At 45.2% G+C, this 72089-nt stretch overlaps 2 protein-coding genes across 4 annotated transcripts; both read left to right on the forward strand.

The window, feature by feature from the left end:
- Window positions 1-5850: 5850 nt before the first annotated feature.
- Window positions 5851-36908, forward strand: LOC124274825 (solute carrier family 23 member 1-like). Of its 3 annotated transcripts, none has more exons than XM_046710193.1 (14): window positions 5851-5986; window positions 12672-12938; window positions 19521-19678; window positions 20024-20121; window positions 20357-20427; window positions 21274-21455; window positions 24313-24433; window positions 25070-25226; window positions 27080-27229; window positions 29317-29420; window positions 29710-29839; window positions 31638-31781; window positions 32719-32814; window positions 34408-36908. In XM_046710193.1, the coding sequence occupies exons 2-14, from the start codon at window positions 12804-12806 to the stop codon at window positions 34686-34688; spliced, it is 1827 nt and encodes a 608-aa protein (XP_046566149.1). In that variant the 5' UTR covers window positions 5851-5986; window positions 12672-12803; the 3' UTR covers window positions 34689-36908. The 3 variants fall into 3 exon arrangements, with proteins under 3 accessions (XP_046566149.1, XP_046566148.1, XP_046566150.1); XM_046710192.1 differs by lacking the exon at window positions 5851-5986 and adding an exon at window positions 6009-6331; XM_046710194.1 differs by lacking the exon at window positions 5851-5986 and adding an exon at window positions 6009-6249.
- A 30901-nt stretch (window positions 36909-67809) lies between these two features.
- On the forward strand, window positions 67810-71699 carry LOC124274827 (beta,beta-carotene 15,15'-dioxygenase-like). Its single transcript, XM_046710195.1, has 3 exons — window positions 67810-68599; window positions 69625-69855; window positions 70300-71699. The coding sequence occupies exons 1-3, from the start codon at window positions 68426-68428 to the stop codon at window positions 71470-71472; spliced, it is 1578 nt and encodes a 525-aa protein (XP_046566151.1). The 5' UTR covers window positions 67810-68425; the 3' UTR covers window positions 71473-71699.
- The last annotated feature ends 390 nt before the right edge of the window (window positions 71700-72089 follow it).

Genomic DNA, 72089 nt, shown 5'->3' on the forward strand with positions numbered 1-72089 from the left:
TTGATTCTGCCAGAACTGCATCGGGTTGTTGAACCAAGCATGAACTACCTTAGCGTTAGTCACCGAAAATTTATACAGGCTGAACACATCTAAAAGCTGGGCGTTGAAATACATCCCATCAGCAACCCCGCGATCTTCATGGGTGAGAAATCTATGTCCAGTTTAGGGTAAAACACTCCAGGGGAGTAAGACACTCCTTGCGAGGATGCTCCTACTTGGGAATACATTTTAAAACTATTATATAATGAGCATATATACTCTAACATGTACATAACACTTCCAGGAATAACGGCGGTGAGGCCATTCAGCTGACGCACGCGATCGATATCACGTCCGGTCAACTCGAAGTCGCACTCTGCGATATCACCTACCTACGCAATGGACTAACATCAACGCCAGCAACAATAAGCTGTTCGTTAGTGGAACTCGCAGCCAGATAACTGACGGCTACTACAGCGTGTGCTCGCTAAGCGATGAGGTCTTCAAACCCCTGGGAGCCGAACTCAAGATGAACGACTCAAACGGCACAGTGGTGTTAATCAACAACGGAAGAAACTCCTTGAGGCTCGGCCGGCCATTGGCGAGGACACTCGGTATGTCACCTGACGAGATAAAACCAACAACAACCGTCACAGGCACGAAGTTACCCGACCTAGTACCGTACCGAGAGCTGTACATTCATCTAGGTCAGGTGAGCACAACGTACAACATTCAAGGGGTCACCCTTCCACTATACTGAGAGCAGTGCGGTGAAAGCGGAGAAATACAACGACGGTAGAACCGAGTCGTTTTTCACCGCGGCAGTATAAGAGGTTGACTCAGGGCAACATACCTGAGCTGATAATATCGGTGTTAGATATAAATCATAATCCCGTGAATATAGGATACCTCAGCTTAACGCTTCACATAAAATGACCAGCGCACAAGGGCCGGGGTGAAAAAATGCGTCAATGTGGGGATCTCCGACCTCGGGGACACCACGCGGTTTCGGCGCTCGAGGTAGATGGTAAATTGTACGCCTTGCAACTGAAAAACAACATTTACAAACGCGTTGAAGTCCCCTCCGGTGGAGCCCTAGGTGATATAGTAGATACCTCAAGGCGGTAGTCAACACTAAGTACACCCTAGTCACCACCGGTAATGATAATTGGATAATATACCCATCGTTCGGGGGGCAAACTGTTCGACTTAGACGATGTTGAGAGCACTACCGTCGCCCGAAACAAGCCATATATGCTCGTCTTCACCGAAGATGACAAGTGGGTGTTGATACCAGATAAAGACGACTGGTTTCTCAATATTAGGCTCGGCTCCCCCTACGTGTTCACGGATAACAAAGACAACCACCTAAACAAAGTCGTTAACAACGGAACCCTGCTCGTGGCTTACGTCCCGACTCAGAGACGTAAAGCGTAGTCATCAGCCCAGTCGCCAGTATGGCAGCCCACATGCTATCGAGTAAAGCGGGCATGCAAAACGTGACATTGCAGTTGGTGTCTGAATTTGAAGGCGTGGTCAGGATACTAGAGAGTCTACCGGCGAACTCAACACTGATCATCAAAGTCTACCTAGGGGAACCATCGGGGAATGATGTCGAGATCGTGAAGGGGATCAAACTTGGGTGGGTGAAACGACACCAGTATCACGTTTGCACAGTTTACGTGCGGGTGGGTGTCGGCTCCAACACCAGTCTGCAGGGTGTCACCGTGATCGTGGAAAACACTATATCACTAACCAAGATCTTCCTACCTGACAACATACACTTCATGGGGGTGAAGTTAACCCCTGACCTATTATCAGAAAACCAGTTGGAAATTATATCGTAATAGTATTATAGCAATGACCAGTCATTGTCCCAACACTACGCTTAACGACCTAGGGGACACGGAGGGATTCGATCAGCCTGGTGAGGAAGGTGGCTCATACATCCTACACTTGAAAGACAACGTGTATAGGCGGGCAGCAATGGCCGATCATCTACCCAAGCCCACACTCGAGGGCCTAGAGGGATTCGATCAGCCTGGTAAGAAAGGTAGCTTATACATCCTACAATCAATAGGTGATGGGTACGTGCGGAGGCTCCTGCCAGACGACTTTATGAGAGTCTGCACAACCACTTTATAGAGTCAAATGTTTGCTCAACATAACCCTCACCACACCTTACGTCTCTTTTCGTGATGTTTTGATGATATCACTGAAATTAAGAACAGCGGTATCACGTTAGGGGGTTTCAACCCGACGGTCTTATAAAGATTAGAATTTCCCCAATCCCAAATCACCCTGGTTATATGTTAGATGCACCCGAGTATGCACAGTTATCATTTAAGGGACACTCTTACCTACAACCTCCTAGGGTGATGTCCCAAACTCCACATTAATCGCAATACTTTTTAAAAAGCACCCATGGGACTGTCTCATGGGCCCTTGTATCTGGGGTGGAAATAAGCATATCTGAAACCGAATATAAAGACCGCTATTGTAGTATCGTTATACAAATGGACTCGGGGCCTGGTAAGGGTTTCTGCCCCTTAACAAGCAACAGGACGTTTAGTGTAAGTCTCAAAGAAACCCTGTTCACCTTTCCCCTATTAGCATACCCGGAGAACGTTGGCCTTGTAAAATTCCAGTACGTTGAGCAACTATTAACTGATACCCAATTAAAAAATATTTTCCCAGATATATTATAGGCACACAGGATGGGGCTGTACCCAGTCATAGAGGAAGTAGCGAAGACACTGGAAACCGTAGACGGGTTCCGCTTGAGACAGTTATGTGATGTAAAACGCCAACTAGAGCAAGACCGCGACACGCGGAAAGCACTATGTAAAAAGTACCATAGAGCTTTCAATATCGTGGACGGGGCTGACACTGCCCTTATGGCAACCAGCATGGGGCTAGGAGCGGCAGGTGTTGGGTTGTTAGCTACCATCGTGGCTACCCCCGTAGTGCTAGGTATCGAAATAACAGCTGGGGTGGCAGGGGTGTTAGGGTTGGTGCTTAAGTTTGCATCCCGCAGACTGCATCGTAAGGCATTGAAACACGATGAGATCAGGGTTCTGGCTGAAGCAAAGCTTAACACAGTAAGTGAGCGTATTTCCACGGCACTTACTGACAGTAAGATCTCAGAGGAGGAGTTTAGTTCAATCCTCTCTGAACTCACAAAATATAACAAAATGAAACAAGATATTCGGTCCAAGTCTCGTAAGTCTACTATCAGCGAGGACGAGAAAAAAAAGTACATAGAACAAGGGGTGAAAAAAGCCCGGCAAGCCTTTATTACAAACACCAAAGAGATCATAGGCGATTCACATTAAACTGTTTCATCGAGGTAAACATGGCATAGTGCCATAGCGGCACGTTAGACGCAGCCCAGTATTGGATGGGGCAATACCCGTTACTTCCCCCATGCCCCCGGTAGCGCGGCTAGGAGGTGCGTTCGCATCCCCCAACTTTTGTAGTAGGGGTAATGGCAGCAAGAGCTAAGGGTCCGACCAAAGCCTTACTTGTGAAATAAGGCTTTGCAGAGGCTTTGGTTGAAAGTGATCCAGAACCGCTATCGGCCCAAACTTTTTCATAGTAGGGGAAATGGTAGCAAGAGCTTATTTACCAAATAAAGGGCCCGACTGGTTATGTTTGGGTTAAGAAAGCCTTATTTACCAAATAAGGCTTTGCAGAGATTTATTTAACTTTGTTGAAAGTGATCCAGAACCCCCATTGTATATACTACTAAGAGATTCACGTTTAGTTCCCCATTTGTATTTCATCAGTTTAATCAAGAGAGTCACGTTTAGTTCCCCAAATAGCATATTTCGGTACTTTAATTTTAATTAGTTTCGTTTTCAATTCCACTGCGCAACAGTGACTCATCACTGAACCAGACTCACCACCAGTTTCCTAAGGTTCCATGGACTCTACGGCACCATGGCGGCGGTCTGTAAATAATAGAGTCTGCACCAAACAACCCAGTGATCAACATCATGAGCATCGACCTAAGCAATGGGGATATAATGACATGTGTCAACCAAGTCAGCGAGCCTGACCACCCGATCCAGTTAGTCGCCTGTTGCGACAAGCGTGGGTTCTAACCCGGTCGTCATAGTGCGCGAATACTTTAACCACTGTGATCACCCACAACATCAGTGTATGGAGCTTGGGAAACAGTTCCCACCAGGACTGTTGCAGAACTTGTCTAATACGCCGATGTAGAATTATCAGGCAGTCCACACGCACAGTGTTGGGGATATGGCATTACACATTGCCAAGTGACTCACTACCTAATTGATTCATTAAGTTTCCAAAGGGCACCGAAATTCTTTAGCCAACAATCCCCTCTAACGACACGCCCCCTCCTACAAATGTTAAGTACTACCTCCTTACGTCTCTTGGCCTTGACCTGGTCCCGCGGCATGCAATACAAAGTCTTCAAAATCTGACTGATAGGTTTATTCAGACACAATGGCGCAGGTCATCTAGAACAGCGGACGACTAGACCGGACAGTCGTGACGTCGGCTACGACCGCCCCATCTCAAACGCCGACGTCGACGATGCTGAATTCCGTGTGACGTCGTGTCGGCACGTGAGTGTGACAGATCTGATGTCCTCTCCAGGAATATCAGCCACTCAATCCCGCTTGGCATTCTGACACGTGACTGCCATTACTTAAACCAGTTCGACCTGTTTCTACCTATAGAATATAACTGACCGCTGTCCCTGACCTCTGACTTTTGACCTCCATCGTCCGAAAAAAGCAACCACAGAGAGTAGCATGTGTTTTGATTCTTTTACTTGCAAATATTTATAAAACTTCTATGATCTGTATCAGGTCGAGGAAACACAAGTCTTCTACAGTCCTGTTAAGTTGTATATATGTGTGTTCGAATTTTTTCGTCCAAATTTAATAATGAAAACATAACGATTACAGTTACTTAACGCACGCGTGTGCGTGCGCATGTGAATGTGCAGAGGTACAGATAAACTGCGTATCTGCGTAAATGACGCAAACATTTATGTGAAAACCCAATTCCTATTTGGTCTGTTGCGTACAAGTACGCTTGAAGTTTTGTAAATACTCAATAAATGTGATCTTACATGCGTACACACAAAAATGTCCCAATCGTAGCTTGCGTACCGGTGGATAGATAAAATAACTGAGGTATATTGAGAGGTTCTATTTTAGGACATGAACTTGACAACCTGCAGTCTTTCTTATCGTTTCTCATATTACAGATCAAAGGTAAATGACAAACACTAACATTTAAACTATATAATATTTTTAAAATTAATGGAAATTGGCACAATACCCAAATGAGTTTGATTGAGGTGAGTACAATTTATTTGGTTACTCAAAAGAAAAGCAGGATACCCAATTGAGATGAACACAAGGGAGTACATAACTCAATGACCCAAAACGTTATCTGTAGCTCTGGTGTGTGTGTCAGTGTGCATGCGTGCGCGCTGGTATTAGCCTGCCTTATTGTCGTTTTTTTCCAGGACATTAAGATAGAAAGTCACAATTTAGCATGGATATCCACTCACACACCGTATACGGAGTCGTGGCGTTGTTCCAGACCCTTTAAGCCGCACGCCAGGCAGGCTAACAACAAGTACTATCCTGTAATATGTTTTGTCTGACGCAGTCGGAGGATCGAACCAATGACTTGTCGCTCTCCGGACAGACACTGTATCCACTACACCACAGAAGCGGTTTATGTTTGGAGGTTTTAGTGATCAAAGTGACACCCACGTATAAACAACAAGTAGTTCTGTAGTTAACATGCAACGTGTGAGTCATTACTGCACAGTTACATTGGGTCATGTTGATAACATTCCGTTAAAAAAAACAGTTTACAAACAGGCCCAGACCTACCTCTGGTAACAAGACCGTGTTACTTAAGGGGGAGGGATAGTGAGTTAACATGGCGGAAAGCAACATTTCTCCACACCTGGATTGCTGGTATGAATCATAATGGACATAAATTGAAAAAGGTAATAACTGCATTGATTTCACCTGTCTGATTACACCTGGCGTACAGGTGTTGACGCAGAGTGATAAAAAATGATAGTGCATATCTCCTGTCTTATGTATACCCCGTCAACACCCTACTCTGTATTGACGTGCTCTTGACCCCACTGTAGAGTGACAGGATTTCCCCCGTGTCAGGTGCGACTCTGTGGTCGACTGCACTTTCACCATACCTTGCCGAGCCTGTGAAGCCAGTCGACACAATACACGACCTGTGTGAACATATGTAAGCGGTCTCCTTTACCCTGCACCTGATCCCCTGATCGCGGGAACACATAGGCCCACTACACTGCCGAGACTGGAGACAGGTAGGGGTTTCACTTTGTTGGTGCCTTCCTGGTTGTAGGTAGCTGTAGGTCAGATATTGCTAACCAGTACATTACATGGCCCTGTTTAGTGTTCACGTTTGTGTGCTTTGCTCTCTGTTTATGTCTCGGTCCCCATTTGTCACACGGCATTTGTCAGCCTTGACCGCCTGTGGGTATATGTACGAGAGACAATGGATGAGATCTCCAGTTGAATTCGTTACGGCTGCCCTTTCGTGGGAGTTCAAGGTCACCAGATTGTAACATAGTTATCATGATGAACATGACCGCTGAAATGAGCAAATGTTACTGAGATGTAAAGCTAAAACATGCTGCTCCATAACTGTTTAAACACACTGCCCAATATGTGTATACACAGGCTGACAATTGTATACTTCCTCACTTATAGCCGCGTGTATGTACAGACTAATAACTCCTTCCTGTCGATACATACAGACTTGTATAGTTGACCCGCGAATGAACTGCGCTTATAGATGTCCTGGCATATCGCCTGTTGGATGATATTAAATACGAAGTAATTACTACATAAAATACTCCTCCGTACACTGACTTCCAATCACACGGAGACAAATACAGAGTATTGTATCCAGTTACCGAACAGCGGACCGGACCCCGCTTGATGAGGTTCCTTCTGCCGTTCATCACCCTTCATCCAACACCACAGAGACGTAATGGCAATGTGAATGCAGTAATCGTATTACTGTTTATAAAATGTATACGTTCTACATCTTGATTGTCGTTTAATTCTTTTTAATCAGTTTCATGTAAAATGCCTTCATTATTTTGGATAATTTCTGTGAAATCGTGAACTCATCGATATCGGGTGATCAGGCTCGCTATACACTGCTTGGTTGACACATGTCATGGTATCCCAATTGCGTAGATCGATGCTCATGTTGTTGATCACTGGATTGTCTGGTCAAGGCTTGATTATTTACAAACCGCTGCCATATAGCGGAATATTGCTGAGTGCGGCGTGAAACAACAAACAGACAACAAACTACTGCTGCCCTGTAACGAACCGTGGTTGATACAGAATATGCATATTTCATAATTTGACTCGTTAAAAGTCGTATTTGATCTAACTGGACTATAACTGACAACATAACATTGTCGCGATGGAAACATGGATGGAGACCTTAAAGAAGGGATACCATGTATACGGCTTTTGACTGCGTGTAATACTCGAACAGCTTAAGGCATTATAAAATAGAGGTGATTTGTGGCTACCATAGAACTTGGGTAGGGAACGTAACGTGGAACCAGGTATCAGAACACTCTTACATTGTTTATTCGTTTATCCGGACAATATTAAAAACCCAACCGCATGTGTCCGGATAGGCGAGGTACACAGCCTCTACACGGAGACACAACACAAGACGGCCGTGCTTCAGTTAAGCTGCTGTACATACGTGAACCTGCCCTGGCGACTGGACACGGTTGGATGCTTACAACAGCCTTGGGAATTCATGGACGACATCATATTTGTGAATTATTGGCGACTTGTGGGTGTATTGTCCCGAGAAATGGTGAATGATTTGTGATTGATGACAAGACGCCTTGTGTTACTGAAAGTAGCAACCCCTATAAGTGCTAACTGATAATAATTTATTGTATTTATTTCAGATCTATAAAAGAAATAACTTGGTTGACGTATTTACAACAGTCGTATTTCTCATTTCAGGTTATGTAAGACGTTAAGTATTTTTAGGGAGACTATATAACGTTGTAGATTATCCCTGGTATGTGTAAGCTAAGCATCGCCAGTAAAGCTTTACTCTTTGTAATTCTGCTGATTGGGTGTGTCCATTGCATTAAAGGGTAGACAGGTCATCTTTGGAAGGCAAACAAAGTAGAAGCCAAGTTGATTATATGACTGGCACGAGTAACAATGTGAACGCCCTGCTTCTCAGGCCTATGTTGTCACCAGTGCACATTCCAGGACACTGTGCAGGGGAGTGGCAGGGTGAGTATTGTAGGTGTAGCACAAGGATTCCATCGTTGTACAACCCAGATACCTACTAGTTGGGTATCTTACCCGGTGTCACCAGAATCGACAATCTCCCTCCTCACATAGCTGCGTGTAAGATCATACTGTGCCACATCTTCATAAGTTGGTTGTGCACATCTTCAGGGGTCAGTAATAGTGAGCACAATGAATGTGTAACAGGGAAGATGCATATACAATCCGCCCGTTACCCCTAAATATATATATATATATAGACATAGAGAGAGAGAGAGAGAGAGAGAGAGAGAGACACTAAATTATCAAGGTTAGAGGTTAGCGTCAAGGGGAGATACAGGTGGAAGTCTTTCCCTGAACGTTACTACCATGACATCTGTTGCCAACACGCATGCTTGCAGTGCGAAATGACCTATCTAGACTTCGTTGTGGGACCCTTCCTCTACTTGAAGAGACTGACCGACTCGTCCCCACCCCCGCCCCCTCTAGAATGTACGTTACGCCCCTTGTTGAATCTGAAATACACTTCCTGTTTAAATGCAGTTTTTATTCAGATCTTCGCTTCAACCTATCAGAACAGCACGACTCGAATAACATTTTTTTTTATTCTTTATTTTTAGGCTCGTACTTTTGTCTGCCTGACAACAGGCGGTCTACATTACGAACTTTGTGCCCCATACAATCTGTATTCTCTGAGAAACATTAATGTCAGATATGGTTCATGCTACATGTGACCTCATTACTAAATATTTTTAGGTAGCTAAGTTACAAGTTTGCTGAGCGGTGGGGTAGCCTTGTGGTTAATGCGTTTGCTCGTCACGCCTTACACCTGGGTTCGATTCCCTACATGGATACAATGTGAGCAGCCCATTTCTGGTGTCCCCTGTCGTGATGTTGCTGGAATATTACTAAAAGCGGCGTAAAACTAAACCCACTCACAAGTTTGCTAAAGGTGGTGTTCCAGCTCGTGTGATAGTTTATACTGAGTATACTGTCGGGGACATTTCTGATGCAAGTCTATATTGGCGTCAAAAGGCCATGGGGCCATATACATAGGAGTCACGTACCATTAACACATGATATCCAGGTTAGGCTATCAGGTTTTTTGCATGAATAAATAGGCTACTCGGCGTTGTTGTAAAGGTTCCTTGGAGGAAGGGAAGGAATATTTAACACTGATATACGATAAGGGCTATTGAGGTAAATACTGTGTCGTAAATATGGCAAAAAGACATAAAATGAAATTATTCTTCGATAACGCTACAGAATGGAAACAAGTCTTAGGTTCTTTTCAACAGATAAATATCTTCCTGGATTATTTACTAAATCATTATGCCCTAGTCTAAGACGTCTAAAGACAATACGAACAACCCAGTGTCGTCAGTGGGCAGTGGTAGCCTAGTGGTTAAAGCGTTCGCTCGTCACGTCGAAGACCCGGATTCGATTCCCCATATGGGTACTATGTGTGAAGCCCATTTCTGGTGTCCCCCCGCCGTGGTATTGCTGGAATATTGCTACAAGCAGGGTAAAACCAAACTCACTCACTCACTCACTGTGTCGTAAGTTAGCTAAATAAGACTCTGGTTGAAGCAACGACTTGAACTGACGACAGGAACTTCAATCATGTCTGTAACTTCCGTAGGACACATCTTGACGTAGGAGACATCCTTGATGTAGGACACATCCTTGATGTAGGACACATCCTTGACGCACGCCAACAGGGCAGTAATATAAGTCAACATCACCATAATAACAGTCGTGATATTACATTTGAAAACATCGATCTCACTGTTACGTAGTTTCCACTTCAAACCCCCTTTCTAAATCATTTTCACATTTCAACTCTAATTACTGAATCAGACGCCTTTTTGAAATCTACGAAAGCTACATACAACTTTCGTTTGCTGAAGAATAAATATCTGCCAATGACTACACATAAGGTAAATAAGTATTAAAAAAGTTGAGTGGTACTGCCTGATGTGGTAAAGTTGAGTGGTACTGCCTGATGTGGTAAAGTTGATGAATGCGTGTATGACGTAGAAAAGAGTGTAGCTGTGATTCAGACATCCTTCAATGGTCAGTGAGCACGGATATTGTGCAGGCGCAACATCAATTCAAGCTGAAAGTCTGTACGTGAACACAAAAGACACGTGATAGAAACAATGGAGTCTGTTGGCAGGTATATTTGCCTGTAGTTGATGACAGGGCTGCCGGTAAGACACATGTAGCTCGCTGCAGCATTGGGAGAGCCTCTCCCTCAAGCCACAGGCTTTTGGTAATGTAGAACTGAAAGACCCGAGCTCCGCCAGTCAGTGGCACACTCTGATGACAACACTATTAAACTATCGTCTCTCCCTTAAGCACTCACTGTCACGCTTGATGACGACATAGCCTCATTGTCACACCTTGATGACGACGCTATAGCCGGTCACTGTCACGCTTGATGACGACGCTATAGCTATAGCGCGGTGACACTATAGCCGGTCACGCTTGGTGACGACGCTATAGCCGGTCACTGTCACGCTTGATGACGCTACCACTCAGCCGCTTTCATATAATCAGTTATATCAACCACGGCTGTTTTTTGTATAACCAACCAAGAGATATACAATATATATAGTAGATCTCCTCCTTATTGCGCTGTAACATTTTATGATGAGATTAGATACTCAAGATGGTCGATGTTGGTATTTTTGCGTCTCCCTGTAATGTTCAAGTTTAGAGATGGCTGCTGTGACGTCACCTTCACTCCAGTAGCACGTAATTCTCTCAGAAAGAGCTCCATCTTAGCAATCTAATGGCTTCCCGCACCCCTTTCAATTTGGATTTAAGAGATATAGAGGGACAAATACACTCCTGTTTACATCACTTGAAAGCTAAATATTCTGAAAGGCTGACCCAGTTTATTGCCCACTCCTCGGCAACAGGTAAACTTTTGAAAAATAATGGTTTAATAGTCGGTTTTTTTTTCAATTTCAGTACGGAAATTTGATAAGAATTGAAAATTGATGATGTGCAGTCAGTGTGTACCTTAGTGTGTTACTGTTGAATGCTTTCCCTCCTATGTGAGTCATGTGATGTGTTACTGTTGAATGCTTTCCCTCCTATGTGAGTCATGTGATGTGTTACTGTTGAATGCTTTCCCTCCTATGTGAGTCATGTGATGTGTTACTGTTGAATGCTTTCCCTCCTATGTGAGTCATGTGATGTGATGATGTGTTGAATGCTGTTGAATGATGTTTACTGTTGAATGTTGGAATGCTGTTGAATTTCCCTCCTATGTGAGTCATGTGATGTGTTACTGTTGAATGCTTTCCCTCCTATGTGAGTCAATGTTACTTTGCTTTCCTCCTATGTGAGTCATGTGATGTGTTACCGTTGAATGCTTTCCCTCCTATGTGAGTCATGTGATGTGTGACCGTTGAATGCTTTCCCTCCTATGTGAGTCATGTGATGTGTTACTGTTGAATGCTTTCCCTCCTATGTGAGTCATGTGATGTGTTACTGTTGAATGCTTTCCCTCCTATGTGAGTCATGTGATGTGTTACTGTTGAATGCTTTCCCTCCTATGTGAGTCATGTGATGTGTTACTGTTGAATGCTTTCCCTCCTATGTGAGTCATGTGATGTGTTACTGTTGAATGCTTTCCCTCAAATGTGAGTCATGTGATGTGTTACTGTTGAATGCTTTCCCTCCTATGTGAGTCATGTGATGTGTGACCGTTGAATGCTTTCCCTCCTATGTGAGTCATGTGATGTGTTACTGTTGAATGCTTTCCCTCCTATGTGAGTCATGTGATGTGTTACTGTTGAATGCTTTCCCTCCTATGTGAGTCATGTGATGTGTGACCGTAGTATTCACTGTAAAACAGCGTTGTGAGTGAGTGAGTGATTGAGTGAGTTAGTTTTACGCCGCACTCAGCAATATTCCAGTTATACGGCGGCTGTCTGTAAATAATCGAGTCTGAACCAGACAATCCAGTGATCAACAACATGAGCATCGATCTACGCAATTGGGATACCATGACATGTGTCAACCAAGCAGTGTATAGCGAGCCTGATCACCCGATTTCGTTAGACGCCTCTTACGACATGCATGGCTTATTGAAGACCAATTCTAACCCGGATCTTCACGGGTCTGCAGCTAAGGAACCAAGATGTTGTTCAGAAACTGTAAATACACGTCGCTGTATGGCTAATACAAGGCCGTTGCTACGTTAAGCCTTCACTCACAGTAAAGGACGCCTGCGTCCCTGGCGTACAGTCGGTGTTCACTGTAGGTGTTACGCCTCGCCATTGTAGGCCGAGCAACTTAAAAATTTGAAGAAACTTTCTTGTAATAAGGACACCCTTGTTTCAGGTAGCAGGACGCCGATCTTGGTTCCTGACGTAAGTTACAGCCTTCTGTAGACAACCCCAACCTGCTGGAATAATCATCGTCTTCGTCATCGGGACATGTAAACCGAGCGGTTTGTTTGTGCAAGAACTAGAAATGTCGTCTGTTGATGTGGAGAAGGACACTGCCGCGCCACCTGGTGATGCTGAGAGAAGTGAAGTGAAGAGGAACATCTTGTACACTGTGTCGGAGGTTCCGCCATGGTATTTGTGTATTCTCCTCGGCTTTCAGGTGAGTTTAATATCGCTCAAAATCGTATTACAGTTATATCAGGAATGTCCGAAGTTAAGCAGTTCTTCACAGCACCTTTATGAAAGCCTCTAGGAGAGAAACAGGTCGTTGATATATTTCTCGCACTGTTGCGTGATGTAACTCGGCATAGCATACTCCTGCCCTGTAAGGCTGGGTCACTCCGCCCCGTGTGTAACACCAGCACTGGGCTACACACATGCCATTGTCAGCTACAGAAAAATTCTGCACCTTTGAAATCCAATGCGATGATTGATCGACACGCTAGCATTCCGACGCTGCTACACATCAGCCGCCTTAAGTCTTTCTCTCTGACCAACTGCTGACTGTCTGTTGTGGGTGTGAAATGTATTGACGGAATACAGGCTGAATCGGCTCATTCCCACTTACCCAACTTGCTGGGGGGATTAAAAGAGATTAACAGTTACGGGTCAGTGATTGTGCAGGGTGAATTTGTTACCCCTGCTATGGTTGTGACATAAGTTCACCCAGCACTCTAATCAGGGCCGATCAGAGCAACCTCATGACCACCGGTTAACATATTTCACAAGATAAACTATATGAACCATATTCATATCATTTGCTACAGTACTTGGTCTACAGGGGCTGTAAGTTCAGTATCAAGAGTGAGTGAGTTAATATTTAACGTCACATAGGCAATATTTCGGCCATATCGTGACGAGAACATGTTTGATATTGAAATGGAATATGTGTATATTATATAACCCTGTCGTCAAAGGACAGTAAAACAACTAGAATATCACAATTACAATTAAATCTAATGTGGAAAGTTAAAACTAATAGCACTATTTGGACAATACAATATAAAAACAGGCCACAGATTGTCAACAACTGAAGGTAGATCACTACACTAGGGACTCAGTATCAAGACGAAGGACTGTTTTTTCCACCCCGACATTAAGGCCACTGGCTTTTTAAAGAAGGAACAAGGCTGGATGGAGGCATCTGTTCTTCAGCTAAGAAACGGTGCCAGACCTCCACCTAGGAAGAGAAGTTGCACTGAACCCTGCCTTGGAAATGTACAAGAGACTCAGTATCACATGTAACTGGTAATTAAGTGTGAAAGGTGTGCTGTGAAATATTGATGTATAATATGTGATATGATGTTGATGTTGTATTAAGTTGTATAAATGGATAACTTATATATATATAATTAATAAACACAGACAAACATTGAATCAAACGTAGTAGCATTTTATCCCATTTGGCCCCGGATACTATTTCACAGGGAACCAAATAAGGGATTAAAGGGGATTATCACACCCCAACTGAAACAAGAGGAGTTGGGTAAGTGGGAAGACCCCGCTGAATCGCCCTTTTAACGCTCTATTGGACACCTGGTGTTCCAGACAAACATCTGTCGTATAATACATGTATATATACACCAGGGGCTCCTTTCACCAAAGAAAACTTGAAGAAGCAGTTCAAATCCGGAGACACAAGCCCTCAATCAACAGAGACCAGGGATCTCTCATCCCTTCCGCATACAATGAACTGATAAAAACAACAGATTAGAGCACTCCAGCTATCATTGTTTATTAATCTTATCAGCTATGTATATTGGACGTGGTCACTTCATTATTACCGCCTCCCATTGTTTTCGTGTTAATCCCCTTGATTCATACCTACATGATGTTTTTACTTAATCTCTGTTGATGTTATATAAGTCCGTTCTGTGCTGTAGTACTTCACTCTTGCTTGACAACGGTATAAGAACCTATACCGAAACGTCGCATATACATTAAAGAAGTTGTTACCGGTATCTTACTTTCTGAAGTGACCTTCGTGGAAGCTGTCTCCGAAACCCGCCCTCTACAGCGTTAAACAAGCATGTCCAGAAACAAAGTGCAGTTTGTGCACGTACCACATGTTGGTATTTAATCTGCATGGGTTACGATGTTCAATATTGTTTCTGTTACAACTGTATGAAGAGAATTATCAGATGACAACCATGGCAAATCGTTGGTATGCCATGATGTATCCTATAAAGCAATTGGTCGTGAATGAATGTCCACGACACAGTTGTCAGTAAATAAGATTTACTTTGACCTTAATTATGACACTCGTTTTTGCCAAATCGTTCACTGCCGCCTCAGGCTCGGATGTAGCGACCTAAACGCCGATAAGTATAACAGACATTTAAAAGACAGCCCTTGTGGACATCAGAGTGAAAACGCCCTACACTATTTCCTCACTTGCCGTAACTATACGCGGATAAGACTTAATATGTATTTTTACACTACCGGTTATAACCTGGATACCATTCTTAAGGGAAACAAAGAACTTACTCCCTGTGTAAACCAGAAAATAGTTGAATCCGTCCACGATTATATAACCAAGACACAACGCTTTAAATTTTCTCAGGAAAATAATTAAATTTACTCAACAACCTTCTCATGATTGATTTATATTTCTACAATGGCTTGTGAGACACACACAACTGTAACTCTCTAACTTATGACTACTTAGAGAATAGTTGTATTTCATGTAATCTGTATATATTTATACATTTTAAAAATATTATATTTATGCAGTGGTCAGTATCGATGACGTCAAATCCTCCATTTTCATGTTGTATTATATGTTGCATGGGAGCGGTGTTAATATAAGCAGTAATGCTTGTTCACCAATCCCAATTCATCTTCATGAATAAAAATATGTTTAAATCAGTTGTCAGTCGTTTGGCCAGAACACACAAGTGAACCAATGAAGGGAAGGATCGCCCACGTTCTGGACGATCCAGGGTGACGTCAAATCCTGAAGACACGACGCACTGGGGCTCACTCGACATCAACCAATGACCACAATCACTATTCTGAAGCACCACTGGTTACCATTTCGCCGGCTCTCCACAGAACAAGATGGCCGTCAAGGCGAAGTTACGGAAAAATCGCTCTCCAGTTTATACGTATCTAGAGAAGTTTATGCACGTTTGCTTCAAACAAAAGTGATACGTATGTCAAGCTGATGCCCCTGACATCGATACTGGTAAATTTGGTTACATTATCTGACTCCACTCCACGTTCTGATGAGATTTTGAAATGAAACTTTGCTAAACATATGAAGAAGAACTATGTCCATGAAGCTTGGTTATTACGTAGAGGGTAATGTCCGAGTAACTCTCCATTCCTGAAAAATAATGGAGAGTTACGAGGATATTACCCTACTTAAATTACATTCGAAGTATTGGGAATATTTCTGTTATCAAAATTAAATGTCTAAATGACAAAATGAAGGTTTTATTTTGAAACTGGTACACATCGCTCCATTCCTGAAAAGTAATGGAGCGAACAGACAATGGAATGACGTCACAAATGTAATTTAAATCATCGGCTAATGTGCGTGCTCGGTAATTGATAGACAATGGCCGGGACAACCAACGACTCTGAAGACAGGTATCTTACGCAACAGGTGGAGGACATAGACAATGATATCTTCAACGAGGTTCACAACAAACTGGGTCAGCTTGACCGTGTGTCGTTTGAAAACGAAGTTTTGGAAATATACTCAGGTGACGGAGGAAAGATAAACGAGGCTCGACACAGTCTATGGAAAGACTTCCGCCCGTATCCCCCCTTAAATTTCATTCTAAATAGTCAAATCGTATCACCTGAATAATATTCGTCATCTGATAAGAATGAGTTTTAACATGTTTCATTAATTATATCTACATACTGATAGATATATCCAACATCTATAAATGTCACCCAATTTAGGGGGGATACGGGCGGAAGTCTTACCCGCCCACGAATTGTAATCATTTCGCCGGCTCTCCACAGAACATTCCGGAACAGCCTACTACTGAGCGATCGGGTACAACTCTAGAGGTACACCTCTAGAAGGGTCTTCAAGCGTCCTCTACTACTGAGCGATCGGGTACACCTCTAGAAGGGTCTTCAAGCGTCCTCTACTACTGAGCGATCGGGTACACATCTAGAAGGGTCTTCAAGCGTCCTCTACTACTGAGCGATAGGGTACAACTCTAGAGGTACACATCTAGAAGGGTCTTCAAGCGTCCTCTACTACTGAGCGATCGGGTACACCGCTAGAAGGGTCTTCAAGCGTCCTCTACTACTGAGCGATCGGGTACAACTCTAGAGGTACAACTCTAGAAGGGTCTTCAAGCGTCCTCTACTACTGAGCGATCGGGTACAACTCTAGAGGTACACCTCTAGAAGGGTCTTCAAGCGTCCTCTACTACTGAGCGATAGGGTACACCTCTAGAAGGGTCTTCAAGCGTCCTCTACTACTGAGCGATCGGGTACAACTCTAGAAGGGTCTTCACGCGTCCTCTACTACTGAGCGATCGGGTACAACTCTAGAGGTACACCTCTAGAAGGGTCTTCAAGCGTCCTCTACTACTGAGCGATCGGGTACACCTCTAGAGGTACACCTCTAGAAGGGTCTTCAAGCGTCCTCTACTACTGAGCGATCGGGTACAGCGTCCTGCTACTACTCTCCCGGGTACTCTGAGGTACACCTCTAGAAGGGTCTTCAAGCGTCCTCTACTACTGAGCGATCGGGTACAACTCTAGAGGTACACCTCTAGAAGGGTCTTCAAGCGTCCTCTTCTACTGAGCGATCGGGTACAACTCTAGAGGTACACCTCTAGAAGGGTCTTCAAGCGTCCTCTACTACTGAGCGATAGGGTACAACTCTAGAGCGATCGGGTACACCATCTAGAAGGGTCTTCAAGCGTCCTCTACTACTGAGCGATCGGGTACCTCTACTACTCAGCGTCCTCTACTACTGAGCGATCGGGTACAACTCTAGAGGTACACCTCTAGAAGGGTCTTCAAGCGTCCTCTACTACTGAGCGATCGGGTACAACTCTAGAAGGGGTACACCTCGTCCTCTACTACTGAGCGATCGATCGGGTACAACTCTAGAGGTACACCTCTAGAAGGGTCTTCAAGCGTCCTCTACTACTGAGCGATCGTCCTAGAAGGGTCTTCAAGCGTCCTCTACTACTGAGCGATCGGGTACACCTCTAGAGGTACACCTCTAGAAGGGTCTTCAAGCGTCCTCTACTACTGAGCGATCGGGTACAACTCTAGAGGTACACATCTAGAAGGGTCTTCAAGCGTCCTCTACTACTGAGCGATCGGGTACAACTCTAGAGGTACACCTCTAGAAGGGTCTTCAAGCGTCCTCTACTACTGAGCGATCGGGTGCACATCTAGAAGGGTCATCAAGCGTCCTCTACTACTGAGCGATCGGGTACAACTCTAGAGGTACACATCTAGAAGGGTCTTCAAGCGTCCTCTACTACTGAGCGATCGGGTACACCTCTAGAAGGGTCTTCAAGCGTCCTCTACTACTGAGCGATCGGGTACAACTCTGAGCGTCCTCTACTGCTAGGCGATCGGGTACAACTCTAGAGAATTTTACATCTAGAAGGGTCGTCCTCTTCTACTGAGCGATCGAATTTTCCTCAACTCTGAGCTCGATCAGAAGGTACACATCTCTGAAAGGGTCTTCAAGCGTCCTCTACTGAGCGATCGGAGCGATACACCTCTAGAAGGGTCTTCAAGCGTCCTCTACTACTGAGCGATCGGGTACAACTCTAGAGGTAGGGATCTTCAACTACTCTGAGCGATCGGGGGTCTTCTAGAAAGCAAGCGTCTACTACTACTGAGCGCAATCTAGGGGTACACATCTAGAAGGGTCTTCAAGCGTCCTCTACTACTGAGCGATCGGGTACAACTCTAGAGGTACACATCTAGAAGGGTCTTCAAGCGTCCTCTACTACTGAGCGATCGGGTACAACTCTAGAGGTACACCTCTAGAAGGGTCTTCAAGCGTCCTCTACTACTGAGCGATCGGGTACAACTCTAGAGGTACACCTCTAGAAGGGTCATCAAGCGTCCTCTCTACTACTGAGCGATCGGGTACACCTCTAGAGGTACACATCTAGAAGGATCTTCAAGCGTCCTCTACTACTGAGCGATCATCGCCAACTAACACGTTTGGCAAGGCTGTAATCTGAGCATTAGGCGAAGAATATTTTAGTCTGATGAAAGCGGATTCCGTTTTCATGTAACTGATAAACGCTTGAGAGTTTGGAGGCAGAGAGATAGAGCATTTGCAGCTAAAAACATGCAACCAGCTGATGGTGTTGATATATGTTTCTCATGACTGTAAACTTGGTGACAATACGTAGGAATTGACGGCGTATCGTATATCGAGAAAGTATGTATGGCAACGTTTCCATTCACATGTTGAATCAACAATTCTCCAGCAATCCGTCTGAACAATTTGTGAGACACAGCTAAATAGAATTAAATCGGCTTTATATTGCTCACCTGCAGTTTATATAGACAACTTGCATGTTTTAAACACACGCAGATATCCACGCACGCATTCTCACACTTTCCAAACACACACACATACTTACCGGAATACTCGAACAATACTGTACTGCTAACATTTGCTGTACTTCTGATGTGGTCATGGAAGATTATGTGATGTTGCCGTTTATAAGTCCATTGTCCGTTCACTTGAGGTCTTTGATACAGTTTTGACATACGACTGTATTTTCAGCAATTCCTGACGGCGTTCGGCGCCACGTTCTCCTACCCCATTCTGATGGCCCCCTTCCTGTGTCTCGCAGGGGACTCCGTCGGGCTCAGCGAGGTCATCAGCACCGTAATCTTCGTGTCTGGCATCTCAACACTGCTGCAAACAACGCTGGGAGTCAGGTGGGTTCTGGGTGAGGTTGGTATGGTGAGGTTGGTCGGGTGAGGTTGGTTCTGGGTGAGGTGAGTTTTGGGTGAGGTTGGTGGGGTGAGGTTGTTGGTGGGGTGAGGTGGAAACTGGGTGAGTTTGTTGGTAGGTGAGGTGGAAACTGGATGAGGTTGTTGGTGGGGTGAGGTGGAAACTGGGTGAGGTGGGTTCTGGGTGAGGGTGTTGGTGGGGTGAGGTGGAAACTGGGTGAGTTGTTAGTGGGAGCAGTCGGTGGAGCGAGGTTGTTGATGGGTGAGGTTGTTGGTGGCGTTAGGTTGTTGTTTCGGTGGGTACTCACTCCCTCACTCACTCTGTTGCAGACTCCCCATCATTCAAAGCATCAGCTACTCCTTCATCACTCCGGTCATCTCACTCATGTCCATCCGTGAGTGGCAGTGCCCCTACACTGATGCATCAGGTGAGCTAACGCCTACTTTATTCTAAACTCTAACGCTTTAAATGAATAGCTAGAAAAATGAGACGTACAAGTCGGGTACTGGTGCGATACCGAAATTTTGTAACCACACTCAAATATCAGAATAGAATGGAGGTACACTGGTTGGTCGAGACACAGCGATCTTCTTGACGCTCTCTAACAAGACCGCACGTACTGTTGCCATGGCGATCTGTGTTGACTACACTTCCTGTTTCAGCGAACCAAACCAGTCTACCGGAAGTGGGCAGCGAGGAACACAAAAGCATGTGGCAGGCCCGTCTTGCTGAGGTACATTACTTAATATATTTGACATTATATGGTCTCACTGCTCGATTGTTCGGAGTATCCCAGATAGCATTCGGACGTTGGTCCAACGTTGGTAGTGTTGGCAAAACCATTGAATGGGTGGGCCAACGTTGGGCCAACGTCTGAATGCTATCTGGGATTCACTGTAGCCTGACTGTCTTGGCCCGACCCACACAGTGACTACAGAGCTGACGTGTGTTACTACCTATTGTTTCAGTGTGAGGTACTAGTCAGACGTAAGTAAGTGTATAAAGCAGATGTAAGCACATGTATGAAGCATGTAAGCACATGTACGATGAATGTAAGCACATGTACGAAGCATGTAAACATATGTACGAAGCATCTAGGCTCATGTATGAAGAATATAAGCGCACGTACGATGAATTTAAGCATATGTACGAAGCATGTAGGTTCATGTACGAAGAATATAAGCACATATACGATGGATTTAAGCATATGTACGAAACATCTAGGCTCATGTATGAAGAATGTAAGCACATGTACGATGAATGTAAGCACATGTACGAAGCATGTAGGATCATGTATGAAGAATGTAAGCACATGTACGATGAATGTGAGCACATGTACGAAGCATGTAGGTTCATGTACGAAGAAAATAAGCACATATAAGCACATGTACGAAGCGTGTTATTCCGTCAACTCTATCCTCAGTGTTATCCTCCCACTGAGACATTCTGGCCACGTCATCTACCACAGCATGGCGGCTACAACTAGAAAAATGCCGGCCCAATGCCGCAACAGTTAAACAAATGTTCATTTTGTTTAACCTTCTTGGACATATGATATACAGTGTGTGTTTATTTCAAGGTGCAAGGTGCCCTACTGGTGTCGTCGCTGTTTCAAATTGTGATTGGCTTCAGTGGATTAATGGGACTGCTGATGAATTTCATTGGTCCACTGACGATCACCCCCACCATCGCTCTCATTGGCCTGTCCCTGTTTGAGGCGGCCTCGGACAAGGCAAGCAGCCAATGGTGGATCGCATTGACGTGAGTGAAACTATCCAAACTATTCTAGGATAGAAACCGAAACTGATAGACTGGATAGACTGAAACACTGTGTCGACCTTGTATAGATGTAGACAGTAATGTCTATTATACATAACTGAAATTATCATTCTTGCACAAGGTTTATGTAAAATTTACATACATTTGCAGAACATAATGATTCCCATATTATAGTCTCTGCAAGTCTGAGGCGTGGTTAGAACTAACGCCTACAAATGTTAACTTGGAAATGTGTGAGTGAGTGGGTTTAGTTTTACGCCGCATTCAGCAATAGTTTAGTTTATATGTCTGTGGTTTGTAAATAACCGAGTCTAGACCAGGCAATACAGTGATCAACTGCATGAGCATCGATCTGAGCAATTGGGGTAGGATGACATGTGTCAATCAACTCAGCGAGTCTAGTCTGAAAACCCGTTAGTCGCCTCTCACGACAAGCATGGGTTATATGAAAAATCTTCACGGATAAATGCGGAAATGAAGAATTTCCATCATGATGTTGCTTTACACTGAATACCTCAGGGTTGAACAGTCATCGGCTGTAAGCCAGTGATCACTTCCGGGTTTAACACAGTGCTCACCTCAGGGTTCAACAGTGATTACTTCATGTGTGAACTTGTTTTAGAATATGAGGCTTGTTTCGCGTTGCCGTTCATCCGTATATAATATAGGAGATTTGTGAATACCAGGATGCTATGATCGTGATTCCATTCAAAGCCAGATTCTCGGCAACCTCCATCACGGCTGTCTCCAAAGTGGTAAACGTTTAACACGACACGTGACAAATCTGACATACTGCTAAGACGTACTGAGATTGTGGACGTACTGTCTGCAGCCCACGCATGTATTGTGATCCTTGTATTCCAGGACGATCGCCCTGATCGCTCTGTTCTCCCAGTATCTGAGGAATGTGGACGTACTGTCTGCAGCCCACGCATGTATTGTGATCCTTGTATTCCAGGACGATCGCCCTGATCGCTCTGTTCTCCCAGTATCTGAGGAATGTGGACGTACTGTCTGCAGCCCACGCATGTATTGTGCTCCTTGTATTCCAGGACGATCGCCCTGATCGCTCTGTTCTCCCAGTATCTGAGGAATGTAGACGTACTGTCTGCGGCCCACGCATGTATTGTGCTCCTTGTATTCCAGGACGATCGCCCTGATCGCTCTGTTCTCCCAGTATCTGAGGAATGTGGACGTACTGTCTGCAGCCCACGCATGTATTGTGATCCTTGTATTCCAGGACGATCGCCCTGATCGCTCTGTTCTCCCAGTATCTGAGGAATGTGGACGTACCGTCTGCAGCCCACGCATGTATTGTGATCCTTGTATTCCAGGACGATCGCCCTGATCGCTCTGTTCTCCCAGTATCTGAGGAATGTGGACGTACTGTCTGCAGCCCACGCATGTATTGTGATCCTTGTATTCCAGGACGATCGCCCTGATCGCTCTGTTCTCCCAGTATCTGAGGAATGTGGACGTACCGTCTGCAGCCCACGCATGTATTGTGCTCCTTGTATTCCAGGACGATCGCCCTGATCGCTCTGTTCTCCCAGTATCTGAGGAATGTAGACGTACTGTCTGCGGCCCACGCATGTATTGTGCTCCTTGTATTCCAGGACGATCGCCCTGATCGCTCTGTTCTCCCAGTATCTGAGGAATGTGGACGTACTGTCTGCAGCCCACGCATGTATTGTGATCCTTGTATTCCAGGACGATCGCCCTGATCGCTCTGTTCTCCCAGTATGTGAGGAATGTGGACGTACTCGTCTGCAGCCCACGCATGTATTGTGATCCTTGTATTCCAGGACGATCGCCCTGATTGCTCTGTTCTCCCAGTATCTGAGGAATGTGGACGTACTGTCTGCAGCCCACGCATGTATTGTGATCCTTGTATTCCAGGACGATCGCCCTGATCGCTCTGTTCTCCCAGTATCTGAGGAATGTGGACGTACTGTCTGCAGCCCACGCATGTATTGTGATCCTTGTATTCCAGGACGATCGCCCTGATCGCTCTGTTCTCCTAGTATCTGAGGAATGTGGACGTACTGTCTGCAGCCCACGCATGTATTGTGATCCTTGTATTCCAGGACGATCGCCCTGATCGCTCTGTTCTCCCAGTATCTGAGGAATGTGGACGTACTGTCTGCGGCCCACGCATGTATTGTGATCCTTGTATTCCAGGACGATCGCCCTGATCGCTCTGTTCTCCCAGTATCTGAGGAATGTGGACGTACTGTCTGCAGCCCACGCATGTATTGTGATCCTTGTATTCCAGGACGATCACCCTGATCGCTCTGTTCTCCCAGTATCTGAGGAATGTGGACGTACTGTCTGCAGCCCACGCATGTATTGTGATCCTTGTATTCCAGGACGATCGCCCTGATCGCTCTGTTCTCCCAGTATGTGAGGAATGTGGACGTACTGTCTGCAGCCCACGCATGTATTGTGCTCCTTGTATTCCAGGACGATCGCCCTGATCGCTCTGTTCTCCCAGTATGTGAGGAATGTGGACGTACTGTCTGCAGCCCACGCATGTATTGTGATCCTTGTATTCCAGGACGATCGCCCTGATCGCTCTGTTCTCCCAGTATCTGAGGAATGTGGACGTACTGTCTGCAGCCCACGCATGTATTGTGCTCCTTGTATTCCAGGACGATCGCCCTGATCGCTCTGTTCTCCCAGTATCTGAGGAATGTGGACGTACTGTCTGCAGCCCACGCATGTATTGTGATCCTTGTATTCCAGGACGATCGCCCTGATCGCTCTGTTCTCCTAGTATCTGAGGAATGTGGACGTACTGTCTGCGGCCCACGCATGTATTGTGCTCCTTGTATTCCAGGACGATCGCCCTGATTGCTCTGTTCTCCCAGTATCTGAGGAATGTCCGCGTGCCCTGTGCTACATACTCCCGCCAAGATGGATGTTCTCGGACCAGCTTACAACTCTTCAACCTGTTTCCTGTATGTATATGGTTCTGTTACTATCAGTCACATGTGTTCGCATCTCCCTCATTATGTAATAGTCCGTCCAGTGTGTAACATTGACAAATGACCTCTGCCCATGCTTCCGTCGACATTCAGGATTCACACATGTTGTGCTTGTAAGTCACAGTTAAAACGCTTTTGAAAGTATTTACGACAGCGTCGTTGTGTTATGGAAAATATTCCCCATGCACCAGGTGTGTAGTTTCTTTTGTACTTCAGTTTAATTGTAAGAACTATAACCATGTGTAGTTGTTCAACCACAGACTTGGATAGTAGAGAACGGGCAATCATCTCAGTGAATAGATCAGCCATGAATCATTATCGCTGTTTGAATGAGTGGACCTTGTAGGCTGAAGGCTATTTCAACATTATATCTCGTCATGCTTAATGTGGGAGAATATTCCATTTCCAAACTCTACGTACACCACTACAGTGAAACTGAAGATCCCGAATCAAAATCAGGACATATGAGAAGAAATCTATGGGTAGTAACTCTCCACTGCAAGTTTGGGCACCTAAGAAAACTAACCTGCTAACGTTTTCCCTTGGTCCTCTTGCCCCGTACTCCTGTTCCCTCCAGGGAATCAGTATTGACTTGTTCATGTCTTCCAGGTGCTGCTGGCGATCGTCTCCGCCTGGGTCATATGTGTGATCCTCACTGTGACAGGTGCGCTCCCTGATGACCCCAAGGGCTGGGGCTACCAGGCCCGCACTGACATCCGGACAGATGTACTCTACAAAGCCAGCTGGTTCAGATTCCCCTACCCAGGTAGGACGGTAGTGCACCCAAAGTGCATATCTTCCCATGCTTATCAGAGGCGTTTACAGTATGCGGGCGGTGGGGGTAGCCTAGTGGAAAAAGGTTCGCTCATCACGCCGAAGACCCGTGTTCGGCTTCCCACACGGGTACAATGTGTGCAGCCCATGTCTGGTGTCGTGATATTGCTGGAATATTGCTTACAGAGGCGTAAAACCACACTCACTCACTCACTCACTCACGATAAGTGACCTTCATGTGTGTAGATTAGCCTGGATATAGGATCAAATGAATGTGTTGTGTAGTCTTATTACCTCACAGACAACATGCTGCAGTTCTACCTTGTCTGTCTCTGTCTCGACAGACAGAGATCCACAACGGCAAACACACGCCAGTCACACATCTGGACCTCAGGCCAGGTGTGGGGTATTTTCAGGTACAGAAGCTGACTCCATGTCATAGATGTCGAGATGCAAATAGTAAATCCATACACATTCCAACCCTGTATTGAGCTATGTGAGAGTTAAACCCATACACGTATGACTCACTGAACCTACGCCACGGAGATTTCACACAGAGACCTCAAGGTGTACTGGTCGATAGAATGCCTCTGATGGTGTAGTGGTTAGAGCGTCCGCCCGGAGGCCGGAAGGTCGTGGGTTCGATTCCCGGCTACGTCATACCAAAAGACGTTAAAATATGGTACTTGTTGGTCCCTGCATGGCGCTCGGCATTAATGGGTACAACAAGGACTGGTCGGCTCGGAGTCAGTATAATGTGTCTGAGTGAGGTATTTAATCTGTTTATGGTATCTCAGTGGGCTAGCACTATACAGACAGCTTAAGTCTGGGCAAGTACAAGCAGCCACATATACACACGCATGCACGTCGTCTTATGAGTGAAATATTTTTAAGTAAGACGTTAAACCCCATTTCACTTCGCAGAGGAACGAACGTATAAGGGTATAACCGAGATATATCCAGCATAGAGTAAATTGTTGTATGGAATGAAAGATTTGACGGAAGTACCCGAAGCGGCCATAAAATATTTACAAAGCCTCCCATGGTGGCAGAATGTGTCAGGTGTTTGACGATCAAGGTTTTGCGTTTTAACTGGCTATTTGACAGCACGAAATTTCAAACAGATAATGTTTGGGTTATCCACGAGGAGCGATGAGTGGTCAGTATACTCAAGGTTTTGGCAACAAGCTTACCGTATGTGGTGTTTAACTCATAATACTCAAACCTGATCATGTAATTATTCCTGGTAACGTGTGCAGACATTGACTGACAGAATGTGTATCCAAATTGTATTATGTATGAAAACCTGTCTGCAGCCCAACTAAACTGGAGTGGAGTACATTACTTAGGAGATAAACGTCCTGTGTTGGAAAATCAGAGGTATATGAGAGCTATTATAATTTCGTTATATAACTCTGATTTTCCAACACAGGACGTTTATCTCCATTCTGGGGCAGTGGGGTAGCCTAGTGGTTAAAGCGTTGGCTCGTCACGCCGAAGACCCGGGTTCGAATCCCCACATGGGTACAATGAGTGAAGCTCATTTCTGGTGTCCCCCGCCGTGATATTGCTGGAATATTGTTAAAAGCGGCGTAAAACCAAACTCAGTCAGTCAGTTATCTCCATTCTACCATATCCGCGTTATAAGATTTAAACAAACACATAACGTGATTATATACCTCTGAATGACTTTGATAAACCAATCACAATCCAGTATTTACTGAAGTCATGGTAAAATGACTCGTGACATCTCATCCACATCACTCTTATTACTTGGAACGAAAATAAACACCGGAAGTAGATCTTTGTGGTGATAACTTTACTTAATAGTGTTTGTTATCACAGGGCAGTGGGGCATACCGACTGTGAGCGTGGCCGGGGTGTTTGGCATGCTTGCAGCTCTTCTCGCCTCCATGATTGAATCAGTTGGAGATTACTACGCATGCGCAAGGCTATCTGGAGCGCCGCCACCGCCAAGTAGTGCTGTGAGTAGAGGTGAGACTTTGGAAGAATCAAAGGTTTATGTTTTACCATTGATACATAATCTACTAACATTGAAAATACAATGGTGTTACTTTCTGTCTGTTTATCTTCCATGAATCGAAACATGTACAAAAGCATCTACATTCGAAATCTCTGCTACAACTGTAAATCGCAAACACACGCAAAGGCAAGGAAACTGTACTCCTGAAAATAAATATTAGGGATTTGCGCCAGACGTAGTGTTTGTCACATGTGCATCAAAACTTGCAAATATCCTTTAAATGTCTTCTATAAACGTATTGAAGGCTTTACTGAGGCCTTGAATGACGTCATTCTGGGAACACAACTGTTGTCGTACGGCGCTTTTTAAAACTCTTCGCGAAATGTTTGAGCTGCCAGAATACTGCTAGATATTAACGGATAGGTGACTGGCGGGATGTCTGTCTGACTCATGCACAGCTCCAAAAGGAAACATTTCATGGAGCGGTTTCACGGGTCAGTAATATTTCTGGCTCAAGTTGGTAGAGAAGTAGAAGACAACTGGCTACTTGACCATAGCTATGTGTTGTGTCAGTAAGCTGACCACAAGAAAAACCTGTATGTTTCCACAAATACATGTAGTGACATCTTCTCAGGTCTTAGGTGTGCTCATGGTTAGCTGATCAGTAGTTATGTTCGTAGAATTAGATAAAAAGTATAATACAGTATCATAGAATTAGCATGGCATTAAGGTATTAATTCATAAAATCAGGGAGTGTATATGCCCCACACTAAGGCTTTTGTAACTTTTGCATACAGAGTTCTGAGGAAAATATTAGATATATTGAAGTAGCTGAAATACACAAGCAATTTTGACATTGTCAATCCGCCAAAAATACCCCTTTTATACTGACATTTGAAGAGGGCCATATATAGAGAATACTACACGAGGTCTCATTACATACGAATTATACGAAACGAGTGTCCTTCCTGTGGTATCTGACCGAGCGAAAGCGAGGTCAGATAACATAGGAAGGTCACGAGTTTCGTATAATCTGCATGTAATGAGACCGAGTGTGGTATTTTATTTATTACCCACGTCTTACATGCATTAAACTGACAAAATAGCGTATTTTTGTTAATATTTTGGTTTCAAACCGAAACCGGTTTCATAAAGGGGTTGCGGAAGAGTTTTGTACTGTAGTACAATATTTGCATGACGTCACACCAAAATGACGTCACTGCCTTGGTAACCGACGTCACGATGCAAGTCAGCTGTCATCGCCTCGAACAGCCTCCTATAGTAAACTACTCCGTAGCACCTCGTTTCTTGGTTTGCAGTTGCTTCATTCGGCTAACTTCACTGGTGGAAACATTGCGTTAATGTTTTGCGACGGATATAATGTCTCAGTTCGACTCACAATTAAACAGCGACACGGCAACGTTCTCGATGCTTACATTCCCACAATGCATTTAAGTTGTAGAATGAATGAATTCACGTGTTTGTTATGAATGAAAATATAGTTACGTCAGAATGTGACCTAATAGAGGTCATCGGTTATCCAATCAAATCGTTAGAATCTCAGGTCAAGTCGTTACGACACAGGTCAACGCGATACGACACTCGTGTGACGTACGAGATTAATATGCAACTACCCATACGTTGACCACGTGGGTAATAAAACACAGTATATCCCCCGTGGCTCATACGGTTCCATGTGTGGTTGACGACAGTATATCCCCCGTGGCTCATACGGTTCCATGTGTGGTTGACGACAGTATATCCCACATGGCTCATACGGTTCCATGTGTGGTTGACGACCGTATATCCTCCGTGGCTCATACGGTTCCATGTGTGGTTGGCGACAGTATATCCTCCGTGGCTCATACGGTTCCATTTGTGGTTGACGACAGTATATCCTCCGTGGCTCATTCGGTTCCATGTGTGGTTGACGACAGTATATCCTCCGTGTCTCATGCGGTTCCATGTGTGGTTGACGACAGTATATTCCCCGTGGTCTCATACGGTTCCATGTGTGGTTGACGACATAGTCACACAAACTTGTCAAGACTTGTATCGTCGTCAGTGACAACCATCAGCACCTACTTCTCTGTTGCAGGTATCGGGATGGAGGGGGTCACGTGCCTGGTGGCAGGGTTGTGGGGCACGGGGGGAGGCACCACCTCCTACAGTGAAAATATCGGGGCCATAGGAATCACAAAGGTACGTGACTCACCCGGTGAGAGTGAGTGAGTGAAGGTTTGTGTGAGTGAGTGAGGGTTTGTATGAGTGAGTGAGTGAGTTAGCGTGAATTAGTGATTTGGTCCCGCAACACATGTGTTTTTGCACCAGTTTGGACAGTAAGGGGTAATCTTTGTTGGAACGTGTAATATTTAATCTCATCGCATTTTTTCTGTCTTGTTCTGTCTTGCCTAAAAGGTTTTTTTCCAGCACGGAACAAGGACATTATATATAACCTCTGTCAATAACTACAAGAGTTGTCTCCCCGTAGGTTGGCAGCCGTGTGGTGATACAAGTGGGGGCCGCCATTATGATAGTGTTGGGCTGTTTAGGCAAATTCGGCGCCCTGTTTGTCACCATCCCAGATCCTGTAGTTGGCGGGATGTTCATCGTCATGTTTGGTGAGTGAATTGAATAATCATGTGGAAAATAATTAGTTCCAGTTGTCTACTGCATGAAGAAGGGCATGGTGGCCAGAGTGGTCACAGCTCGTGTCAGTTGTCTACTGCATGAAGAAGGGCATGGTGGCCAGAGTGGTCACAGCTCGTGTCAGTTGTCTACTGCATGAAGAAGGGCATAGTGGCCAGAGTGGTCACAGCTCGTGTCAGTTGTCTACTGCATGAAGAAGGGCATAGTGGCCAGAGTGGTCACAGCTAGTTCCAGTTGTCTACTGCATGAAGAAGGGCATAGTGGCCAGAGTGGTCACAGCTCGTGTCAGTTGTCTACTGCATGAAGAAGGGCATAGTGGCCAGAGTGGTCACAGCTCGTGTCAGTTGTCTACTGCATGAAGAAGGGCATAGTGGCCAGAGTGGTCACAGCTACTGTTCAGTTGTCTACTGCATGAAGAAGGGCATAGTGGCCAGAAGTGGTCACAGCTCGTGTCAGTTGTCTACTGCATGAAGAAGGGCATAGTGGCCAGAGTGGTCACAGCTCGTGTCAGTTGTCTACTGCATGAAGAAGGGCATAGTGGCCAGAGTGGTCACAGCTCGTGTCAGTTGTCTACTGCATGAAGAAGGGCATAGTGGCCAGAGTGGTCACAGCTCAGAGTGTCAGTTGTCTACTGCATGAAGAAGGGCATAGTGGCCAGAGTGGTCACAGCTCGTGTCAGTTGTCTACTGCATGAAGAAGGGCATAGTGGCCAGAGTGGTCACAGCTCGTGTCAGTTGTCTGCTGCATGAAGAAGGGCATGGTGGCCAGAGTGGTCACAGCTAGTTCCAGTTGTCTACTGCATGAAGAAGGGCATAGTGGCCAGAGTGGTCACAGCTCGTGTCAGTTGTCTACTGCATGAAGAAGGGCATAGTGGCCAGAGTGGTCACAGCTCGTGTCAGTTGTCTACTGCATGAAGAAGGGCATAGTGGCCAGAGTGGTCACAGCTAGTTCCAGTTGTCTACTGCATGAAGAAGGGCATAGTGGCCAGAGTGGTCACAGCTCGTGTCAGTCCCTTGGTTGCTTCAGACCAAAAGACGCTAAATGATGGTACTTGTTGTTATCCTGCCTCTGGATTAAGGGGATGGAACAAGGAGTTACCCAGGAGTCTGGGAGAGGGTGGGAGTGAGGGGAGGGGTAGTGTACAGTACACAACCCTGTGCACTTAAAAGAACCCACGAATCCTTTGGTATATGACCAGATGGTGGCTACATGAATACGTGCAAACACCTAGTTGCGGGTACAGCAACGTGCAGTGAACTTTGACAAAGTACTGTGACTATGTGTCCCAGTCCACCCAGCTGTGAATGGTACCTCGTTAGGATGAGGAAGCCACAATAACTCGGTGCGCTTAGTGACTGCAAGAGTTGTATGATCCCCAGGGAGTTGAGATTGATAATACGATGTGCCGTTGAGATTGACATTCAATGAGCGAGGGAACAAATACGAGCGACTTGAGCATGCACTAGTTGCATGGATATGTGCGCTATATAAATAGCCTACAATGTTGTAATAATAATGTAATCTATGTTGAGAGACAGTATAAGAAAACAACGTCGCTCTGTAGGTGAAATATCTTTACCTCGACGTTACATTATAGTTCACCCCGTCTCACCTACACCAACCAAGAAAATATTCTGCATATTTTAAAGATGAATTGGGTATGCTTGTTTATTCAATCAACTTGTGTGTATAAGTACTGTAACCTACCACGTACCTAGATAAAGTGTAGTTCAATCCGTCTCGTGTAACAGCCATTTACCTCTGCCTCAGGTATGGTGACCGCTGTTGGAATCTCCAGCCTCAGTTTTGTTGACCTCAGCTCCATCCGGAACCTCTTCATCCTCGGAGTTTCTCTCTTCTTTGGCCTCTCCTGCCCTCGGTGGGTCTCGGCAAATTCCAACAAAATCCAAACTGGTAAGCAGCTTTTGGATTCCACCTTTACGTATTCGTTTAAGTCGTCCCTGAGACTATTACTGCTACTGCTGCCACAACAACTACAACTTCAACTACAACAACTACAACTACTACTACTACTACTACTACTGCAACTACTACTACTACTACTACTACTACCACTACTACTACCACCACTACTACTACTACTACTACTACTACTACTACTACTACAACTACTACTACTACCATTACAACTACTACTACTACTACCACTGCTACTACCACTACCTCTACTACTACTACTACTACTACTACTGCTACTACCACTACCACTACTACTACTACTATTACTACTACTACAACTACCACAACTACTACCACTACTATTACTACTACTACTACTAGCACGTGGAGTGTTCCGCATTTTCATTGTATTATGTTACAGTTTTTTCAGTGAATGACCCGTTTTAGAATATAGGATTGCCAGGCCAAGTGACTTTGCTGATAGCTTGTCATCGTATCTCATTTGCTTGGATAGTGATTGAGGATGTCAGTCATCCGACTGTTTGGTCCAAATTCGAAAATGTATAGGCTGCGTCTGTAAAGCTGGGATATTCTCAGAGAGGCGCCATTAACAACAAACAAGGTGTCGAGACTTTGCAGTTCTGTTCATGTAGATGTTATGTGTTTTTTTCTTGAGACTGTAAAAATACAGTCTTTTACTTACAATATGTTTGAAAAGATATTCTGTTTCCATCAACTATCCCATCGCTCCGGGCGTTCCCCCCACACGAAGCTGCCATGCTATGATACACGCACATATTGTTATTTAAAAGCGGCGTAAAACCCAACTGACTCACACTGGTTTCACATCGCCGGTCAACGTTTCCCGTTGCTCACTCATCTCACTCACACCTAGCGGTTCTAGTTGTTCCTCAACTGGTTCTTCCTGTAGGTAACGACATCGCCAACCAGATCATCTCGGTGCTACTGGGAACCAGCATGTTTGTGGGCGGGTTCGTCGCTGCCTTCCTAGACAACACGATTCCAGGTAGGTCATGTGGCCTCAACGTAAACTGTATTTAGTTAATGGAATTATTGTATGTTTTGATGATTGTATTTTATTGTACAACTTAAGAATAAGCCAGTGATTAATTCTGTATTTCAAAGATCCCAGTTATGACCGAGCACAAGGATGAGTGAGAATGGTCTCTTTACCAAGTGGTAGCCGAATGGTTAATGCGTTCGCTCGTAGACCCGGGTTCGATTCCCCACATGGGTACAATGTGTGAAGCCCATTTCTGGTGTCCCCCGGCATGATATATCCCCCGCTGGAATATTGCTAAAAGCGGCGTAAAACTAAACTCACTCACCCTTTTACCAAGGAGATCTTACCCGTGAAGGTCCGGGTTAGAATGAACCTTCAGTACCCCATGCTCGTCGTAAGAGGCGACTAACGGGATCGGGTTGTCAGGCTCGCTGACTGGGTTGACACATGTCATCGCATCCCAATTGCGTAGATCGATGCTCATGCTCATGATCACTGGATTGACTGGTCCAGACTCGATTATTTACAGACCGCCGCCATATAGCTGGACTATTCCTGAGTGCGGCGTAAAACTAAACTCACTCACTCACCCAAGGAGAACACTGCTACAATGTGTGCAGACTCCCAGATGAAGAGACGTGTATAGTGTTAAAAGCGGCGTACACACGCTAACCCTCCTGTCAGACCGGCCCCACATCACGCTAACCCTCCAGCCAGACCGGCCCCACATCACGCTAACCCTCCAGTCAGACCCCCGCCCCCATCACGCTAACCCTCCAGTCAGACCGGCCCCACATCCGCTGGAACCCTCCAGCCAGACCGGCCCCACATCACGCTAACCCTCCAGCCAGACCGGCCCCACATCACGCTAACCCTCCAGTCAGACCGGCCCCACATCACGCTAACCCTCCAGTCAGACCGGCCCCCATCACGCTAACCCTCCAGTCAGACCGGCCCCCACACTAACCTCCCAGACCGCCCCACATCCCTAACCCTCCAGCCAGGCCCCCACATCACGCTAACCCGGCCCCACATCAGTCAGACCGGCCCCACATCACGCTAACCCTCCAGCCAGACCGGCCCCACATCACGCTAACCCTCCAGCCAGACCGGCCCCACATCACGCTAACCCTCCACATCAGACAGGGCCCCACATCACGCTAACCCTCCAGCCAGACCGGCCCCACATCACGCTAACCCTCCAGCCAGACCGGCCCCAGACCGGCCCCACATCACGCTAACCCTCCAGCCAGACCGGCCCCACATCACGCTAACCCTCCAGCCAGACCGGCCCCACATCACGCTAACCCTCCAGCCAGACCGGCCCCACATCACGCTAACCCTCCAGCCAGACCGGCCCCACATCACGCTAACCCTCCAGTCAGACCGGCCCCACATCACGCTAACCCTCCTCCAGAACCTCCAGCCAGACCGGCCCCACATCAAGCTAAGCCTCCAGACCCTTACCCACATCACGCTAACCCTCCAGCCAGACCGGCCCCACATCACGCTAACCCTCCAGTCAGACCGGCCCCACATCACGCTAACCCTCGAGTCAGACCGGCCCCACATAATGGTGTTTGCTGTTACTTTCAGGTACAGTTGAAGAGAGGGGGATATTGAAATGGCGGATGCTTGGCGAGTCTTCTTCCGGTGGCGACGTCAGAGACACAATGGCTGTGTATGACCTGCCACTCATACAGAAATATCTCAACAAACTCAGGTGTACAAAATACATTCCTATTTGTCCGAACTTTATTCTGGACAAGCGCGCATCGTCGTCGTCGTCGATTTGTGGATGCTGTCCACGTAGTGGAAAACGTCAGGCTCAGGGAGGCGCGGTGAATGCTGGGTATCAAGATAATACCCGGATGTAGGTTTAGACTGAGGAGCATCTGTGTTTGTTTACTAGTGTTGCACGATGTTTAGGAACTTGAGACGGGAAGTTCTTACAATATTATATAACCCAATTTTGGCCCAAATGGCGGACAAACGTAATTCTTCCAGACAAGTGATGATATTTTTGTAGTTTAGGTGTTAGCAGATTTATGTGATATCAACATGAGATATCTGTTGAGAGCAATAAGGCAGATAACAGGACGTGACTCATCTTCTTCAAGTACAGGACGTCAATGGCCGATACGATCAACGACATGACGCGGACCATTTGTTCAATGAAGAACGTACATTGTTGTTGACCTTTGGGTTTGCAGTTTGTTGTAGCAAAAATATTCCGACATTCCGCCAAACGTTCCAACGTGCAAACACGCCGAGTGAGTGAGTGAGTGAGTGAGGTTTGAACACTGTACCAGTTATATCCTCTTTATTTCTGGTACTGAAAGGTCACAGGCCTGTAGTACAATACATTTACAAAACAATATGTATACGCACGTGTAATATACACGAAGAAGAGAAAATAATCAAGGGAAGGTTATATTGTGTTCTGAGATATATTCTGTTCTAAACAACATGGCATAGTAAGCAAACATTGACAAGATTTTGAAGTACATGTCACATGTATTGCATTTGTTTGTGTGGACAAATAATATTTCTTATTATACAACCTTCTCAGGGAATTATAAGCAGGGCAAAATGATCTTCTATGTGGTTAAGATCACATAGTTTGCAAGTTTTATTTTCTTTCTTGTCATTTTTGAAACTTCCACTTTCGATAAATATATCATGTGAAGAACACCTCAGTCTACTTAACACTATCATAAACGTTTTTACGTTTACAGATGAAAAATACCTTTCTGCTTCAAAATACACTTAAACATCTTATAATGCAAGCATTTACTGGAAAGTGATATCTTTTCAAACCATTCTTGCAAATAGAGATCTTTTAATCTTCTTGTTAGTTCTATAATAAACTTACCGTTAGAGTCAAAATACTGATGATTCCACACAAAACCCAAACCATTTGAGAATAGAAAATTTCTAACAGAAGAAACCCAATTTGTGTGTCCATTTTTATTGAATAGCATAATCATATTGTAGCATTTCTTTGGTAGCCTATAGGAAGGCATCTTCAATAATTTTAATCAGTATTTTAAAGCTCATATTTGTGAATATGTGCATCGGGTATTTACCACATTCTCCATACACCATTGTATTCATCGTGTTGGATTTAACACCAAGAAATCTTTTACAGGCTTTCAGTTGAACTCTTTCGATATCATTGTAATAATTCACACCCAAGATTTCAGCTCCATACAATAATAATGGCTTAATTTTGTCATCAAAGGTATGAACTTATATTTATGTCTCCAAGTACATTTAATTGTTTAAAGATACCAATCATGACTGTTGTGCTGCAAGTAAGCGTAATTAACATGTGTTGTCCAAGATACATGATTACTGAAAAACAGTAAAATTAGAGTCAGGGTGTGTGGGTTCGACTCCACGATAAAAGGGTTCAGCGGTGAGCAGGGCACGCAGCTCTACAAACGAATAACAATGAAAGTTTCTCAACTGGGGAATTCACAGGGCGTCTCAAGACTGTGGAAGTTTCCGTTAGTGGAATGCAGTTTTTGAAACATGTAAAACGTATTGCCAGTTAGGAATACCAGTTACGGGATCATGTGAACGTCATCTCGTCCAAGGAATGAGACGTATGTCGTGTATAGAACTTCACGTTTTGCAGGTTGTACCGGGCATGAGGGCATGCGTGGATTGGTGGCAAAAAGAAATCATCTCTTCATACGGTCAAACAGGGATCTGTCTCTGTCTCTGTCTCTGTGTCTCTGTCTCTGTCTCTCTCCCTGGTAAACAGCGATCATCTGCTCGACCGATCATATCCTCGTTGTATGTATACAGTTATCTTAACTTGAATATTTCACGTATTTTCACAGTATTTAATAACTACTTCTCGAGTCTGACCGGCCAGGATCAGTTTATACTGGACGCTGGGATTACGGTTCTCTCACTGAGTTCTTTCACGCACTTCGCGTGCCTCAGGTTTGAAGTTTGAAAGACAATAAACTTAGTTTGATTTAGTCGGCATTGTTTCATGTCATAATCAGCGATGTATTTATATATGACAATAAATTCAATAATTCATTTACAATAAACCTGATTGCAAAAGCAAACAAACACGCCTAGTTTGTTAGTGTTGTGCAGTGGACTATAACCTATATTAACTAAATGCGAATCTCTTAAAAAGCTGATGTAATTCAGGTAATAAATGTGGGCAACTAAATGTCTTTAACAAATGAAGATGTGACAAGAAACTAAGAATGATATATCAAAGTCTGTAGTCTATCCTAACAGTCTAGCTCTGTTGTAGCTAGCTGTTGCGTCATATTGCGACGAATGATTGAGATTTGTTGTAGTATCTACCAACATCCAACCTGGACTCCCCACACCATCATCCACCAACATCCAACCTGGACTCCCCACACCATCATCCACCTACATCCAACCTGGACTCCCCACACCATCACCCACCTACATCCAACCTGGACTCCCACACCATCATCCTCCACCTACATCCAACCTGGACTCCCACACCATCATCCACCTACATCCAACCTGGACTCCCCTACACCATCACCCACCTACATCCAACCTGGACTCCCCACACCATCATCCACCTACATCCAACCTGGACTCCCCACACCATCATCCACCTACATCCAACCTGGACTCCCCACACCATCATCCACCTACATCCAACCTGGACTCCCCACACACCATCATCCACCTACATCCAACCTGGACTCATCCCCCACACCATCATCCACTCTACATCCAACCTGGACTCCCCACACCATCATCCACCTACACCCAACCTGGACTCCACCATCATCCATCATCCAACCTGGACCCACCATCCACCTACACCCAACCTGGACTCCCACACCATCATCCACCTACATCCAACCTGGACTCCTCCACACCATCATCCACCTATCATCCTCCAACCTGGACTCTCCACACCATCATCCACCCACATCCAACCTGGACTCCCACACCATCATCCACCTACATCCAACCTGGACTCCCCACACCATCATCCACCTACATCCAACCTGGACTCCCCACACCATCATCCACCTACACTCCAACCTGGACTCCCCCACACCATCATCCACCTACATCCAACCTGGACTCCACACCATCATCCACCTCCATCCAACCTGGACTATATCCATCATCCACCTACATCCAACCTGGACCCCCACACCATCATCCACCTACATCCAACCTGACTCCCCACACCATCATCCACCTACATCCAACCTGGACTCCCCTTTGTCCACCATCCACCCATCCACTCCCTGGCCTGGGACCAACGGCCTGGACTCATCCAACCTGGACGTCACACACCATCTCCATCCTACATCCAACCTGGACTCCCCTACACACCATGGGCTCCACTCTACATCCAACCTGGACTCTCACCATCACCACTCATCCGGCCTGGACTCTGGCATCCAACCTGATTCCCAACTCCCCACACCATCATCCACTCGTCATCCAACCTGACTTCCTGGACTATCATCCACCTACACTCCAACCTGGACTCGGCCTGGATCATCCACCTCCATCCTCCTGGACTCCTCCACACCATCATCCACCTACATCCAACCTGGACTCCCAGCACACCATCATCCACCTACATCCAACCTGGACTTCCACACTATCATCCACTCAACATCCAACCTGGACTCTACAAACTATCATCCACCATCATCCAACTTGGACTCTACACCATCATCCATACCTACATCCAACCTGGACTCCCACACCATATCATCCACCTACATCCAACCTGGACTTCTACACCATCATCCACCTACATCCAACCTGGACTCCCTCCACACTATCATCCACTCAACATCCAACCTGGACTCCCTACACCATCATCCACCGTCGTCCATCCAAACCTGGACTCCTCTACACTATCATCCACTGTCATCCAACCTGGACTTCCACACTATCATCCACTCCACCTGAATTTCCACCCAACCTGGACTCTTACCACCATCATTCCACCTACATCCAACCTGGACTCCCCACACTCCATCCACTCACCCATCCAACCTGGACTTCCAGCCACTATCATCCACCTACATCCAACCTGGGACTCCCACACCATCATCTACCTACATCCAACCTGGACTCCCCACACTATCATCCACCTACACTCCAACCTGGACTCTCTACACCATCATCCACCTACATCCAACCTGGACTCCCCACACCATCATCCACCTACATCCAACCTGGACTCCCCACACCATCATCCACCTACATCCAACCTGGACTCCCCACACCATCATCCACCTACATCCAACCTGGACTCCCCACACCATCATCCACCTACATCCAACCTGGACTTCCACACCATCATCCACCTACATCCAACCTGGACTCCCCACACCATCATCCACCTACATCCAACCTGGACTCTACACACCATCATCCACCTACATCCAACCTGGACTCCCACACCATCATCCACCTACATCCAACCTGGACTCCCCACACCATCATCCACCTACATCCAACCTGGACTCTCCACACACCATCATCCACCTACATCCAACCTGGACTCTCCACACCATCATCCACCTACATCCAACCTGGACTCCCCCACACCATCATCCACCTACATCCAACCTGGACTCCCACACCATCATCCACCTACATCCAACCTGGACTCCCCACACCATCATCCACCTACATCCAACCTGGACTCCCCCACACCATCATCCACCTACATCCAACCTGGACTCCCCTACACCATCATCCACCTACATCCAACCTGGACTCCCCACACACCATCATCCACCTACATCCAACCTGGACTCTCCACACCATCATCCACCTACATCCAACCTGGACTCCCCACACCATCATCCACCTACATCCAACCTGGACTCTCCACACCATCATCCACCTACATCCAACCTGGACTCCTCCACACCATCATCCACCTACATCCAACCTGGACTCTCCCACACCATCATCCACCTACATCCAACCTGGACTCCCCCACACCATCATCCACCTACATCCAACCTGGACTCCCCCACACCATCATCCACCTACATCCAACCTGGACTCCCACACCATCATCCACCTACATCCAACCTGGACTCTCCCCACACCATCATCCACCTACATCCAACCTGGACTCCCCACACCATCATCCACCTACATCCAACCTGGACTCCCCACACCATCATCCACCTACATCCAACCTGGACCACCCCACACCATCATCCACCTACATCCAACCTGGACTCCCCACACCATCATCCACCTACATCCAACCTGGACTCCCACACCATCATCCACCTACATCCAACCTGGACTCCTCCACACCATCATCCACCTACATCCAACCTGGACTCCCCACACCATCATCCACCTACATCCAACCTGGACTCCCCCACACCATCATCCACCTACACCCAACCTGGACTCCCCCACACCATCATCCACCTACATCCAACCTGGACTCCCCCACACCATCATCCACCTACATCCAACCTGGACTCCCCACACCATCATCCACCTACATCCAACCTGGACTCCCACACCATCATCCACCTACATCCAACCTGGACTCCCCACACCATCATCCACCACCTACATCCAACCTGGACTCCCCACACCATCATCCACCTACATCCAACCTGGACTCCCCACACCATCATCCACCTACATCCAACCTGGACTCCCCACACCATCATCCACCTACACCCAACCTGGACTCCCCACACCATCATCCACCTACATCCAACCTGGACTCCCCACACCATCATCCACCTACATCCAACCTGGACTCCCCCACACCATCATCCACCAACATCCAACCTGGACTCCCCACACCATCATCCACCTACATCCAACCTGGACTCCCCCACACCATCATCCACCTACATCCAACCTGGACTCCCCCACACCATCATCCACCTACATCCAACCTGGACTCCCCCACACCATCATCCACCTACATCCAACCTGGACTCCCCACACCATCATCCACCTACATCCAACCTGGACTCCCCCACACCATCATCCACCTACATCCAACCTGGACTCCCCACACCATCATCCACCTACATCCAACCTGGACTCCCAACACCATCATCCACCTACATCCAACCTGGACTCCCCACACCATCATCCACCTACATCCAACCTGGACTCCCCACACCATCATCCACCTACACCCAACCTGGACTCCCCACACCATCATCCACCTACATCCAACCTGGACTCCCCCACACCATCATCCACCTACATCCAACCTGGACTCCCCACACCATCATCCACCTACATCCAACCTGGACTCCCCACACCATCATCCACCTACATCCAACCTGGACTCCCCACACCATCATCCACCTACATCCAACCTGGACTCCCCACACCATCATCCACCTACATCCAACCTGGACTCCCCACACCATCATCCACCTACACCCAACCTGGACTCCCCACACCATCATCCACCTACATCCAACCTGGACTCCCCACACCATCATCCACCTACATCCAACCTGACGACACCATCATCTACCCACACCATCACCATCATCCACCTACATCCAACCTGGACCAGCTATCCTGGACTATCGTGACGAGATGTCTCATGCGTTTGGAGCCGATAGCGTGAAGGTGTGGGGAGGGAGCGAGAATGCTTTCGTTTTGCTCGTTGTTGGACAGCGGTCAAAAGTGGCTTGTTCCAGCTCTGTCCCTTCTTCAAATGTCTTCTAACCAGTTAACAGTCGTCTATTTCAACCCCTGGACATGTTTAATCCGAAATGTCCAGACTGAAGTTCTAAGATTATGATTACACATGTCAGAAATCCTCCCTATAAATCGCCATTATCAACACCTCCAAGTTGGAGCGTGCCGGCTCTCGGAGAAAAGAACCTAATGATTCTATTTTTATAAACGTTTTCGACCCCCCGAAACCAAACACAAGACAGTCATGACGGGTGCCGACTGCCACGCACTTAGTCTCCAGGGGGTGTACAACACATTGTGGGGGAACACTACAGTCTAGTTCGGAATGAGGCCGACCACGCCCATCAGGTGCGTGCAATTAGGAGACGTCACATGATAAATTGATTTTTACTATACATATATAGATCAACGACAACAAGTCATTGGACGTCTAGACGCTGGTCAACGAGTTCGAGTCATTGGTAATGACTTCAATTGCAGCGTACGAACGATAGAACGTCTTAGACAGCGATACAACGCCACCAACAGAAACACGTTGCCAGGACCGTCACATCGTCGGGTATGACCGTACAAATATTTGGAGTTATTTGGTTGGAGTGAGTGTACAGTGTGTTTTTCACAAGTGGATTGATACAGAAATCACTGAGGTAAACTGCTTTGACTGCCCTTGTCTGTATAAATCGTTTGTATACGTGACCTTCAAACCCTTCAGTGCGAGCACAGACCCACGCTGTCCGGTACATCATCCGGTAAATGTGTAGAAGTGATAGCGTTAAGTACCAGGAACTAAAACTGGTGCTCAAAAGAAAGTAAAGAGTGTGTTTCACCAAACTTGAAAAGAGAAGAAAAGAATATATGAATAGACACCTGTTTAATTTCAATAGAGTATTCAATTCTACAGCAAATGTACATAATTTCATTTCATACAAAGTCAATAGTACCGTTGGACTGACACTGAAAGAAATAACATATCATAGTCTGAACTTTTACCCAAATCAACAAGGCGTTTTTTTCTTCAAAATGTCATCAGATGTTGAATCAATAGTGAGTGGGACCACCATTTGGCGTCAAGACGACGAATGTCGTTCGGCGTGATCCTTGCCATTCCTGTAGGAGATATTGTTGCAGTTGTTGAGCGGTGACAGGTGGCGCGGGTAGTCTTCTGATTTGTCGATCCAGCTACTCCCATAAGTGTTGTATCGGATTCATGTCGGGAGAACATGCTGGCCACGGCAAAACAATGACGTTAGCTTTATGCAGAAAGTCGTTTGTCAGTCTTGCTGTATGAGGCCTTGCGTTATCGTGTTGGTAGACAGTGCCACGTGGTTGTTGTTGCATAAATGGCAACACGACTGGTCGCAAAACTTCATCCCTGTATCTTCGAGCATTAGGGTTGAGATCGGCACAGATCACTCCCCACACCATCATCACCGGATCCAAACGATCGGACCTGCTGAACACAATTCGGTGCTAAACGTTCACCCACTCGTCTGTACACACGAGCCCGGCCATCATTAATGTACAGGCAAAACCTACTCTCGTGGGTGAACATCACACGTGGCCAATCACGCATCTGCCAACGTCGAACTCACCTGGCCCATGTCAATCGGCGACTTCGGTTTTGAAGAGTCAGATGCACTCCGCGGTAGGGTCGACTTGCTAGTATACCATGTTTTCTTAGTCGCCGGTACACTGTATGTCGACTGATACGGTGTCCTTGTGCCGTTGATGACAGTCTGACGACAATTGCTCGGGTGCAGCGGAAGGTTCTGGCAATGACGGTGTGGTTAGCTCCTTGTTCGGCCATTACGACAGCTCTCTCTCTTTCGATTTGCCTCAAACGTGGCATGTTTTTTGTGTTCTTTTTACTATTGTCTTGCTCACGTGTCGCATAGGTTGTTATATACCATCAGTATGCACGTGCATTACGTGTTACATCAGAAAAAGTCGTTTTGGATTTGTTGCGACGTTTAGGCGATCCGTTAACCTATTTCGCCGTTTGTTCCCGGGAATGATGAGCCTGTACGTGTAACATGGCTCAGTATGGTTTTATCACATCATTCATATTTTTGTGAATTTTTATGTACTATTTTGCTGTGTATAGTTTCTTTTGAGCACTAGTTTATGTTAGATATTTCTAAATCAGCGACCACGAACGAAACAGGAACGTTTCTAGTGGATAGGATATTGCATTCACTGGAAACGTTCCTATTTTCGTTAGAGTTTAATCCCTATCTTCAAAAACTAAAAACAAACAAACGAAAAAAAACCCCACAACAAACAAACAAAACAGCAAAAAAGAAAACAAACACACAAAAAAACCAACACACACGTACGCACACACACACAGACAACAAACAAAAAACCAAAACAAACAAGTAAAACACAAAACAAAAACATAACACAAAAAACAATAAAACAAAGCAAACACACGCACACAAAACAACCAACACACACGGACATAGAGCGCATCATTGCAGCAACATCACTACTGTAAAGACGACGAGGACGAGGACGAGGACGAGGACGACGACGACGACGACGATGATGATGATGATGATGATGATGATGATGATAATGATGATGATGATGATGATGATGATGATGATGATGATGATGATGATGATGATGATGATGATGATGATGATGATGATGGTGACGACAAAGGCAAATAGAAGAGGAACGGCTTCCAGTGTAACAGATGATTTTAATGAAGAACACATTCCCTCTTCCCCACTCATTCCTCACTCCCGAGATCTGTGTCCCCAAAACAATAACTTGGACATTAGTAAATTGCTTCCTTTGGAATGACTCCTCGAGATATACTGACAGAAGTGTACACACCTACAGTCATCTTGTGTTGTCCTCCATCTTATATTTCTAATACTAAATCAAAGTGTAGGATGTACTGGTACGGTGTCTGTTTAATACCTTCAATACATCGTGCAACCATGCTCCGTGAAAATACTCCGTCTACTTGTTAAAACTGTTCACATGTACTGTTGTGTGTTGTTTCGGCCTCATGTCGCCATGATCTGGTATACTGAACTGATACATGGGCTTCCCAGCTATCAGATTCCGCTCGACTACTACAGCTGTGGAAATATACTGTTAGCTGTATCCAGGGCGCAGCGTGCTGTCAACACACCACATCCAGTTACATCGCTTGATGAAAGTGTCTGCGATAAAGGTCTGGCTACAGATCAGCATATTCGAAAAGAATTGGTTTTGGACCTCAATTATTTTGCCAACATGAACAGGTGCTCCAATCTGTTCTTGTTTAAAATACGAATATACATATGAGCTTGCATTTTCAGGACATCTAGCATATTGTAATGAACCTACAATTTACACTCATCAGTGGGGTACATAAAGCCTGTGATGTAGACTACCAGTTGTCCGACTTTAATTTTTGTGGAAGCCGTGGTGATTGAGTTGGTTAGGCGACTGACACTGAGGGTGTGAGTTCGAAGCCCGGATGGGACTCAACCCAACAAAAGTGCTAGAATGTGTACTTTACTGAGAAAGTGTAATCCCCAAAATAATTTATAACATGTGTTTTTGTAGCAAAAACATGTGTAAAATAATTGTATTATAGGAATGAACGCGCTGTCGACGATTGCTTGGTGCATATCTCCAGTAAGCTTAGCTCGGAGCCCAGTTCGGTCCATTGATCGACATCCTGGCTGTGTCACAATAAACTACACGCTAGATAATTACTCCGCTGACCTGGCTAATTACTAATAATGAATACACTGCTAGTTGATGTCTGTCAGACAGCCATCTCCTGTCTATCAGACAGGTGACCTTGAGGAGACATTGAAGGTCATTCCGGTGTCTGATGAAGTTCTAGACATGTGGATTACGAGATAGCCAACAATGTTTACAATTTAAACTGTCATTTGAAACCGACCGCTTATCCATAAGGGTTCAAATTTCACAAATATGGATTTTCGAATGTTTATGTTTTTCTTTCAGATAAAAGAGCTTCAAATTGAAAAGATAAGAAATAATTAGTATTGAAGCTAAGAAAACACCGGACGCTAATCTAAGACAGGGAAACCTACAGCAGGGAAGTGAGCGGCAGCATGGAGCAGCTGATGCTGTGGGAGCGGAGTATGGACTGGATGACACAGCTGGGCCATATATGTCTTCCATATATACTCTGGACAAAAGTAGGATATTGTTGGAGATGAGAGTGAGTGAATGAGTGAGTGGTGGGTGGTGAGTGAATGAGTGAACATGGGCGTTGGGACAAAATCTCTACCTACCACGCCTGTCACAGAAGCGAAAATGAATCGATACTCAGCTAACATATGACACGGGACGATTACTCCAATTCTGACGTTGTGTTCAATCTGGTAGCAATCCCAACACGTCGCCGTCGACCCCGTAGATGTGCTGGATGTGTAAGAGTTCTGATTGTGACTCTAGTACTGTGATAAAAGTTTGCAGCTATTTGAGTACCGGTTCCATATTCTACCATAGGCCCTCGTGTCTTTGCAAAGATTAAAGATTAAAATAAAATATCTTTTTTTGAGATGACCCCTGACTCGAAATGCTACTTAGTACAATACATAATGTATTCCCTGACTCCAAATGCTACACAGTACAATACATAATGTATTCCCTGACTCCAAATGCTACACAGTACAATACACAATGTATTCCCTGACTCCAAATGCTACACAGTACAATACATAATGTAATCCCTGACTCCAAATGCTACACAGTACAAGTACACATAATGTATTCCCTGACTCCAAATGCTACACAGTACAATACATAATGTAATCCCTGACTCCAAATGCTACACAGTACAATACATAATGTATTCCCTGACTCCAAATGCTACACAGTACAATACATAATGTAATCCCTGACTCCAAATGCTACACAGTACAATACATAATGTATTCCCTGACTCCAAATGCTACACAGTACAATACATAATGTATTCCCTGACTCCAAATGCCTCACAGTACAATACATAATGTAATCCCTGACTCCAAATGCCACACAGTACAATACACAATGTATTCCCTGACTCCAAATGCTACACAGTACAATACATAATGTATTCCCTGACTCCAAATGCTACACAGTACAATACATAATGTAATCCCTGACTCCAAATGCTACACAGTACAATACATAATGTATCCCTGACTCCAAATGCTACACCTGATCCCTGACCAAATGCTACACAGTACAATACATAATGTATTCCCTGACTCCAAATGCTACACAGTACAATACATAATGTAATCCCTGACTCCCTGACTCCAAATGCTACACAGTACAATACATAATGTAATCCCTGACTCCAAATGCTACACAGTACAATACATAATGTAATCCCTGACTCCAAATGCTACACAGTACAATACATAATGTATTCCCTGACTCCAAATGCTACACAGTACAATACATAATGTATTCCCTGACTCCAAATGCTACACAGTGCAATACATAATGTATTCCCTAATCCTGACTCCAAATGTGTTCCCTGCTGCACAGTACAATACGTAATGCATTCCCTCACTCCAAATGCTACACAGTACAATACATAATTGTATTGTACTGTGAAGCATTTCGAGTCGGGGGTCATCTCAAATGTTTTATGTTTTTTTAACATCTTTAATCCTCGCAAAGACACGAGGGCCTGTGTAAACTACGTGTCACGAGTGACTGAACGTGTCAGCCCCTGCATGCTTCTCTCTGACAGTTCCAGTACAGCCTGTAGACACTCCGCAAGATACCACTAGCTCATGTACAATCAGTGATTTATACCAAATACATAACAATTGAAAGATAAGCAGAATCAATAAGACTGACTAGAATAATGGTCAACAGAGATTAATTCTTGAAAGTGTCAAACTCGGATTAGACCTAACGCACGAGAATTGCTTGCGCCCGGCACCTGCCAATTATCGGATATGTTCTGGTGCTAAGCATGGTGATCTGTGACATTGTTTGAAATATCTAAACATATTACTTGTTATGTCGTAGATGGAACAGGTGACACGAAGGTAGGTTCCATCTATAGCATAATAATGTATATATAATGTGTATGATCTAAATAATTCATGTATTCATTGTATTGTATATATCATTTTGTATATATCTTTATATCCCTGTACATATAGTTTGTTTCACTTTTGCATGTAAGCACTGTAAATAGGAGAGGGTTTCACTAAGTTGGCATAACTTGTACCCAATCCATTCTCTTGAATAAATATGTTTAAATCAAATCTATAGCACCCATCCCGTCACTGTTTGACACATGCTGTGCGAGAATCTGGCTGTTAGAACTTTGACATGTCGATGGCGAACAACCAGAGACTCCTCATTCACAGAGGAACTGACGCGTAAAAGTCAAAAGCGATTACGAGCGGGCGTGAAGCTTCCTCGAAACTGGGAGTACTTCCCTCCAGCATCATTGGCAATTGTATATTGTATTTTCCATAGATCAAACAGGCAGTGGGGTAGTGTAATGGTTAAAGCGCTCGCTCGTCACGCTGAAGACCTGGGTTCGATTCCTCACATGGGTACAACGTGTGAACGCCATTTCTGGTGTCCTCCATATTGTAAGAATATTGCTAAAAGCGGCGTAAAACTAAACTCACTCACTAAGGGTCAAATCAATCAATGTGACCTAATGAAAGCCCCCACACACGACGGAATACACATTATACTCATCTGTCGCTGATCGTCCTGCGTGTATACGATGAAGAGTTTCTGGTTGCCAAGGAACAAAACAAGGGAATCTGGTCAAAAAGTTCAGTTTAGGATTCAGGTGTTATGATTATCAGACTAGCCATTTCCTTTCCACTGATTTACCAACCTGGACTGGAATAATATAGGACACTTCCTGAAAAGGTTCTGATCAAGGTGACTTCATTCAAGCTCTCAGTGAACCTTTCAAAACATTTACGGAAGATAAGTGGAAGATGTGGTCACATTTGATACATCAGTATAATGTAATGTGAAGTGGAATTTCCTGCTTTGACTTGCGGTCTGTTTCCGAGTTTTAACAGTCCCTAAACAACTGGCTATGCAAGTGCTTGTGACGGCTGCAACACTAGGGTCATATTACGTCAACGTTTCACAAACACGTGGCATGGTCACTGTGTCACTGTGTCATGTGTATTGGGCCACCTCAGGAATGCACGGCCTCGTACAACACGTGGCCTACTCACACGACCTCTACACATAGCTTCGGTGGCTGACAACTTCCTGGATGCGCACGCGTTAGAGACTCATCACTAGACTGACATTACTGTACTGACGGGCGATAGGGGAACGGGAGGAAGGGACAGAATGCTGTTGGGCGATATACGTCGCCCGTCCCATGTCAACATGATAAACTTAGTGTTCCATTCATTACGCTTCCCTGAACTCAGCCAACTATAGAACTTCGTCTATCGTTTGATATAAATGACACATTGCAACTATGCAACACGGCACATTTCCCTCAGCAACATCTTGGTAAACCATGTGACGAAACCAGGGTCACGAGGGTCAATGGAAAAAAAATGTGGAGGTTCCCGAGAACTTGTAAAGGAGTAACGTACACACACACACACACACGTATGTTGGTTCTCTCTCCTGAACCATGTCATTATTCCAAAATGTGCATTGAAACCTTGTTCCTTTGCGTACGTACAATTAATCACTCACTCAGTTTATTTTTACGCAATATTACAGATATATGCGGTGGTCTGTAAATAATCGAGTCTGGACCAGACAATCCAGTGATCAACAGCATGAGCATCGACCTACGCAACTGGGAACCGATGACATGTGTCAACCAAGTCAGCGAGCCTGGCCACCCGATCAGCTTAGTCGAATCTTACGACAAGCTTAGGTTACTGAAGATCAGTCGAAGTCGAATCTTACGACAAGCATAGGTTACTGAAGATCAATTCTAACCCGGATCTTCACGGGTTGAGACAAGCATGGGTTACTGAAGATCAATTCTAACCCGGATCTTCACGGGTTGAGACAAGCATGGGTTACTGAAGATCAATTCTAACCCGGATCTTCAAGGGTTGAGACAAGCATGGGTTACCGAAGATCAATTTTAACCCGGATCTTCACAGTTCCTCTAAAGTAAGACCGGTGCTGATTATGTTCCTAGCTCTGCCTGCACTATACACCTGCTTGTGGATTTCACCAAACTGGTGAATACGTCATATAACTCAAAGACCATACGTACATATTACGGCCTACGTTAGAGTAGTATGTACGTATGTATGTATGATCTACGTTAGGGTAGTATGTACAACTTTATGGATGACAACTTCTTGTTTATTGCATAGAGCGTCGTTTCAATGTAGTGTCTTACGCCGTTAATGTCGCTCCAGGCAATAAACAAAAAGTTGTCACCCATAAAGTTGTATGCTTCATTCTTGACTCACCAACTTCTATCATGCCGATCAGACAATTAGTAGTATGTACGTATGTATGATATTTTTCCTAGTTTCGTGAAACACACAAGCAGGTGTATGGTGCTGGCAAAGCTAGAAACATAATCAGCACGACCCGGGTCTCAAACCCACGATCACGGGTTTCTTGGGCTGCCAAGGGACGCAAAAACTGCCGCAATTTCGACAAGAGGGCCACCCCTGCCCCCAGCATGTAAAACCTGAGTCCTTGTAGTCCGTCCCACGTCAGAGTGAATGATTACTTATTGTTTTACACCGAGTCAGTAATCTTGCAGCTACTCACGGTGATTCTACATCACGTATTGCCAACGTGACCACGCGATCACCACACAGTAACGCGCGCTACACCCCTCCATCAAGACATGGAGAAAGGTGTAGTCTAGTGGTTCGGATGTTAGCGCATTACACCGAAGGTACGGATTCCATTCCTCACAACGGTACTATGTGTCAAGCCCTCTATTATTATGTACATAAAACGACATCGGATGTCCATGCTGGAAGTCCATGTACCGTGGCCCCCGTGTTGATGTGTTAATGAGTCAACTGCCACTACTCCAGGTGTACAGTGTTTACCGATATACATGTGGTTGATATGTTACAAGCAGTATTTCATGAAAATTAGCGTTTGTTATGTTTGATGTTTCACGAACGAGTAACGATAGCACATCGATCCCGTAATATACTCATGCCAATAATGGTTGTCATCCCTCCCTCCCCCTCACCTCCAATTAAAAATTTGAGGGGGTGACAACCATTATTGGCATGAGTATTTTTTTTAGGCTGCGATCTGGGATTGTTTCGAAACAAATAATTAGTTCTTGGTTTCGATGATTTTTGTATATTGACATAACATACAATCTGTATGACCGACATGATGACCGAGGTAGGCCCCACAGACAGATGATAGTTCAACGTTTTGAAATCCACTCTGTTAAAAAACTGAAACAATGAAGGTCAGTGGGCTAATGGCCGTGAGAATCTGCTGACACAATGGCAGAAATTCCACTGGGAGTGGTACACCCAGCTGCTGATGAGCGTTCGACACACTGACACACATCTCAACACCTATTGCAACATGGGCAATAGGCTATAGTCTGTCCTAAAATTATATATTCATGTTTCATTTTCAAACCGCAGCCGTTTTGTTCCTTGATGAGCCAGGGAGTAGGGCTTGAACATGCTGTACAATGTTTCAGTCTCGTCACTACAGGCCATACACAATATAACACGCTTGTGTATATCATGGATATCATATCATATATATATTAGGTGTATTAGTATATATAGATTAATGATATCAGAATATATAGGTATATTAGTATATATAGATGAATTATATCAGAATATATATATATATATATATATATATATATATTAGGAATATTAGTATATATAGATTAATGATATCAGAATATATATTAGGTATATTAGTATATATAGATGAATGATATCAGAATATATATATTAGGTATATATAGATATGATATCAGAATATATATGTTAGGTATATAAGTATATATAGATGAATGATATCAGAATATATATATATATAAACTGAGGGCAAAAAAGAAACGTCCCCAAAGTAAAAATTGTAAAAACATTTCTTCTGTTTTCGTTATGACGGAAATTTATTTAGGAACACATCTCCCGAACGCATCCCCACGTCTCACAGAAAGGAAATCCACGTGGAGTTTTTTGTAAGCATGAAAATTGCTTTTATTCACGTTTTTTGCATGCTTCTGTGGAAACATACCCGTATGAAAGTACAGTATAAAAATTATGCTCGACTGTTCTGAATTCATCACTTCAATACGTTTGGACACAAAGAACATGCCTCAGCTGGGTGCTTCTCACAGTCACGTTGCAAGAATCATGGGTTGCAGCAAGAAAACCATCACCAGACTGATGACACGCTTCAGAACAACAGGTCGGACTGCAGACAGGCCTAGGACAGGGAGACCACCCGTAACCACCCCTCAGGAAGACCGCCATTTACGGGTGCTTCACTTGCGCAACAGATTCCTGACTGTGACGTCATCAGCAACAACCAGCCTTACCCATCCAGTCAGTAGAAGGACCATATCCAGACGACTCCGCCGATTCGGTATCAGAGCCTACAGACCATTCCTGGGCGTGACGTTAACGCGTGAACATCGACGTCGTCGATTGGCTTGGGCACGTAGGAGTTCGGCAGTGGCAGCCGCGGAACTGGCGCCGGGTACTCTTCTTCAGTGACGAGAGCCGCTTCCAGTTGAACAAAGCTGATGGTCGGGTACGAGTCTACAGACGTCGGAACGAACGCACAGCACGTTGTTGCGTTCAGGAAGTTGAGAGACGTTTGGCGGCGGTAGTGTGATGGTGTGGGGAAGGAATTTGTGGCGTGAGGAAGACTGACTTGTTGGTGATAGAGGGAAACCTGAATGCCCGTCGATACATTGATGTTGTTTTACGACCTGTCGTGTTACCCTTCCTCCAGCAGAATCGAGGCGTGTTGTTTCAGCAGGATAACGCTACTCCCCACACTGCTGTTGTTACCCGGAACTTCCTGAACAACAACAACGTAAACGTCATTCCTTGGCCAGCAAGATCCCCCGATTTATCACCTATTGAGCACCTATGGGATCATCTCGGCCGTCAGGTGAAGCAACGTCAACATCCCCCACAGACAAGAAACGCTTTGGCTCAAGCTCTACAGGAAGAATGGCGTCGCATCCCACATCACGTGATCAGACGTCTTGTGCACTCTGCACGACGTCGTGTGGCAGCATGTATCGCTGCAAGAGGTGGAAACACTCGCTACTGAGGAGTTGGACACTCAAAGACACTCTGTCAGTACTGATGCATGTGTTGTCATGATCGAAAACCGGACATTTGAACCTCCTGTGAAAAAACGTCACTACTTACTTACAGCAAATTGTTTCAATTGTTCTGTAATGACAGTCTGTATAATATGTTCAAAAATTATATCAAACATTTCAACATTGAATTGCACGTGTTTGTATCATTTTATGATACAAAAATGATCGGGGACGTTTCTTTTGTAGATGAATATATATATATATATATATATTAGGTATATTAGTATAAATAGATGAATGATATCAGAATATACAGATTAGGGACATTAGAATAAGTAGATGAATGATATCAGAATATATAGATTAGGGATATTAATATGTGTGGATGAATGATATCAGAATATATATTTTAGGGACATTCGAATATGTAGATGAATGATATCAGACCATATACTTTGGGATATCAGAATACATACTTTAGGGATATCAGAATATATAGAAAAGGGATATCAGAATATGTACATCAATGATATCAAAATATAAAGATATATGGGATATCAGAATATATTATAAAACTCTAAATATGATCCGAAACTGGTATAAGAGAAAACATGAACCACCCAACAATACCCGTCCCCTTCCGAAGGACCGTTACCGACCACTCTCCCTACATAGCCCGTTGCAACTATACATGTGTATCTGCCCAACCACTCTCCTTATGTTTCCCCCTTGCCCCCATACTTGCCCCACCACTCTACCTCCTTGCCCCTATACTTGCCGAGCACTCTTCAAATATTGCCTCCTATACCTGCTCCACCCTCTCTGTCCCCCTGCTTATACCTGCCCCACCCTCTCTACTTCCTTGCCCCTATATCTGCCCCACCCCTCTCTGTCCCTATTGCCCCTATATCTGCCCCACCCTCTGCCCTCCTGCCCTATATCTGCCCCACCCTCTCTGCCTCTCGCCCCTATATCTGCCCCCACCCTCTCTGCCCTCTTTGCCCTATATCTGCCCCACCCCTCTCTCTGCCCTTTCGTCCTATATCTGCCCCTACTCTCTGCCCCCTATATCTGCCCCTATCTGCCCCACCCTCTCTACTCTTCCCTTGCCCCTATATCTGCCCCACCCTCTCTACTTCCTTGCCCCCCTATATCTGCCCCACACTCTCTACTTCCTTGCCCCTATATCTGCCCCCCACCCCTCTCTACTTCCTTGCCCCTATGTCAGCCCCACCCCTCTGCCATCTCGCCCCTATCTCTGCCTCACCCTCTCTATCCCGTTGCCCCTATATCTGCCCCACCCTCTCTACTTCCTTGCCCCTGTATCTGCCCCACTCCACCTAGTTACCCCGCATCCCCACCCCTCCTCACTACAAGCATGTGTTTCACTATGGAAATAGCGTGCACATCAGTATTCTTGTCGGTGAGTGTAATTGTCTCATCCATCACAGTATCGATCGGCTGTCTTATGTAACATCGATCGGTCAGAGCCATCTGCTGCGACCTTACTCGTTATGAGCACTAATTCTCTATTTGTGTTGTTCTTGTCTCTCGGAATATCTGACCTTGGCCTTTTTCCGCGCCTCACGCACACTTGCATAACACTGATGATTAGATTGACCTGGTAGAAGGTTATAAATGCATCTTTTAACCAAGAAAATTAAACTAACCCATTTTTGAGAAATTCGGTTATTTCATGATAGAACTGATGCTATGACTGCTTGGTAATAATTCAAACGCTCATTCTACAGTTACCACAGGCCTATGGAGAGATAGTCTTTACCAAAACATCAACCTGTGAGACATCAGGGGATACAAAACACATCAGCCAGGAACGTGCTAGCAACTACGAACATGTCACTCCGTAACAAAGTCCCTACATTGAAAAATCACTTTCAAGCTATAAACAGTTGGTTACAAAGAAGTTAAACATGTTTCCCCAGCCTACATCTGTGATCTGGTTCTCACCGCGCCTTGCGATCTACCACTCAACATCTGCTTAAAGGGCTCAAAACCAGAACCAGGAGTTATGGTGACAGATCTGTCGCAATCGCTGGACCATAACTGTGGGCCAAATAGCCCGAAGAGATCAGAACAAGTCAGACAATTGATGTCTTCAAATAAAAACGAAACACTCATTTGTTTTGTGCCCACTAAAATAAAACATAAAAGCAGACTCATGGACAGCAGCGCTTTAGAGCAGTGCTACATGGGAAATACGTGCTATGCAAATGAATAACATTATTACTATTATTTAAGATGACATTACTTTTAAATGTGATCAATTGAAACCACAAGCTCGTGATCTGGATAGTGAGTTTTTCAATTCACCTTTGTTTTCGAAAGGGAAAAATTGAAGAAACAGTGGACCCCGCACAGGAATATTTCAACCATTCGTTAATCTGTGTTCACACAGGGAAGTGCCCTCTGAATGTCAGTCTCTCACACAGGGAAGTGCCCCTGAATGTCAGTCTGTCACACAGGGAAGTGCCACTGAATGTCAGTCAGTCACACAGGGAAGTGACCCTGAATGTTAGTCTGTCAGACAGGGAACTGCCCCTGAATGTCAGTCTGTCACACAGGGAACTGCCACTGAATGTCAGTCTGTCAGACAGGGAAGTGCCCCAAAATGTCAGTCTGTCACACAGGGAAGTGACCCTGAATGTCAGTCTGTCACACAGGGAAGTGCCCCTGAATGTAAGTCTGTCACACAGGGAAGTGCCCTGAATGTAAGTCTGTCAGACAGGGAAGTGCCACTGAATGTCAGTCTGTCAGACAGGGAAGTGCCACTGAATGTCAGTCTGTCACACAGGGAAGTGCCCCCTGAATGTCAGTCTGTCACACAGGGAAGTGCCCCTGAATGTCAGTCTGTCACACAGGGAAGTGCCCCTGAATGTAAGTCTGTCACACAGGGAACTGCCACTGAATGTCAGTCTGTCAGACAGGGAAGTGCCCCTGAATGTCAGTCTGTCACACAGGGAAGTGCCACTGAATGTCAGTCTGTCACACAGGGAAGTGCCACTGAATGTCAGTCTGTCACACAGGGAAGTGCCACTGAATGTCAGTCTGTCACACAGGGAAGTGCCACTGAATGTCAGTCTGTCACACAGGGAAGTGCCACTGAATGTCAGTCTGTCACACAGGGAAGTGCCCTGAATGTCAGTCAGTCACACAGGGAAGTGCCCTCTGAACGTCAGTCTGTCAGACAGGAAGTGCCCTGAATGTCAGTCTGTCACACAGGGAAGTGCCCTGAATGTCAGTCTGTCAGACAGGGAAGTGCCACTGAATGTCAGTCTGTCAGACAGGGAAGTGCCACTGAATGTCAGTCTGTCACACAGGGAAGTGCCCCTGAATGTCAGTCTGTCACACAGGGAAGTGCCCCTGAATGTCAGTCTGTCACACAGGGAAGTGCAACTGAATGTCAGTCTGTCACACAGGGAAGTGCCACTGAATGTCAGTCTGTCACACTGGGAACTGCCACTGAATGTCAGTCTGTCAGACAGGAAGTGCCATTGAATGTCAGTCTGTCACTGGGAAGTGCCCCTGAATGTCAGTCTGTCACACAGGGAAGTGCCACTGAATGTCAGTCTGTCACACAGGGAAGTGCCACTGAATGTCAGTCTGTCACACAGGGAAGTGCCACTGAATGTCAGTCTGTCACACAGGGAAGTGCCACTGAATGTCAGTCTGTCACACAGGGAAGTGCCACTGAATGTCAGTCTGTCACACAGGGAAGTGCCATTGAATGTCAGTCTGTCACACAGGGAAGTGCCCCTGAATGTCAGTCTGTCAGACAGGGAAGTGCCCCCTGAATGTCAGTCTGCCACACAGGAACTGCAACTGAATGTCAGTCTGTCACACAGGGAAGTGCCACTGAATGTCAGTCTGTCAGACAGGAAGTGCCACAGTCTGTCACACAGGAACTGCCACTGAATGTCAGTCTGTCAGACAGGGAAGTGCCACTGAATGTCAGTCTGTCACACAGGGAAGTGCCCCTGAATGTCAGTCTGTCACACAGGAAGTGCCACTGAATGTCAGTCTGTCACACAGGAAGTGCCACTGAATGTCAGTCTGTCACACAGGGAAGTGCCACTGAATGTCAGTCTGTCATACAGGGAAGTGCCCCTGAATGTCAGTCTGTCAGACAGGGAAGTGCCCTCTGAATGTCAGTCTGTCAGACAGGGAAGTGCCCTCTGAATGTCAGTCTGTCACACAGGGAAGTGCCACTGAATGTCAGTCTGTCAGACAGGGAAGTGCCCCTGAATGTCAGTCTGTCAGACAGGGAAGTGCCACTGAATGTCAGTCTGTCACACAGGAAGTGCCCCTGAATGTCAGTCTGTCACACAGGAAGTGCCACTGAATGTCAGTCTGTCACACAGGGAAGTGCCCCTGAATGTCAGTCTGTCAGACAGGAAGTGCCCCTGAATGTAAGTCTGTCACACAGGTGCCACTGAATGTCAGTCTGTCACACAGGAAGTGCCACTGAATGTCAGTCTGTCACACAGGGAAGTGCCACTGAATGTCAGTCTGTCACACAGGGAAGTGCCCTCCTGAATGTCAGTCTGTCACACAGGGAAGTGCCACTGAATGTCAGTCTGTCACACAGGGAAGTGCCACTGAATGTCAGTCTGTCAGACAGGGAAGTGCCCTCTGAATGTCAGTCTGTCACACAGGGAAGTGCCACTGAATATCAGTCTGTCAGACAGGGAAGTCTGAATGTCAGTCTGTCAGACAGGGAAGTGCCACTGAATGTCAGTCTGTCACACAGGGAAGTGCCACTGAATGTCAGTCTGTCATACAGGAAGTGCCACTGAATGTCAGTCTGTCACACAGGGAAGTGCCCCTGAATGTCAGTCTGTCACACAGGGAAGTGCCACTGAATGTCAGTCTGTCACACAGGGAAGTGCCACTGAATGTCAGTCTGTCACACAGGGAAGTGCCCCTGAATGTCAGTCTGTCACACAGGGAAGTGCCACTGAATGTCAGTCTGTCACACAGGGAAGTGCCACTGAATGTCAGTCTGTCAGACAGGAAGTGCCCCCTGAATGTCAGTCTGTCACACAGGGAAGTGCCACTGAATGTCAGTCTGTCAGACAGGGAAGTGCCACTGAATGTCAGTCTGTCAGACAGGGAAGTGCCCCCTGAATGTCAGTCTGTCACACAGGGAAGTGCCCCTGAATGTCAGTCTGTCACACAGGGAAGTGCCCCTGAATGTCAGTCTGTCACACAGGGAAGTGCCCCTGAATGTCAGTCTGTCACACAGGGAAGTGCCACTGAATGTCAGTCTGTCACACAGGGAAGTGCCACTGAATGTCAGTCTGTCAGACAGGGAAGTGCCACTGAATGTCAGTCTGTCAGACAGGGAAGTGCCACTGAATGTCAGTCTGTCAGACAGGGAAGTGCCACTGAATGTCAGTCTGTCACACAGGGAAGTGCCACTGAATGTCAGTCTGTCAGACAGGGAAGTGCCACTGAATGTCAGTCTGTCACACAGGGAAGTGCTACTGAATGTCAGTCTGTCAGACAGGGAAGTGCCACTGAATGTCAGTCAGTCACACAGGGAAGTGCCACTGAATGTCAGTCTGTCACACAGGGAAGTGCCACTGAATGTCAGTCTGTCAGACAGGGAAGTGCCACTGAATGTCAGTCTGTCAGACAGGGAACTGCCACTGAATGTCAGTCTGTCACACAGGGAAGTGCCCCTGAATGTCAGTCTGTCACACAGGGAAGTGCTACTGAATGTCAGTCTGTCAGACAGGGAAGTGCCACTGAATGTCAGTCTGTCACAGAGGGAACTGCCTACTGAATGTCAGTCTGTCAGACACAGGGAAGTGCCACTGAATGTCAGTCTGTCAGACAGGGAAGTGCTACTGAATGTCAGTCTGTCACACAGGGAAGTGCTCCTGAATGTCAGTCTGTCAGACAGGGAACTGCCACTGAATATCAGTCTGTCAGACAGGGAAGTGCCACTGCATGTCAGTTTCAGACTTCCTTGTCTGACAGACTGACATTCAATGTCACTTCCTGTCTGACACAGGGAAGTGCCATTGAAGACTGACTTCAATGGCACTTCAATGGCACAGGGAAGTGCCCTCTGAATGTCAGTCTGTCACACAGGGAAGTGCCACTGAATGTCAGTCTGTCAGACAATGTAATATAAATTCTTTAAAATCCTTGCTTTGGTTTCACATGGACTTCCCGTACAGACTAATTCCCATTCAACTACTTCACTAGTTTAAGTTGGGAACCAACGCGTGACACAATATACATCTGTTTGGGGCGATTAATTAAAACAAAAAACAAACTATATTTTGGAAAGTCTTTTGATCGTGACTTAGAAATCACAAACATTGTGCACGTGTTGCCAGAACACCACAGTGCCATCTGGCGGAGATGTGAAATTTCTTTTGTACATCAGTATACAAATACTGCCTATGTAGTCAAGTTGTACGATACCGAAATGAGTTGTCGGGTCCTCGGCCTTGTTGTTTGTAGTGCCACGTGCCATTGATCCCAGACATGTAAGACACTGTCGCTCTTGTATAGTTTTTCCTTGTCCATCTTACAGGTCACCATAACTCCCCAGGGCTACTGCCATGGAACTGTTATTCCTGGCAGATACAAGAATGACCTTATCTGGCAATAATATGTTTATATTACAATGACTATTTACGAACCTGTTTGAAAGAGGGGACACGGGTGGACCGGTCGTCTACGGCGTCGCATTACGCTCTGTAAAATTGCGTCAGCTGAGCATTCCAAAAACCTGTGTTCAAATCCCTGTTCTCTCCGATTAGGTTAATAATAATAATAATAATAGTGCCTATTCATAAGGCGCACATATCCACGCTCGTAAGCATGCTCTTGGCGCTAACACATTAGGCTATTACCCCAACCTGCATGTGAGGCGCTACAAGGTTAAGAGTCATATGAGCTATCCCACCGGGTACCTATTTTCTGCTGGGTGAACAAATGCAATTTAAAAAAACCCTGACTTGCCTAAGGTGAGACCACATGTATCACATGTGCTTCGTTGTGAGGCAGGACTGAAGTCCTAGAAACTCTCAGGAGTCAAGCTGCAGAACACTGTCACCCATCCAAAAACTCTCCGCACACAAAGTTTACCTGATTTGTGACACACGTGCTTCTGGTTTCACCCAGAACCGCATTCGGATTTATAAACGAAGATGTGTAAAACTTTAGTGCCTCCCCTGTGTTCAGGAGCAGCTTCCGAATGCACGAGGTCCAAGGGTTAGGCCTGAGGGGATATCCTGATTACACTTACACGTGGATACCAGAGAGCTGTTAACACGTTGTGACAACCCCTTGATCTGGCAACTACAACACCAACTGCATGGACAGCAACACAGGAGACGCATACCTCAGAGGCCCACCAGTAGATACTCTATTACGTCGCCATGGGGAGGGGAATGTGTGCGTTGTGTGTGTATGGTGTGTGCATGGTGTATGGTGTGTGGTGTGTGGTGTGTGTGTGTGTGTGTGTGTGTGTGTGTGTGTGTGTGTGTGTGTGTGTGTGTCTCTGTGTGGGGTGTGTGTTTGTGGTGGTGTGTGGGGCGGGGCGGGGTGTGTTGTGTTGTGTTGTGTTGTGTGTGGTTTGGGTGTATGTGTGGTTTGGGTGTGTGGTGGGTGTGGGGTTGTGTGTGGTGGTGGTGGTGTGTGTGGTGTGTGTGGTTTGTGTGTGTATGTGGTGTGTGTGTGTGGTGTGTCGGGTGTGGTGAGGCGGTGGTGGTGTGTGGGGGTGGTGTGTGTTGTGTGGGTGTGTGGTGTGTGTGGGGGTGATGTGTGTTATGTGGTGTTGGTGGTGTGTGTTGTGTGTGTGGTGGTGGTGTGTGTGTGTGTGTGGGGTGGGGTGTGTGTGTGTGTTGTGTGGCGGTGGTGGTGTGTGGGGGTGGTGTGTGTTGTGTGGCGGTGGTGGTGGTGTGTGGGTGTGGTGTGTATGTGGTGTGTGTGTGTGTGTGTGGTGTGTGTTGTGTGTGGTGTTGTGTGTTGTGTGTGCGGTGGTGGTGTGTGGGGTGTGGTGTGTGTGGCGGTGGTGGTGTGTGGCGGTGGTGGTGTGTGGCGGTGGTGATGTGTGTGTGGCGTTGGTGGTGTGTGGGGTGGTGTGTGTGGCGGTGGTGTGTGTGGGGGTGGTGTGTGTGGCGGTTGTGGTGGTGGGGTGATGTGTGGTGTTGGTGTGTGTGTGGTGGTGGTGGTGTGTGGTGGTGGTGTGTGTGGCGGTGGTGGTGGCGGTGGTGGTGGTGTGATGTGTGTTATATGGTGTTGGTGGTGTGTGTGGTGGGCTGTGTTGTGTGGCGTGGTGGTGGTGTGTGTGTGTGTGGTGTGGGGTTTGTGTGTGTGTGTGTGTGGTGTGGGGTTTGTGTGTGTGTTATGTGGTGGTGGTGGTGTGTGTGGTGTGAGTGGGGATGGGGTGGGTGGTGAGTGGTATTGTTGGAAGTGGGATGTGTAATGATACAACAAGATATAAAGTGACTTCATGTAGGTATCGTTGAGGTGTACATTTAAAACCATAAGGAAACTAATCAATTAGTCGTATCTATCGTTGAGGGATTTCAGTGACACCTTGGAGCCGTGGTAGGAATTTAAATGAGTTATGTTTCGATTTAGCCGGAAAACGCTTCTACTGCTCACGGCGTAATGCCGATGTACATGAAAATATGTACATATATATGTGTCTTCCTCCTTGTAAATTATGATATGGTTATCAAAAGCATATTTAATGTTCCCTGTGTAATAACACCACAAATAAACATGGGGTAGAATTTATATCCAGAACCCCTCATTTACTTACGTTAGACGTCCGCCGGACTTTCAGCCTGCATCCTAACCTACTGACTTCCTTTACATGGGCAGAGCGTCAGCCCAGAGAGCCGCGGTTGGCGGCTCCCTCCCCGGCATATCAAACCATGGTAGAGAGAGGACCCTTTCCTTTATCTTAGCGTTGAGGGGATAAGACAAGGACTAGCCGCCGAGCTAGTGTACAGTGTCTTCGAGGGGTCTTAATATCTGCGTCCAGCAGTCGCAGGGGCTAGGGTTTATAACCGACACACAGGCACGCTCACATTCCTCGTAAATACAACTGTTATATCCTGGCGAGGAATGTGTGTAGCCCCGTTATCACATTACGCAATGCTTGTCTGCTCGTTATGCCTTACAAGTTTACCCGAAGAGGCGCGCCATGTTGGACAACATTAGGCGGGCAACAAGGAAATGCTCTCTGACCGCTGCAGTTAGGCTTGCCTGCATAGTATCTAAACACAAGCCCACTTGAGTCTGTAACACTGACACCACCGGCTTACTAGCACGGGAAGTAAACCCACCGTGTTGTGGCTACTGCTGAAGATGGGGCAAACATGGACGTTAAAGATATGTTGTAGGAGTACAAGAATTGAAGTCTCAGATATTTGGAAGAACATGAATACATAAAACCTTTCTATTGAGTATCACGTGCATATTATTGTATCAGTGTTACTCATTGCCCTGTCGTAAACCAATATAAGATAAAATAGTCCTGACATTTTGTTACAAAGAATGAAGAAGTTGTGATCCATAAAAAGTTCACGCTTTCAATAATAACTATCGTAACCAGTAAATGTATATTGCCTGTCTACAACTGACCCATATGTAGTTACATCTCCATACGCCCTAACATCCCCCCCCCCTTCCCAATCCACACGCACTCATACACGCTCATACAAATGCATGCACGCTCATACAAATGCACGCACGCACGCACGCACGCACGCGCGCGCGCACATACACACACTCCACCATCAATTTTCCTTATTTGTTTCTGATCCTAGATAAAGCCTGACAGAGAAAAGTATAATGTGAGAGGTAAACCAATGACACATTTTAACCGTTTCAAGTTACTGGCGTTGTGTGAAAGTATTGTTGGTCAACTCTTATATAAGCCCAGGTTACAAACATTAACAGCCTATTATTGCATACAAACATCAACTTGGTCGCCTTTCCGTAATAACCCGATTTGTATTAGAATTTGGACATTGGCGGTCGTTCTATTACTGACAAAATAGCAACGATGGTCGGCTAACCATTGTCGTGTTGTTATATTCTTAGTTCTTAGTTGAATCACGATTTTGTTTGGATTCCCTTTTCCACGAATGCGAGTAATATCACTATGGCGTGACAATCAGAAGAAATACGCATATCTTAACACACACAACAAAGGCCGTTGATTTACCCGAGACTTGTACACAACACCCGCTAATGACTGCAGTGTGACCCATTGTAGGAGAAGCAGGTGTTCGTTGATTAAAGAAAAGCGATCATCCGGTGAAACACGGCACGTTTGGTCATTCATGGTTTTGTACAATATGTTTATGACGTCGTGTTAAGCACGTGTTGTTGATCGCGTACATGTCACGTGACTTGTGTCAGTGTAATTATTGGGTGTACATTGCTAACAATCACCATAACCTCACGGAGATTGGTGTAACAGGAAACGCTGACGCTCAACATACCTTTACTTTCCATACGTCTATCGATTTTAACAGTGAATTTTTCCATTTCACTGAAACTACAGAATTTATTCTGCTCGAAATGCTCAAGAGTTACTACAGGCTGTAGAAAAAAAGCGTTATTTTCTGAGATCGAAAGGTCGGAAGTTTGACCCTGGACCAAGGTATACTAGTGAGTGAGTGAGTTTAGTTTTACGCCGCTTTTAGCAATATTCCAGAAATATCACGGCGGGGGACACCAGAAATGGGCTTCACACATTGTACCCATGTGGGGAATCGAACCCGGGTCTTCAGCGTGACGAGCGAACGCTTTAACCACTAGGCTACCCCGCCGCCCCAGGTATACTAGAAAACGTTAACATATGGTACTTTCTGTTACCCTGCCTGGCGCTCAGCATCAAGCGTATAAAACAAGAACTGGTCGGGTCGAAGTCACCGCACTACGTCTGCATGGAGTATATGTATACACTAAACGCCAAAAGAAACGTTACCCTATGACAGGGGTACCTATCTTCAGCTGGAGTTGTGATGCGTGGACGTCCACTTCTTGGTCTGTCTACGTGACCCCAGTCTGTCTGAAGCCCTGCATAAGTCTTATAACCGTGATACGGCGGCATCCGAGGGCATTGGCAACAACATTGTATGTCGACCCCATCTGCAACATCCCAATGGCTCTTTCCCTCTTTTCAGCTGTTAATCGTGGCATATTTCTCGTACTTGTGTAACATATCATGTATTCTAGCCTTTCTTTATACCCTATAGAATCATTCTACATGTGAAATGGATGCAAATACTGCTCGAATTTTGCTGCGTTGTGGCGACTGATATTTCTATATGCAAACAGAAAACGGAAAAATGTTATTTTGCAAGCAAAAATGTTAAAGATAATTTTAGATGATTTTACAATTTTACACACTCTACAACAGTTGTTTCTTGTTTTAATAGTTGAAAAATGGTGACTATAAATGGTTTATCATTGAACCAAAGCAGAATTTTATTTCAACCTTTCTTTTGGACATCAAATTCAGTGTTATTGGTTTATTTCGGCATGGACGAATACAGGACAATTTAACTCTTCTGAAAAAGATGCATTTCACCTAAATATGAATGCATTTGATAAATTCTTTTCGTGATTTGCATAAAGCTGTGTTGTTAAGCTTTCTTGTAAACAAATACCTTCTAACATATCTTTGGTAGTTTTTCAGTAATTCATAAAGGTACGAGGGTAACGTTTCTTTTGGCGTTTAGTGTACTTGTCCATTGCAATAGTCTCTTAACGTTAAACCCCACGTCACCATGTCACCTCTCCATAATTACCAACCCACACATCCTTCTTCTCCCTCGCCTTCTGACACACATACCCGTCATCTGCATTTCTCGTCATTATTTAAACATCGAAATGCAGTCATGCTGAAGGAGACGTTGGATGCCCTGTCACCTCACGAGTGACTAGAGTGTTACCGCGCGGGACAGGTGATGCTACCAGCGGTACAACATTACGTCCACCGATAATGCTGATTACAAGCACTTGCGTTGCCAAGCAAACATTCCTTCCTCATCGGCAGTTTCCGGAAATCATTTCCTTATCCAACCTAACACCGTGTACCTCAGACGTGTACTAGTGTCAACGTTATACATTGTGGATATCACTGATTCAAGGATAAAATGTCCTTTTAATTCAAGATTATTGGTATGGTCTTTCTGTGCTTTAAAACCCAAAATGAAGATAATTATGAGTATAATAATATGTTTATACGCATATATACTTAAACAGAATAGGATGTCATTCATGGCCCACACGTAGCGGCGCCCCCACCTGTCGAGCGGTAGCGACGACTTTTGTTAATACGGTTTTTGTCACATTTCAAACGTTTCCTTGAGTAACAAAATATCTTGTGTTTTAAAGTACTTAAGATGTCAAGTATGATTTACTGTCAGTGGCAGTGATGCGTTTCATGTTTATCCTGTTTCAACCAACTATTTGCTACATGGGCATAGGCAAAAAAGGTCCTGACGTGGAAAATATGGGATTCGAACCGTGGTGAACCCAACGATCACAACATGGGTACAGACAAAAATAAAGGGCATGTGAAGAATATGGATTCGAACCGTGGTGAATCCAACGATCTCAACACGGGTACAGACAAGAATATAGGTCATGTGAAGAATATGGATTCAAACCGTGGTGAATCCAACGATCTCAACATGGGTACAGACAAGAATATAGGTCATGTGAAGAATATGGATTCAAACCGTGGTGAATCCAACGATCTCAACAAGGGTACAGACAAGAATATAGGTCATGTGAAGAATATGGATTCAAACCTTTGTGAATTGAACGACCACAACATGAGTATGGACAAGTCAATGTCATGACGTGGAGAATATGGATTCAAACCGTGGTGAATTCAACGTTCTCAACACGGGTATGGACAAGTCAAGGTCATGACGTGGAGGTACATGGTTCGAGTGCTATATGATATAAACAAGTTAGGGTACATGGTTCGAGTGCTATATGGTATAGACAAGTCAAGGTACATGGTTCGTTAGCTATATGATATAGACAAGTCTAGGTACATGGTTCGTGTGTTATATGATATAGACAAGTCAGGGTACATGGTTCGAGTGCTATATGATATAGACAAGTCAAGGTACATGGTTCGAGTGCTATATGATATAGACAAGTCAAGGTACATGGTTCGTGTGCTATATGATATAGACAAGTCAAGGTTCATGGTTCGAGTGCTATATGATATAGACAAGTCAAGGTACATGGTTCGTTAGCTATATGATATAGACAAGTCAAGGTACATGGTTCGTGTGTTATATGATATAGACAAGTCAAGGTACATGGTTCGTTAGCTATATGATATAGACAAGTCAAGGTACATGGTTCGAGTGCTATATGATATAGACAAGTCAAGGTACATGGTTCGTGTGCTGTATGATATAGACAGGTCAAGGTACATGGTTCGTGTGCTAAATGATATAGACAAGTCAAGGTACATGGTTCGAGTGCTATATGATATAGACAAGTCAAGGTACATGGTTCGTGTGCTATATTTTTGTTTTTAACATTTTTTTTATTCACTTCACTTGGATACACTTTGTATGAAACAATCTGTGGACATAGTTTTGTAATAAAATAATATAAGGAGTGGCATGTCACTCTGTTTCAGGTTCCACTGGGGGAAAAAGAGCATTTAAAACTGGAGCAATGACAGATACACTTGGGTACAAGCTATTTCATTGTGACATTCACAGAACATTTTGGAGTATAATCCATTTTCTCTCAAATAAATTCATATTGAAATTGTTTCTAGCAATATATTTCTCAATGTCATATACATCTTTTAATAACCCTTTATATGTGGTGAAGCTTGGTTTCACACCCTTGATATGCATGACAAAAATGTGGCGTTTGGCTAATATGATCATGTGGTTGAGCAAAGGGTCGCTATTGGTATATCTTGACCTGAGTGTACGAATGTTCTGTGCAGGACACAATTAACAAAATTGGTGAATTCTTTCCAGAATAATCTAATGGTTGGACATTCAATATATACATGATAAATATTCTCACTTACGCCACATGATGTACATATGTCATTATCAACTAGTTTCATTTTAAACAACTCTCGTTTTGTATAAATAACTCTATGAATAAATTTGTATTGAAAATCCAAAAGCTTTGTGTCTTTAATAGTTTGTTTATATTGCAAAAATATGGTCTTCCAATCGATATGATTGTTTAATTCACTTTCCCATTTATCACATACGTTTGGAAAATTGGATTTAGATATGAGACAATTGTAAACTGACCTAGATCCTTTATTAGGTTTAATAAGATCATTCCAAGGGGAACATATCGATACATTTGTTATGCTTGGGTGTCCAACTTTTTGAATGACTTCTTTCCATTTTTTGGGAATACATACAGTGACCCGGTTTAGGTCAAGTACTGTGCCCTTAATATCAAATTTTGTTTGAAGTTCTGAAAATGAGAGTAACTCTTGGTCATTGAAAATGTCTTTTATATGAACAATTCCTTGTTTGAACCAGTTATTGATTATCAAATATGGATTGTGAAACTGGTGATTTAACCAGCGAGGTTGCATAAGAATTTCATTTATGTTAATATCATTAACTACATATCCTTTTATATATCTGTGCCAGGCATCAAGTGCATCTTTCCAGTACGGATTTGTAATTTTGTAGTTTTTGTTAATATTCGGTCCTAACTTAATGATGTGTTCTATTGGAAAACCGGCAAGTCTATAGCAGTTTGATTTTAAAACATATCTCTTTAAACAAGAAAGTTTTAATGAATCAATAAAAGTTTTAACATCGACCATCCTGAGGCCACCCTCATGGTTGGTGTGCTATATGATACAGGCTTCACTGCATCAACACTAGAACCTCATGGTGCGATGCTATTTCAACAACCGAGGATCATGACGCACCGTTATCTGAAACACACTATAGATCATGAAGCGCATCACACTTTCCACTCGGTGCTATATAGGCTGTGCGCTGCCGCTGGGTCCCTGTTGCATATCTGACCACCACCGAAGCAAGCCACATCCCGTCACGTTGCTGACACAACCAGCAATCCAGCCTGTACCGCACAGACCAGGATTATTGAAGAAGTGGTACATACTGACAGCAGTGAAATCATTCTTGCGGAATTGAACGGTATTGTTGGAGACTCTCATTAACGTGAAACTATATGTTTGTGTGAGTATCGATAACTGGACATTGAAACTGGGCATCATATGCCGGAGAAGGCCACTTTACCATTAACACCGGACCGTTTACATCACAATCTACTTTGTCTTGCAGCGTATTAACGTGTTACTATTCATATATCTTATATATGCAGCCAGGTCGGGGCGCTTATGTAAATTGACCACACAACTACCACTCGGCGCCTTAACCTGGACTCACCTGTCTTCTTACTCCAGCCTTTAGCTGGATTTCGCATATGTCGCGCTGTTCGTCTAACAAAAACCTTTACCAATCAACCACCTGAGCAATCTGGACATTTCGTTGTTATTGCCGGTACGTGGAATCAATTCAGCTCTGATTCTTAAGCGTGAACTGAATACATTTAAACAATCACCTGTGTAAACCGGAGCCCCGTGTACACCAACCACAAGCCATGTTAATGTACCAGATCCTGTCTGCTTTCTGCAGTGTGATACACGTGCCTTACGTGTGCACTACAGCTGATGACATTGGGTTTGAACTTCTCTTAACGTCAAACAGAGAAGAAATGCAAGATGTACAGTTGACGTTTCAACCGCCGGCTCCTACTTGGCTTCGCGGAACGCTGGTAAGTGAATTTCGTTTTTATTCTCAAACTATATGGTTTTAATTGAAGTTTATCTGGAGACACGAAAGATAAAACGCAATCCGATTATAGGTATATAACAGCCTCTAACCACAAGGACCATCTACACTTGCTGGTCGTAGTGAATATCAGGTGTTTCTATTGAGTCCTGGAATACTATCGGCCTTGACCTTGATGGTTTACACAAGCGGTCGAGTTGTTTCATAAGGGCGAGTACAGAACGCCAGTCATGCCAGCAACGCCGCCATTTCCACTTACATAAAGCGATCCTCGCACACGGGCCACCGTGACCAGCAAACGGTCACTCACAACAGACTGACCGTTATCGATAAGATTACTCTGTGCACGTTGGACTAGATATTGATGTTACCAAGTTCCACAAAGCGACGGCGACAGTAAGTTGACGGATGACGACAGTCTTACACATGGTTGTTTACTCCACAGAAGCACCCCTAAGTTCCACAATAGTTAGAAGGGGCCGGCGTTTGCCTCCGTCATTACCTCTTAAGTTGCAAGACCAACAACAACATCATTTTTCACTCTGGATGCTCGGGATAATTTGGAAGTTTGACTACAGTTGCAGCGTGGGGAGAATTGCCATCTCCAACTCTCTTGATAAAATCACTGTCTTTTAAATTCAGTTATTTTGAATTGATTTATATAAATTTGTAAACCTAGTTTAATTTTAGAATACAAGTGTTCAGTATATCACGTTTCTGTGCTGATTGCTGGCATCACAGCGAGTTCCTTTACGAACAGATTGCCGGTTAACTAATAGTTGTAACGTGTTAAGAAACTAATTAGGTAGGCTAATTGGAGCGGCCTAGTGGTTAAAGCGTCGCTCGTCGCGCCGAAGACCCGGGTTCGATTCCTAACAAGGGTTCAATGTATGAAGCCCATTTTTGGCGCATCCCACCGTGATATTGTTGGAATACTTTGCTAAAAAGCGGAATAAAGCTAAACTCACTCACTCTTAATGACACTAATGCCCGACGGTCTTGTTTCAGGTTCGGAATGGTCTAGGGCTGTTCTCCAACGGACCACGTAGTTTCAAGCATTCTTTCGACGCCTTCGCGAAGCTGGCCAGCTGGCGGTTTACCGGAAACAACTCAGCCTTCTTCTCCACCAAGTTCCTCCGCTCCCACTTCTACGAGGACTCAATGCGAGACGAAACAATCGCCCCGTACTTACTGTTCGAAGGTGTGAAGCCGGAGTTTTCGCAACTTGAGAAAGTACAGGTAAGTCAATGCTGCTCCTTTCTAACTGTTTTGTTAATCTCCATTGGAGCGTTAGCTGAAGATTCCGATTAAGACGCACGAGGGTACTTCCGGGTGGCGGGTTTCGTGTGGCGGGTTCCGGGTGGCGGGTTCCGGGGGCGGGTTCCGGGTTCCGGGCGTTGTCTACGGCGCCTTCAATCAGCGTTCCTTTGATCGTGTGGTACTTACCCCGATAGACCTTGTTTAGGTTGCTCCATACCCGTGTTCATAGATACAATAAGTTGCATCATTTCGGGATTTCCCGAAATAAAAATGTAGTAACTGTTAAAAGCGGCTTTAAACCTTCTCACTCTTCTGCTTTAATGGACGTCGTTTAGACCCAAACACAGTTCCTCTTCTCATGCATTAAAGAAGGCCTACTCCAGGCTGGTATACATGCATTTATACCTTCCATGTTTATTGCAGACCTTGGTGCGAGGCATCGATAACATGAACGTCAACATCTACGCCTATACCGACGAGGATCGGAACCTGACGCAATACGTTGCTCTCAGCGACTTCTGGAAGTACTACGTCTTCTACCCACGTGACCTCTCAACAGGTGGCGCTGTGACGGCAGAGGTATCCTCCTCTAGTAGCGGCAGTTTCGGGATGTTAGCTTTCCTCAATTTATTATCGTCTGCTCACCCACTTCCAGAACCGGGAACAAAGCATCACGTGACGTTCTTGTCAAGTGTCGGTATCTTGCCCTGGACGAGTAGTGCTATCAATCTAATACGAATCGTCTCCCCCACAAAACGAGAAACTATCGCCAGATGGAACGTTGATCGCGTGCCTTACATGCATTCCTTCTCCGTCACAGAGAGGTACGCCATATTGTTTGCCAGCCCCTTCTATGTGAACATTAAGAAAATGGTGTTCAAAGCCGAGCCGTTCGAGTGTCTGGACTGGTATCCCGATCAGCCCACAACAGTGTATGTAGTCGAGTTGAAGACAGGCAAAGTCATCACCATGACAACACACAACGTCTTTGCCATGCATCATATAAATGCTTTCGAGACCAGCGATACTGACATCGTGTTGGACGTGTCCGCCTACTCCAGCCCCGATTTCGTCAAGAATTTAGAAATGAAGGTTTTAACAGACCCTGTCAAACGGAACCAGTTTGACTCGGCAGCCCACATCCAACGATACCACATATCCCTAGCCACAAAGACCGTGAGAGTTGAGACATTTAAAGGACCCAAATCGGCCCCCTTTACACCAAACATCGACATGCCGACAATCAACGAACAATACCGAGCGCACCAGTATTGCTACGTATATGGTATTGTGTTGAAGAAGGACAATGTGACTCTCAGTAAAATTGCTCTGGTCAAGAAGGACTTATGTAAACAGAATGGGGACAAGGTGTGGTACCTACCATATCACTACCCCTCGGAGGCGTGGTTCGTACCTACCCCCCACGGCAAGGAGGAGGACGACGGTGTCCTCATGCTGCCCATCCTCGATGGCGTCCGGAGGAAGAGTTACCTGGCTATACTCGATGCTCGGACAATGGAGGTGACCAACAGAGCAGACCTCCCAACTGTCGTCCCCTTCTCACTGCATGGGCGTTTCTTCCCCGAGATATACTGAGGCCTGAATAAACAGGCCAACAAACAGACTATACCGCATCTGATGCAATGGTCGACCACATGTTCCACGGTTGCTATGTTCATATGTACGATTGTGACTGTGCTATTTCGTCACTATTTGTCACGATATGATTGGTGACGAAAGGAAAAGACGAACAGCAATATGGCAGACTGTGTGTGTATTTGTCTGTATGCGTGCGTGCGTGTCTGTGTGTGTATGTGTCTGTATGCGTGCGTGCGTTCGTGTCTGTGTGTGTATTTGTCTGTATGCGTGCGTGCGTGTCTGTGTGTGTATGCTCACTCTCACAAAGAATCCCAACTCAAGACACAAACTGACCTGGTAAAACGATCATTTGTAACATCCGTGTCCTTAGTTGAAACAAACCCTGCCCTTGGGCTTTGTGTCATGTCCATTACTTCTTTACCTCAGTATTGTTGCTCCAAGGAAATTTCACATTTCGGACTCCCTGGAGCTGTGCAATTGATAGATGAGGTTAAAAGGTGCGTGTTGAGTTTGTAGAAACACGTCTATCGTGGTTAGTGCTAAAGGCTTACTTAGGTGTTAATGTTGTTATGTACTAGTGTTTACTGTCTCTGTTCATGTATGCTGTTGTTAGA

The sequence above is a fragment of the Haliotis rubra genome, unplaced genomic scaffold (genome assembly GCF_003918875.1).
Source record: "Haliotis rubra isolate DU_JTF1 unplaced genomic scaffold, ASM391887v1 Scf1948, whole genome shotgun sequence".
NCBI lineage: Eukaryota > Metazoa > Mollusca > Gastropoda > Lepetellida > Haliotidae > Haliotis > Haliotis rubra.

What these genes read in the sequence shown, in the direction of transcription:
- LOC124274825 (XM_046710193.1), top strand. Translation starts at nt 12,804, where the DNA reads ATGTCGTCTGTTGATGTGGAGAAGGACACTGCCGCGCCACCTGGTGAT. An exon ending in CAAACAACGCTGGGAGTCAG is followed by an intron (nt 19,679 to 20,023) that starts GTGGGTTCTGGG and finishes ACTCTGTTGCAG; the next exon opens with ACTCCCCATCATTCAAAGCA. An exon ending in TTCCAACAAAATCCAAACTG is followed by an intron (nt 31,782 to 32,718) that starts GTAAGCAGCTTT and finishes TTCTTCCTGTAG; the next exon opens with GTAACGACATCGCCAACCAG.
- LOC124274827 (XM_046710195.1), top strand. Translation starts at nt 68,426, where the DNA reads ATGTTAATGTACCAGATCCTGTCTGCTTTCTGCAGTGTGATACACGTG. An exon ending in CTTGGCTTCGCGGAACGCTG is followed by an intron (nt 68,600 to 69,624) that starts GTAAGTGAATTT and finishes GTCTTGTTTCAG; the next exon opens with GTTCGGAATGGTCTAGGGCT. An exon ending in CGCAACTTGAGAAAGTACAG is followed by an intron (nt 69,856 to 70,299) that starts GTAAGTCAATGC and finishes TGTTTATTGCAG; the next exon opens with ACCTTGGTGCGAGGCATCGA.